This window comes from Numenius arquata, chromosome 20 (genome assembly GCF_964106895.1).
Source record: "Numenius arquata chromosome 20, bNumArq3.hap1.1, whole genome shotgun sequence".
Classification (NCBI taxonomy): Eukaryota; Metazoa; Chordata; class Aves; order Charadriiformes; family Scolopacidae; genus Numenius; species Numenius arquata.
The window spans coordinates 3,727,803-3,798,482 of record NC_133595.1 but is presented as its reverse complement, the minus strand read 5'-3'; the positions used below and the strand labels follow the sequence as shown (position 1 = coordinate 3,798,482).

Sequence of the window (70,680 nt, the reverse complement as noted above, 5' to 3'; positions counted from 1 at the left end):
TCTTACGTGGCCCCAAGTTAGTGTAACCTAGCACTTTGGAGAATCCATTAATTTTTCTTCATCTCTTTTCTCCTCTCTCCTCCATGGAGTTGAGGAGAGGTTGAACTGCAATGCTAACCACTCATTCAGAAGACATTATCTACACCTCTGCTTTATTAAATCATTCCATTCTACACAAGGATTAAAAAAATCTCCCTGCCAAAACATGCCTGTTCCACTCAGTGTGTTGACAGGCAAAAGCAAGCAGCCTTGGAAATGCATTGTTCATCATCAGACAGGCCAGGCAGTGAGATACCTCCTGTCCCCAGAAATTTCTGGAGCAGGACATCAGTGTTTTGCTGATGTTGTTGTATCTTTTTCCATGCAGAGAAGTAATAGCAAGGGGTCCCTGGTGATTGTTTAATTCTGTCGTAGCTAGGGAGGGAGCAGCGCCGTGCCTCGTTCTTGTTTTATTGTTATAAGCTCACTCAGTTAATTCTTCCTGTATGTTTCTTTGTTTTGTGTGTGAATTTAGCCCTCTAGAAGTATCAGCAAACTTTTCTGCACACCTTCAGAGTCAATGCAGTATAAGTAGCTTCTTAACTAGGTCTTGGCTCTGTCCTGGAAAGATGTTCTGTAGCAGGAAGGATTCAAAGTTTATACCTGACCTGCCATTCCGTATTCAGCCCCTGCCTTCTCTGCAAGCATCTCCAGGTGCTGTCTACAGCTGTGATTCCACAATCATTGTACAAGATCAATACAACCCTGGTTCTTCTGGCAGGACAAATTCGATTCTTGCACTGTTATACATGGCAGCATTTCTGTTGGATTAGCCCACGTGCGTAGCTCAGAGTTTATGCCAGATTACACTTTTACGTCAGTTTACACACTGCCTGTGGGAGGACACGCAATACCTGATCCAGCATAAAGCTAGAGCAGGGCAGACAGATAATGCACACAGCGTTTGGCAATGTGATGCTTTGTCCAGGGCTGTCCTTGCAGCTGGGGAGTACAGAGTTTGAACAGAAGGGACATTGTGGAAGATACCTGGAAGGGGAGAGGGAGACTGGCTAAATTGAAAAAAGAATGGCAGAAAGAACTAGAGACAGAAAAACAAACAGGACCTAATCCTGTATTGCGGTGAGTTCCCTTTAAGAAGCATAAACTGCCCTCAGCTCCCAGTGACTGCGGCTTCCAGTAACGGTGGCTTTACTGAGTATTTTTATCACTTTTTTATTGTTCTCACTCCACAGTTACAGACAGGATTAGGATGGAGGCAGGAAATGCTTAGTACCATGCTGGATCTGACCCCTGGTGAAAGAAAACAGTAAGGGCACAGCTCAGGGGTTGCAAAAGAGCCAGGGACAGGGGACTGGCAGGAAATCTGCTCTGTCATTTATCATTCCTGCTCCATGGTCCCTTACCAACCATCAGCAAAGATCCCTTGCACTCTCCAAAGAGCAGGAAGCCATTTTACAGGGGGGGGAGAGTGGAAAGCTTCCTTTTCCAAATGAGGCTGTCCATTTTGGATGACTCCATTTCCTCCTAAAACATGCACCAGGTTTGTGTGAGATCCTGCATCTCACCAAAAGAGAGCCAGAAACAGAACCAAGGAGACCAGATTGCCTGAACAGGGGGTGCAGTGTCACATCCCAAAGCAGCCGAAGGGGCAATCCCTCCATCAAAGGCAGCAAGGAATCTGCAGCTGGGGTGCTAGCTGAAATAGAAGAAAATGGAAGAAAATATTCACCTAACCCTTAATTATTTAGAACCAGAGTTAATTTTCAAGTTCCTCTGGCAGGTTTCTCTGGTCATTAGGGCACTGGCAATGACTCTTTCCCAGCAATCCAGCTATCGATCAATCTCTCTGAAGGCTGGTGTGTCACTGAGAGGTTAGAGATAGCTGTGTCTCAGGGCAGAAGCTGAGCAAGGCAGAATTTATCCGTGCTCTTAAAATTTACTTTCTTCTTCCCTCCCCCTCCTCTCAGAGAGATGATAAAAATAAAGACACATAAACTCAAAAAGAAAGAATAACGGCTTCATCCCGCTGAGGGACTGTATTTTGAGATTTTGCCTAGCTTTCATTGTAAATGCTGCTGACTTGAAGAAATTCTTTTGATCATCTAAACCTTGGCTGGATTAAATTGCCAAATCCCGTTAGATTCCTTGGGATTTACAACAGATGCTGAATGAAAGGTTTATCTGTGGCCCACCAGGCCTGTGTGGCCATTCAGACCTCTGCTGTCCCCAGAGGCACAGGGCAGCATTGGAAGAATCATCTTTAACCCCTCATTTATTGTGTCTGAGAAGGTGTAGGATCACCTGATCCTACCGAGGGCACGAGGATAATTTCTAATGGGAGGAGGCTTTCCTTGGAGAGAGGAGATCTTTCTGTGTGAGCCCCAGTCCTGGAGGGACAGGGTAGCAGTGTGTAGGAAAAAGGAATTAGTTCTGGGCAACACTCTGTAAGATTTGTTTGCATTAGCTCTCTACTTTCTTGCTTTCTCCTTCTGTCTCGCTTTTAACATCACACAGAGGTTTGGGAGTAGTGGGAATAGCTTGTATGTTATTAATGTAGTAACCAGTGGCCAGGCTAACAGAGCCATTACAAAATCAGCTCCATTTCATGCCCTCTTTCCACTTTCTCTGGCTCGGCTTTTCTGCTCTATTTGTCTGAAACGAACAGAGATGAAGTGAAATGACTTACAGCCTCTCCCTGTTTCGTGCTCAAGACCTAGAGGGAGAGTAGAATGTTACTGTGTCTGGCCCACAATTTGTGGCTCTGCTGCAACGCAGCCTTTCCCTAGCAAGCACCAGCAAGCACAGAATCCTGCTCTCCCGTTCAAAACCTAATTTGCTCACCCACCCTCCCTCTTTTCTGCTCTTATTGTCCCTGTGCTCTGTACTCTTTTCTTCCACAGGCTCAAATCTGCCAGATGTTGAATGTTCCCTGAAAATTCCAGCAGTGCACAAGACTACACAGGGAGTCCAGATGTGATAAGGGAACTAATAGTTATGAACTAGAACTAACCTCACTCAGACCCAGAGGGATCTTGAGTACTTGTTATGTTTTGAGGAACCCACGACAATTTATTGTTGTTTAGACAATTATTCTGTCACCCGATGACCCCTTCCCAAACAGGAAGGGGAATCAGGAAAAAACAAGGAAACCTGAGGGTTGAAATATAAACAGATCTAATAGAATAAGACTAAAAATTAACATTAATAATACTAAAGAACCAATATTGATATCCCTATACCAATGTAAAATACACAAGGACCATACCCAGCCCATTCCATCACAGGAAGCCATGCACTCCCAGCAGGGACAGCCAGTGTGGGACACTGCAAGCGCTGCGGCTTTAGGAGGAAGGGAAGGGCTCAGGGCTCCAGCACCAGGGCGAGGAGTTCTCAGGACCACAAAGAGAGAACTTCTCAGCAAACTTTCTAATTTATATTGAACATGACATTCATGGTATGAAATAATCCTGTTGGCAGCTTAGGTCAAGTGCCTGGGTCTCGCTCCTCCTCATCCCTGCACCTGGGGAGCTTGAAAACACTGAGACCTTGAAACCTGTACACCAGAGCTGGCTATAAAGTAAATATTTCCGCAAATTCAGACACTAGAGTCTTCTAAAAGTGCAGTTTTCCCAAGCATTAGAAGATAAATTCATCCTGTGTCACTCAAACCAGGACAGTACTCAACAGGATCCTTGCCGAGACTCCGGGGAATAAGCAAAGAGACTACAAGTAGAAAATGAGGCTTCTTCCTCTGGGACCCTGCTGTAGCTTGCATTGCAGTTGTAAGGTAGACACACAATATCCGTGACCCCCACTGCGATGAGACATTATAGCATTGATGCTGCTGAGGCTTCTGCCTCTCCATGCTGTGTGAAGGAGTTGGGAGTTCTGCCTGGAGTCAGCCAGCAGTGGGAAGCCACCACACACTGGGGCTGCATGAAGAACACCCACCAAGCGTGTCTCCTTGTGCTCTTTGCTGGTTGAGAAATTGTTCCGGCTCTAAGTTTTAATCCTTTCCATACAGAAGCTTCCAACTGGTACAGCTCATTCTTCCTGCTTAGCTAAATGTGTTTTCAAACACTAGCCTGAAACTTAGCGGATGGTAATTACACTTTGACATTAATATTTAAACCACAAACACAGTTAGCGCTCTAATACCGTCCCCAAAGGCTACTGCTCATTTAAGTTTCATCCTTAGGAGACTTAATTATTGTCAGGGATGAATCCTAAAAGGCAAAAAATATTACAGCTGGAAGACTAAACATTCCCTTGATTATTAGTGCTACAGGATTTGGGCACAGAGTATGGAGAGGACCTTGGCTATGGTGGTAACACTTACATTGCTACTGAAATCTGGTGAGTTTTTAAATCCTGAAGCCTGATTTTAAATGGCTGCTGAGATTTCTTTGTACTTACAATTATACTGAGATCTCAGCGTTCACTGAGTTTAGCCAAAGAATAATTTTGCGAAACTTAGATGTTGTACAGATAAAGAAACAGCGGTGTTTTGAGGGCCTGACCCAAGGCAGCATCAGGACTCTGTAGTCTTAGCCTTCCCCTCTCTGGAATACATAGCTGAGGTGGTGAGAGCAACGTCTGATGTTTCAAGCCCACTACTTAACTATTCTTCAAGCTATTTCTCCAGCGTAACCTCTTTATAGACCTTGTATAAGAACGAACCCTGGGATCACATGTTTCCAAATCAGTTTGTGCAGCTGCAGTGAAGTTCCCAGAAGGAAGAGCTAGCCAGCCATTTTAGATGTTTTTTAGCATTCTGAAACGCACGTCATTGTTTGCAATGCAATAGGGCAATCTGTTACAGAAGCACCAGTAAAAAAGTTAGATTTTCTGCTGGTGTAACTCCAGAAACATCAAAAGACTGGGCTGTGAAGGGATTTTGGCTAAAGACCACTTACTTTATCCTCAGTCAAAACCAAGACTGTTCAATTACTCTCTGGATGTCTCATGTCTCTGAGATACCAGCTGCCCACTGGGTGAGAGGAGGGAGGAAGAACTCCTTGTGTGTCCCTACGTCAGCAGCATCCCCGACAGATTCCTCCCAGCAATAGGATGCCAACTGTTGGTGAGGAGACAAACTACTATTGATAAAACCTCATGCTCCCATGGTCATCACAGGGAGTGTATGAACTCTAACAAGTTCTGCCCTGAAAACCAGATAGTGTCAGGAGATTTTCTCGATCAGCAGTCAAGATTTGTTGTCCTTAGCAGGCTTCAGATGAAGGCTTGAATCAGAGCCAGATCAGGTGCAGGTTAGAGGCTGTTTCATGTGCTACATAAAAGAAGGAGTCAGTGGGGTTAGACTGGTTCATGGCTGGAGTGTATCAGGATCAGGGCATGTGTACAGAGGTGGGTCGCCTTCAGTTCTCCTCCAGCTGCACTTCCCTGAGGATCTGATTTTTGTTTTGAGTACAAACAGAAATAACCACACAGATAATTAGCTGAAATGGCCAATTCCACCTGGCTTAGCAATAGCAGTTGTAAAATGGCTTGTTTCCAGTCTTCTGAAGGGAAATCATTAATTCCCAGAGGTCTGATCAGAACTGAAGCCAGTTTTAAATTTGCCACCTTCTGCTTGGAATTGGGCTTTGGACAATGTTGTGTTGGACCCAAGCTTACTCCAAAATTTTGCAAGTCTTGGCAAGCCTCTGGCTCAGCCTGGGATGAATTTCAAACCTGAGGCTGTACCCCAAAGTATGTGAGCTTTCCTATTTCAAGATGCCATTATTTACATTTTGCATGGTTCTAATACAAATCATAGCCAGGAAGCTGAATTTTGCTTTTCTCCTGCCTCCCCTCCTCTTTTTCTCACCTCCTATGCTGTGCTGGCTACTTAGTAGTGGTATTGTGTGTGTGGTGGGAAACCCAGACCTCATGGAAGGAGAGAAATCCTTTGACATAGAACTTTAGAGTAATTACTGGTTTCTTTAACAGTCTCAAAGCCTTTAATGAAGGGCAGTGCAGACTCTACCTCCTGTGTCCAAGGAAAGGCAAGTGTACTGCCATCTGCTCCCTCGGCCTAAAACTAATGAGTGCATTAACTTCCAGAGAGAGATTCATAAACTTCCACTGCCTGAGGATGCTATGAGCTGTTGATGTTTAAAGAGTAGCCTCCAAAGATTGCTTAGCCAACTGTGCTCCATTTTATTTAGAGAAACCCATCAGAAGGCTCCCATTATTCACAAAAAGGTGTGTGATTTTTCTGGGGGTGATAGCTGTATTATAGTAGATTAAATCCATCATTTACATTGCTCAGGACGCAGGGCTAGTAAACTCACTCCTACCACTCTGGCAGGTGATTTAAAACATAACAAATACAGACACAGTGGATGCGAAGTCTGTGTCCCCCTGCACCAACACGCAATGTGTGTAGGACGCTGGAGCACGGGGGTGGCTATTTGTATGTTGATGTAAATGATGACCCAAGGAGCAGTGACACCAGGAGGGTGTAGAGGACTCATACAAGGAAGCGAGTATCAGGAGCAGGAACAGAAGTCACAAGTCCTGTTCTGCTTCCACTTTAACCAGTGTGAAAGGCTTTTTTCCATACTGCTACAGCACTGCATTAATTTTTTCCATATCCTTCCAGTCAAATTAGATTTGTCCTCCCTTTGAGTGTCTAATTAGTCTCTATTTAACATGCAAGTGCAATGTTTTAAATGAGAAGCCTTGATTTGTGGAAAGAGGCATTGACGTTCAATCTATATTTAAATTCATGGGCAAACAGCCTGTGGACTGAGATACAAGCTGACAGTCATTGAAGTCCCCACGGAGGCTGACACTGAGAGCCTGAATCACTGGTGTGTTTACCCCCATAAATTGACGGTATAAATGCAGATTAATACAGGGGTGACTCAGATACTTTGACTTTAACCCATGTTGTTTGGCTGGCATAGAGGTGGGGTGCACACTAATGTGCCTGCTTTGAATGTCCTTGCTTGTTTTGCCTTGTATCTCTGTTGAATGCTGATCTGAACCATTTCGTGTACATTTTTCTCATTTTTAAACACCAAGCTTCAAAATTTTCCAAGTAGCTCTTTGGGGCTTTAGCCACGTGATTCCCATTAAAGACAACAACAGTCCCGTACTGCATTCTCATGTGCAGATTTATCCCAAAGCATCTTGCGATGCAGCTATCAGGAACCATTCTGCTTTTTGGCAGTTGCCAATCAGGGAAGGGTGGTGAATTTCCCCGGTGTGTTGTCTGGTGAAATGTTACGCTGTGTGAAGTTATTGAGCACCTGCCTCTTCACAAAGGGAGAAGGTTGAAACTGCTCCCCGATGCCCCGTAGATGCTGCTTAAAAGATAAGGAGGGAGTTGGGGTCAGATGGGTAAGTGCTCACACTTTTTAGCATTGGAGCTTTGTGCACAGTGAGTTTAATGAAATTAAAAAATGAGAGAAAGCAAGTTTTTGTTGTTGCCGTTGTTGGAGCTTGGGTGTGATGATAAACACTGATGCAAAGAACTGCACAGCAGAGGCCATTTGCTCTACCCAATCTTTATTATATGTAATACCCATCTTTCAGAGCATGGTCTAGTGGCCCCTTATTTGTTAGCCAGCTGCATGTAAACAGATGTCTGGGTAGCATTTCGGTAATATTTGAGATGTTAGTGACCCAGCGGTGGCTGGTACAGGAGCCTGGACAATGACACAGCCTATAAAAATGAAAATGATACAGCGCAGTTTTGGATCTCATTTTGTAAGAGACATGGCACCATTTCTGAGGTTCAGAGGTTAGTTTTTTGCCTTGGACAAATGTGCCTAGTGCTTTAAAGAAAATATTGAGCATTTTCCAAGACCCAATTCTTCTATACACGGGTGAGAGGTGCCCTGCGAATACTGATGATTAGACCAGCTCAATGAAGGGCCCAGCTCTGTCATAGCACCTGACTCTATTTAAGCAGTTGGATTTGTTGTGACATAAAATCCTATTGATGACTCTGAGAGAGACTTGCCAAGAGATAATAAAGAATAAAAGTGAAAGAGTGTTCATCTGCAATTACCTTAGCTGCTTTTAGTAACAAAAGAATGAATAATTTTGCATGCAAGTGAAGCTACGCAGAGATTAATTTGGCCTACAGCTTTATATTTTTGTGAATTCTCTGTACATTTTTCTTTTCAATGTCTATTTTTCTGCTCACTATTTGCAAAGAGAGATTGACCGTGACACAGAGTGAGCATATGGTAGTTTTAGGAGTAGCCTGACATGGCCTGTTTGTCCTTTGATTGCAAAAGCGCACCAGATAGAGCTATCTGTCTAGTCCTCCTTCTGTAATTCCCTTCTTTTCTTGCTTTTTTCCTCTTCTTGAAAATCATAATAGTAAAATTGCATGGGAGCTGAGAGCTTCTTGGCCAAATTGTAGCACAGGAATACGCTTTCTGCGCCAAGACATGAAAAAGAAAACCTCAGAGGAAAGAATATAGGGAGTTAAGATGGAAGTGCTGATACGACCTTAACTCTAGTGTCATCCACAGCAATGCTTTAATTTATTCAATCAATTTCAGGGCCCTTAGGCTGGGAAAGGATAACGCTAGGATATTAAATCTGTCCCTCTCTCCAATCTGTCACCAGTGTGTCAGAACACATTGATTCTTCTAGTCCTGCTTTTATTAACTGTCTCCTCGATGTGGCCTCTCAGTCTGTCACACACTAACCTGCAATTGCTTGCTGAGTGCAAGACCCTTGGAAAACCCCTGGATGCTCTGCTGACCCCATTTTTTAGCACTGTCAGTGCAGATGTGATGACCTGCTATTACCGTATGACATTCATCCCTACATATGTGGGAATAGCCATGGAAGACTAGACTGGAAGTCTGTTTCGTCTTCTACTTTCTCACAGACTGGTGAGAAATCAAAAAAGACGGACTGTACCTAATGAACTGGTTTGTAAATCCCATGGCATGAGGAAGGGTGGTCTGCGGGATGTTCCTCACAGATCCCAGTTGAGGATGGTGTGTGGCCTGCAGGGTGGGAGCTAATCACCCTTGTATTTTGTCTACAGCTTAGTTAGTTTAATTGCATATGCCATTCTTGCAGATGGCATTTCCAGCTTGCAGCTGTATTGGGCCCCGGGGCCATCTCTGTCAGGCAAGTGGCTGCCTAGGGCAGTAAAAGGTTTAATAGTTGCTCACTGTGCAAATAGCTCAGAGCTGAAGGGCAGGCATTTCCCAGTTTGGCTTAAGTGTCAAAGCACCTCAGGCTGGCCTGCCTATCCCTAAATTAATTCTGTGCTTAAGAGTATTATAATAAAGGGCTAAATTCATTCTTCCTATAACTTGCTTAGTATGGTTTCAAGTCCTACTTAAAGGCTAAGTCTTCTTTAAAGCATGCTGTGGGTAAGTTTCTGAACGTGCTAGTGGTTGGTGTCACTAGTTTTTTGGGTATCCACCTTAGTGGCCAAAGCTGGAGTACATCTATGCCTCTGCAAAGCTTTGCTTCAGCGATTAGTGACCCCCAATAGCACAATGAATTGAACATTAAAGCTGGAAGCAACACTTTGATCACCCGCTCCCGTGATCAAGCTAACACAAGCTAAAGACTCTAACCCGGGCTGCCTGTCTTCTCAGTTTGGACTGACTCTTATTAATTTTGGTTTTAGAAAGTGCCAGAGTTGGAAAATCTATGAGGTGTCTTTCATACAAGTTAAAATGAATCAGATTAATCAGGGAAGTAAATTGCCCGGGGAGCTCAGCAGTGTACGGGAGCTACATGTGTGGCACACCCCATGTCACATCACAACGGAGAGACTGAGGAAGTCCTATCTAACAACCAGTGTCACGACGGCTTCATCTAGCCCTGTTACTCCTGCAAAATTTGGAGGGAGGTTGTTTAAGGTTCCAATAATCACCTTCCCAGCTGCAGCATCCAAATCCACTTGCAGCTTTGAAAATGTCAGTCTTTTGGCTACTTCTTAATTACATTATCCTCTGCCCCAGAGTGCTTTAGAGATGGTCCCAGTATTTTAGACACTGCAAAGCTGGCACTGGCAGTGGGCTTCTTTGAAAAGCTATGAATTTTTACCATTACTGAAAACTCTCTGTTGTAAAGAGACGTACTTTTCCCTCTGTAGTCTGAATAATTGAGACACCTCTCTTTCTTGATTTATTTGCCCATAGAATTCCAGGTGTTTTTTGGCACTGTTTCTTTCCCCTGCAGTGTGAGCAAATATTTAGCAGCAAATTCTCACCTTAATTTCATTAATTATCAGCTAGGGCTAGAAGCCTCTGAAATAATATCTGATTTTAATAGAGATCTCACAAGCAAAATAAGCTTCCAGTGCCTCCATTTCTTTCAAATGTCTTTTTCTCATTTTACTTTGAATCTGGTTTTAATTCCCTCTCCTTCGCCTTCCAAAGACTTTCAGGTTTCTTTGTTCTCATCTGAGATGGAGAAGAATAGGTAATTGTGTTTCATTACCATGTGCAATACAGTCTGATCCAGGGGAAGTTTCTCACTCCCACAAATAAACAATGAAATAATGTCCCTAATTCATCCAAGTGATTTTTCTTTTTAGTGCCTGCATGCATAATTATTCACTGTGTCTGTCTGTGAAGATCAGGTTGGAAAGAAAGAAGCCACCTTGCTTTACTGTACACATGAATAATATACAGAGTGAGGAAAGGGAGAAGAAACAGCTGACTAAAGTCTTCCTGAAATGATCCTATTCGAGATGCAGACTCTTATTAGCTGAAGTTCTGGCCAGAGACCCCAAAGCAGCTGAGAAATCAAGATTTTCTTTTCTAGAGAAGTCCCCGCTGCCTGGGATTCTTATGAAGTTGAATCTCACTTTGATAATCTGTGATAGTTCTGATGTGTTCTGCTGCCCCTTACCTCCCTCCCGCTGCTGCAGCAGCACTGGGACCGAGAAGAAATTAGCAAAATAAAGAGACTCCCAATTGTTTAATTAAATATTAAATATTCATGGTGATAGAGGATGGTGCTGAGTGTCCGGATCCCCACTAGCTTACTGATAAAAACACCCGTGTAATCACTTTGAAAGCAGAGTTGCCTAGGAAGAAATACCAGAACAGCCAAATAGGTGAAGGCCAGCTTAGGGCAGTCTCCACTGGTTGACAGTGCCTTGAGGGAAACCATCACAGGCCATGGATTTCTCTCATTATTTTTTAATTGGTAGGGGAGAACTCCACGTGACTGAAAAGACTATTTCTCTTCTGATAGAATTTCACCACCACCTTCCCCTTCTTCTCAGCCCTTCCCTCTGCAATTGTTCAGCCAGGGCCTACAGTCATGGGCTTTGGGAATAGTCTTGGTCTGTGAAAACAATAATGTCCGTGTCCCGGGGTCTGTCCAGACCTAAAGTTGGCCAATTCGCTTTCCAGGCATTGTACCGTGTGCTTTGGGGGACCCAAAGACCTACAGATTTCTTGCAGAATAAGGTGCACTATCTGATCCATAGTTTTATACTGGCATCACTGGACTCTTAATTTAGAGATTGCATTTTCTGGGTATGCTGGTTGCAGACTCTTCCAGCCAAGGAGAAAAACTTTAATCCGATTGTCCTTTTGGTTGCAAGCAGGCTATTCTGAACAGTCATCACATCAGCCTCGAAAAGCTAAGCCGGGTAACTTGTCAGATGGAAGCTCTCCATGGTGTCTCAGGAAAATAATGTATTTATTTCAATAGATCAAAGGCTGATCCATAGCTCCAGGCATGGAGGCAACTCAGTAGCGCTCCTCCATCCAAGCCAGCTTGAAATTAAAGCCCAGCATGACATTTGGTTATGGAGAACGCACATGTGCAGGATAGACACCCTCTCTATCATGACCAGCTGTTGAAAAGTTGTAGTACTGTTTTTCATCAGTGGCAGAGATTTGTCCAACTGCAGTGTATGTAATTACGTCCTGCCTATCCATGCTTTCCCGTCCTTTCCATCCCATTCCTGGCTCTTACAGTGGGGGGTCTGGCACAGCTCCTCTCTTCTCAGTGGCAAAACCTTGTCTCGCTTCAGCAGAGCAGGGACAGACTCACACAGTCCAGACATCATTGCATGTCACATCATTATGCACAGTTTAAGTAGCAGTTGTGTTCCTCCCCAGACATGACTGTACTGTGGGGAGCAGAGCATTTCTCTTAGCAGGCACAGAGCAACGCTCGCTGCAGTCAGGGGAAACCTCTGCTCGCTGCAGGGGTGCCTTTTGGGCAGCCCAGCGCTGCCTCGCTCCAGCAGCATCACTGACTCTATCACACTCTGGGCAGATTCAAGACTTGTAGCATCTTAAAGTGGCAAAAATGTTCATTTTTCAAAACTTGACTTGCAGTTTTTTACAAAGCGGAAAGGGGTTACTTTTACTCAGTTTGTGCCTCTCCCCTTTTCTTTTCCATCCTTCTCCCTTTTGAGAAACATCCAGCCCCTCAGTCTTTAGCCCGGAGCCCTGTCCTGCTGTACCCAACTGACAGGCATAGAGGCGAGCTGGGTTTTCTGATTTTTTTATCCCTCAGGGTGAGGAATAGCGCTCCATGTTTACAGACATCTTTTCGGTAGGAATAGGAGGCTGTTCAGGGCACTGCTGGGTTTCCAGATAGGGAAGCTGGTGGCTATCACAGCAAATCAATCTCTTGCACATAAAATATCACTCTAAACAGGGAACACATTTCTCATCTAGTCACTGTTTCTTCTGGGACAAACAGGCAGATCAGAAGTTCCAAGAAAATGAAATACATCTTGCAGAGGATGGATCGATGTGCTTGTTTATGGGGAAGAGCAGCACGCGGACTGTGTGCAGGAGTAAAGGGGTGACAGCTCCTATCAAACGCTTTCCAAATCCTATTAAAAATGTTGCACTGAAGAGTTTGTGGGGAAGGCTCGGTGAGAAGAGGGATGAGGGAGCCAGAGGAAGGGGGGGGGGGTGTAGGTTTCATTGAGCAAGTTTTCTTATTATCACCCCTGAGAGCAGCGTGTGATATGTATGAAGATGTGGTAGATTGGTGTGTTAGTGAATTTTAAGTGGGAAAAATCACTTTTGTGGGAAATGCTTTAAGACAGGGTTTCAATCGCTGTGAGCGTGGAGAGCACAGTCATTTGCAGAGAGCTTGTAACTAGTTAAATACACAGAGGGAGGAAAGTTGATCAGTCAGGACAGTAATCCAAGGACTGGGAGAACTCACTTTAAGAGTCCCATGGGAAAAGCATTTAGAAGATCCACCGGAATAATTAGGTGCTGTATCTCATCTTCACTCCTAAATATATTTATTGGTTTGTCCTTTTATTAATCTGAATCTCATTTAACCATACATACAATAGGGGATATTAGCCTTTGGAGGCTAAGTTTATCAGCCATTAACACAGGACACAAATGTCCTGGCTGGAAGGACTGACAGCACTGGGTGGACAGATAGGTAAGTAGGTAGTGGTAGATAGGTAGGTAGGTAGAGAGGAGCAGACAGGCAAACAAATGACTATGTGCCGTATGGTTTGCTCCTATAGCTTTTCTACGACTCACTGTTGCGAGTCACTTTCTGAATTTCTGCTCTCATCAGAAAATGAGTGTGTGGTTTGGGGCCCAGTTGTTGGCACATTGACATTTAAAGGCGTGAGTGAAACCAGGTATTTACCTGTTTGTTCTTGGTTGGAAATTCTTTCCAAATTTGGTGACTCTATCATCAAATGGAGATTGCAGCAATTGTTGCAGCCAACTGATAGCAATATAGATTTCTGAAGAAGTATGTTGCATGGAGAATAGCACACCTCAGGTGGAAAAATAAGGGCTAACATCTCTTTCTAGGCCTTGAAGCAAGATCAGTGTACCTGGGATGGAACAGAAGGGTATAGTTCCTGTAAATAACTTTGCAGGCGCTGACTAGCTTGCATCCACAGTCTAGAACATGTTCCTAATTGTCCCTCATCTGAACAGTTGCAGCCCCAAATTGAATTGCCAAGTTAGGTCATCTCTGCGTCTCCTAATCGTGTGTGACATTAAACACTTATTCAATGAAACTCTTTTCTCCAGCACTAATTATTAAGCATGAAAAGTTGATATTGAGCGAGGCCATTGAGCCAAGACGATTCAATAACTAGCAGGGAGGAGAGATTATTTCAATAAAATAAGTTCACTTGAGCCAGATGGAGTTCCCAAGATGCACTGGGACAATATGACACATGAAATTGTCCTCTGGCTTGTGTTGACAACTGTAACTGTGCTATTAAAAAGCCATCAATGAGCTGGAGTGAGGAGTAGCAAGAAAGGACACAATGAGGGGGAAATTGAGGGCATTTTAGACAAAATGTAGGTAAGTGGTGAATATAAAATGCAGCAAGGAATGGCTGGGAGACTCCGAATTCCTCGGTGATCCGCAGTGACAGAGATCAAAGAAAACTGCTGTATTTCCACAGGATTAACAGGCAGCCGTTATAGGACCCGCCCCTGCACAGTGGGACAGGTCTGTCCAACCAGGGAATTTCTGGCTAAAAGACTTCTGCATCCCACCCCCCAATTTAAGAAAGAAATGCTTTGTGTTTGTGCTGGGGAAAACCTCCCAGTTAATCAGTCCTCCCTTTGGATGTGGAGGCTGTTCCCTAGAGCTGTAGCCAAGATCTCCCATGTGAGACCTACACACCAGCCCTGCTAGGTCTGTGGAGAGACACCTGGAGATGCTTGTGTACTAAAAGACATGTTCATGAAAACAGAAAGCACATTTTGAAACCAAGCTCCTTCTGCTACCTTCTCCTTCTCCTTTTCTCTCCTCTTTTAGATTTGCTCCCTTCCCTGTCATTTTCTTCATTTCTTTCTTATTCCATATACTTTGCCTTGTCCTGTTTTTCCCCCTCTCCGTTACCAACCCGACCCTGAGAGGTCCCTTTTGTAACCAGGACTGCTCAGAGCCAACACCTCTGTGTCCTTACTTTTTTTCTCCATACTTCATGGGACCTATGCCTTGTGTTCTCTGTCCTGGGATGCTGCTAACAGCCTCTTTAGGGAAGGAAATGCCATCCTATAACAAGTCGGGTGGTATATGACATCCAATTATCCAAACAGAATATAATGTAATTTCACCCATGGGCAGCGCTGAAAGGAATGAATTTTCTCTGAGTGTGATGTATGAAGCCGCCTCTGCTATCTCTGTTTGCTGAGCCTCTTGCTTCACTCCTAGCTCCTCGGCAAATCTCTAAAGCTCAGAAGACGCTGGAGCACAGCACGTTTCACAGCTGAGGAACCAAGATAAACCAGAGACATAGCAGCTTGTTGTTTAAATCCCAGAGCAAACAGAGGCAAATTAGAGGTCTATCTATATCCCTCCCTTTCACTCTTCTGTTTGTCTTTTCCTTTCTTGTTTTCTCTCCTCTTTCCCTTTTCCTTTGTTTTCTTCCTTCTTTGTTTCTTGTTATGATAAACATGATTCATGCCACAGTGGCATTCAGCCTTAGAGGCTTTGCTTTACATCCGGGGAATGACTAGGACAAGACAGGACAGTTCAGGGGATTTGGCAACTTGTATTTAACCTGCTTTGCCCAGGGATGAGGTGCTGGTTGGGAAGGTGCTGGTCAGGAGCTGTGCTGAGATGGGTTAGTTAAATCCTGAAGGGATGGGCCAGCAAAGGCACTAGGCTTTTTCCACTCTTACATCTCACAAATTTTACTATTAAATAACTTAATACTTACCTTCCAGTGAGGAAGTCTATGGCGTTCCTGACTGACTCTGGTTTGGGACAAAAGTTCAAAGGTATGGAGAAAAAAAAACACATCTAGCAAAATGTGGAAAGCACCTAAGCAGTTTGGGTGTCTGATTGAGAATATCTAGGGGTCGCTCGGCTCTTTGGGTGCTTATTGGGGTCTGCATGAGTGTCTGCATCACAAAGTGCCGACAGCCCACAGTAACCCTGGTCTGTGTGTTAGCTCTGGATGTGGGTGCAGGAGCCTGTTGTGCTGCCTCTGAGGACTTGCACCATGTGTCTGCCTGCACTAAGCACCACGTTGCTGCTCCCAAGTTAGAAATGGAGCTGTACAATGCCTCAGGCAGCTTTGGGAGGGGTAACCAGAGACCTGGATGTTATTAACATGCTACCCCGAGCGCTGAAAACTTCCCTCTTAGCAGAGAATTGTCCAGATGTGAGCAGCAGATTATGCCATGATTAATGAATCACAGGTGTGACAAAAGAGGAGGAAAGGAGAGAGGGGTTGCTGTTAAGGAACGTGTTGGGTGTTTGTCCGATGTCTGGGCCCAGCTCTGCTCCCCGACCAGCTGGGTGCTGCCCCAGGGGCCGCTCTGTGATTCCTTGAGCCAAAATTGGGCCCAGCTTCTGGGCCCAATGAAATCCCTTGTTGCAGAATGGAATTAATGAGACTAAGGGTTGATTTTAGTCTTTTTGATTCCCTGTGCTCTAGAATAAGCTTTAGGACTCCTTTGTAGGCTGTCACTATTTTTGTGAGCTGAAAGTGGTGTCATTCGTGTCACTATGAAGTTAGAGCCACTCAGATCCAAGCAGAGGAGTTGCTTCAAATGTGTACTAGTCTGGCTGAGGCTAGCTGTGAGATTACCAGAAGGTAACAGAGTGATGGTCTGTCTAATCCGGGACTGTGCCACTGGAAAAGGACAATTACACATACTTCAGAGGGAAACATAAAACGTGTACACTGCACGGCTTTCATCATATACAGGCATGCAAGTGGAACAGAGGGCTGTTTGCAGGACATTCTCAGTGTGAAATTGCTTTGGCTAACGCATCCTGCCTGTGTCTCCTCTCAGGCATTCCCTTGACTGGCACTGGCTCCGTTCGTGCCACTAACTGGCTGATAAATAGGCCAGGACACCTCTCTGCCCTGCAGCAGGTTCTTAGTAGATTCTTCCCTTCTGGAGGCTTGGAAGGGGCTGAGAGGAGAGTCTCCTCTTTGCAGCACTGGTGGGAGACTGAGGAAAGGCTGTGCAGGAGTGACAGGAGCACCCGGCACTGCCCTGCAGAGTCAGGAAACATGAAAGCAAAAGTTGTGTTAATCCCTCTGAGCTGGACTCTGATGCAGCCTTTAATTGTAGGATCACACACATCATGCAACACATCAAACGGCATGCTCTGCAAACTCCAGCTGTATTCTCCTAAGCCACTGCCTTCATGTTTATTTAAAAGAGCTGACTGTGAAGCTTGTTTAAAAGTACATCCAATGGAAAATGACAGCAAATGGTGCTGAGAGCAATTGTGCAGATCCCAAAAGCCTGAACGTAAGGGAAAGCTCTTTCCTGTGGGAACAGCACAGGGAGGATTCGGGAGAGTCCTGCCAGCCCTTTTTATGTTTCTCTTCTAGCCTCCTCTGCCTTTCTCCTTGCTGTTTAAGGTAAATACCAACTGGTTGCTCAAGGCATCTTTGGCCCTCTGAAGTGGTGGTGCCTATTTGATCTGCCATTTGAAAGGACGTTGTAGCGGTTTGGCATGTGTACATCTTTTCTGCTTCCTTGCTGTGTCTTTGTCAGGGGTATAATTTAGGACTAATTAGTTCTCAGCTCTCAGGCCTCACAAAGGAGCATCAGCACCTGGTGGACTCTATTTGCTAAAGCCTTTATGAAACGGGAACACGTTGCTCTTTCATCTTATTGTACAAATAATTAGAATAACTTAGCCAAAGTCCCCTGGGATGCAGTTCGTGCTTAGAACACTTCCCTTCAGTGACTGGCTACTTTGGCAGCCAGAGTACAGAAGAGCTGGAGGGGCCGAGACCTCTTGCCTGTAGACTCTGCCAGCCTTTCGTCTGCATCCCCATGGGCTCCAATCCTTTCTAAGAAGCTGTTATTTCAGAATTGTGCCTCTTCTAGAGAGCACCTGAAAAGCAGGGTGACATGTAGGCTTGGAAGAGGCAGGATGGATGCCAGTTGTGTATGTGAATGCAGTAGATCCTCTAATGACTCTTCTAGCTTTGTGGTCTGGTACACGGTGCATGCCCTGCTCTGGGGGGCATGGGGGCTTGTTGCCTTTCTGTGGGACGTTTCAATTCTGTGTGGTTCTGGGTCACCCCGTCAGCTCTGTACAATGGAGAAGCGCACAGATGTATGCTCAGTCGCACCATCTCTGGCTCTGGAGTGCCTTAGCATCTTCGAGGCCAGTGGAGTTCAACAATAAAGGTAACACCACCTCAGTTGAGTGGTTCTGCATGTTGCAAGTTTGAATCCCATTTATGTCCATAAAGATCAAGATCTCCAAGATCTCTTCTTTTTTTCTGGCGTGACATCTTGTCACAGATAGACCCAAAATGTTTCACATCTCTGGGATTTCAACCTTTTGCAGTCCTTCCACTGTCAGTAACGTAATCCCCTCACGCACATTCAATCGCTGCCTTGGGTGATAATTTCCCTGCTTTTAATGTATGTGCACATTGAGGTTGAGTTACAGTTGCTGTGGGAACCATAACTTTGAGTTTTATGATTCAAAAAGAAGAAAAAGTATATTTGTATAGTTTCTTTATTTTACTTATGAATCAACATGTTAATATTGATGCAATGGAAGAAGAAAGAGAAACAAACTTCTAAACAGAAAGCGTAACATCAAATACCGATCTGTTTATTTTCCCTTCTGCAAAGTTCCCCTAACAGGCAGAATCCCCGCAATAAGAAGGGAAAAATTATGAACTAGGAAGCAGACAAAGGGGAAGAAAGCAAGCAGCAAATAACTGAGAGGTTAAATTAATTTGTTGAGAGATAAAACGTTTGCGTTTACCAGTCATAGATCGCAACGTGCCAGGAACCTTTGTATAAAACCAGGCAATAACTTGAGACACAGATCAGCAGAGTCCAGAACTTGTGGGCAATTCGAATCACGCTGCTGTTGTCGTTCAGGGGAGTACGTAGGGAAAAAAAACACACGCTGAAAAGCACATGGGGGAGACCTAAAATCTGTTTATGGTGTCTCTCCCACTGCCCTGGGGGAGCTCACAGGTTTGTGAATTTAAAGCAGAAAGGTTTGTTCCTCACAGATTCAGAGGAACTGGAGGAGGAGGCTTGACCAGAAGACTGCTTTACACTCTCTTCTTCCATTTCTCAGAATGAGGAATCTGGTTTGGATCTCGTACCGGTGTTAAGTCAGAAGGAACTTTCTTCAAGTTAATAGTGTTAGATGGCATAAATCAGGAGTAATGGGGGAGAACCGGGCTGTGCAGTGTACTACACAGGTGTTTCACTTCCCAGCAGTGGCCAATACTGTGTCCTAGTCACAAGTTAATGTGATGTAGGATGCTAAAGTACATTCTGTGTAGACCAGTACCTTTCTAACATGGCTACTTCTGATGAAGCCACAAAGTTATCCTTTTTCAATTTCACTCTAATTTAAAAAAATATAACTCCTTTCCCTCTCGCAGCCCACAGCCACTCTTTCACTGGTCACACTGCCTACTGTGATTTAATTTGTTATTGATTTTTACTGAGGTGGTGTCCGTAGCGGAAGTGAAGCAGCCCAAATCACAAGTCTCGCTTGAAAATTGTGACCGGCCTCTTACCAGCCTGTGAAAACGATGATTAAAAATGACTGGAAAGGCAAAATCAATCAGGCCCCTTCAGAAAGTTGTTTGGGTGCACAAAATAAAAAGCAAACATTAGCAATATTAAAATCAGATTCTTTCAAAACCTTCAGCTAATCTCCTATGTGACAGAAGTAGCTTTGTTTCCTAAACACAGAGCAGGGATTTATTTCCACAGCAGACAGTGATGGCTGAGGAGGAGTCACTCTAGTGTGTCAGATAAATAACGTGTGTTTCTAACATTATTTTGCACTCCAAAGCTCACAAAAGTCCTAACGGCCATCAGGACAATAAATCTAGAGAGCGGGTTATGGATTTAACATTTTAGCTCCTGGATAGCTGCTGTGAGAGAGAGATTAAATGGGCACTCTGGTGGATCAATGGATTCTCAAGACACATTTCCCTGCTCGGTCAAGCTCTGACCCCGCTGTGTTGAGGGCACTCAGAAGACTCCTGTGGAGCTCACTTGCAGCCCCGTGTACTCATCCCAGGACCAGCTCCCATTCCTGGTGGGGTCAAGCATAGTTTCAGCGATGTACTTGCAGGGTCGCTCTTTTTCTTGGAGCACTGCATGTGGATATTTATAGATGTAACCTCAGAGAAGCCTTGGGAAGCAGTGGAGCGTTAGCACACCCATGGGAATCAGACACACGCAGGCATTAAGTGACTCACCTGATGCAGCCCAATGTCTCACTCAGAACTTACTGTCGAGGTCCTCAGTGGGTATAAACTGGTCTAAATCCATCAGATTCACTGGCAATACACTGACCACATTGATCTATGCCATGAGAGCTGGTGATGGCGGTCTCAGACGGAGTTGAGGTGATTGCTATGAGAAATATCTCTCATCAAGCTCGGTTGGACAATGTATTGTGGTATGTTGATAGAGCAGGTGACTGCAGGGAGAGGGGTCCAGTGAGATCTCTCCATCTCCTCTTGTAAGGCATGAGCAAGGTTTGGCCAGGCCATTTCTGTTCTTGCCTGTTAAATGTGCTAGTTCTGCATTTCCATTACATCAATTATGGTCACAGCAAATATTTGATTTCAGTGAAACGTGAAACGAAAGGAAACTACTACTCCTTCCTGGCTCAGGGTGGGCTGGGTGTGAGTCGGAGTAAAGGAGATTGGGAGAGAGCTGGGGAAGCAGCTCTCCCAGTTTGTGGATGAAGTGGCATGAATATGTATGAGACTGTAATTGGCTCCCACACGTAACCAAGGTGCCTGAAGGCCCAGGCGTCCTGGCTAATTGTTGTAGACAATTAATAACTTAGATTCTACTAATTCCATATCGTGCTGTGCAACTCATTACAGGAGCAGAGAGTGAGATTCTTTGCAAAAGCTGCTTGGAGATAGGGAGCATTTGGGGATTCAGGCTCAGGGGCAGAGAAGGTCACAACTGGGCTGGCACCATTCTTGACTCAAAGAGCAACAAAGAGTCGTTGTAAATCACAGCCACAGCAGGAGACAGTGATTGTCCATCTGTCCTTCAACCTTTGGCTGAGTTTTGGAGTCACAGGGAGGGAGAGCTCTCACCCTCTTGCTCCTCCATGGAAACATGAGCTGTGGGTTTAGCAAAGCACAGAGCAGATCAAAACACATCCTTGTCCTGTGACCCAACTTACACATAGATCTTTCTTGTGATGATCTAAATCCCATAAGTCAAAAACATGATTAGACTCCATTGTGTCCCAGCCACAGGGATCTCCTGCAAACTGGATGACTAGTGGTGGTATGTGATTTCCTGAAGCCCACTTGAGGCTTTCATGATAACTTGCCACTAAAACCAAGTCTCCTTGAGAAGAAACACTAGTAATTGTGTTGGGGATGTGGCAGCTACCCGGTTCACTCTCTGTGCAGGGCCTGGAATAGATGGTGGATAGTGTGTGTGGGAGGACTCATGCTGGCATAAGCAATGCCTCCTGCGTGCCCTGGGGAAAGCTGGTATCACTCTCAGGCCAGAGTGTTTTATAAGTAGTCTGAGCAATGATGGACCCTCATTTTCAGAGTCCAATAAAGCTCACTTTTGCTGGGTTTAATGGATGGTGCTCCAAGCCGAGATTTTGCAGGCAGCATGGAGCACATTACATCTGGAAGCAACTGGTTTTTTATGGTGTTCCAAAAAATTCCTCCATTAGCTACCTCTCCCTTCCCCTTTCTCCAGCATTCGTGTGCTTGGGCTTGCTGGGGTTTTAACTGCACAACTTCAGTGACTTTCTGTCTCCTATTCCTATTTTAACTTTCTCCTTTTTCTTTCTGTTAAAATTTTCCCTGAAGCTTCATGCTAGAGATAAGAAAGTTCCTCCTCTGCAACTTTTCTATCAATCTGTCCTGGTTTCAGGACCATAGATCATGCTCAGTATAGAAACGGGGTTTGGCTGTGGGGGGAGAATCTGCAATCACTTCTCAGGACAGTGCCAATTCACTGGCTGGTGAGGGTGACTTGTGTCATTATTATTGTTATTGTTGTTATTTTCCGTTTCTGTTATTGTTTCTATTAAATTGCCTGTATCAACCCACGAGTTTTTTTCCTTTCCCCTCCTTTTCTCCCTCTTCTCCCTCCCCTTCTGGGGGAAGGGGGAGAATTGCGTGAGCGGCTGCGTGGTCCTGGCTGCCATCGGGGTTAAACCACGACACCATCTTGCACAAATTCTGTAGCAGCGATCGTAGGTACCAGTCCTATGGTAGTTTTCCTCTTCTGTTGTACCATTTTTAATCCCTTCATCTGTCTCCTTCATTCTTTTTCTCTTTTGTCTATTCTCCTTCCCATACCCACCTATTCCCCTCCTTCCTGCTCTTTTGGACAGCCTGACCAGAGCAGCAGAGGTTCTGCAAGACCACAGTCCTGTCTCCCTGGGCTGAAAGGGGCTCGGTGTCCCACAGATTGATGCCTGGGCTTGAATCACAAGGGGGATCCTGGGAGGGATCCTGGATGCCTTGCTTTGGGGCAGGGTCATGTGAGCTACATTGCATGGTTATAGGGATACAAATAACTACAGTTCTAAAATGTAACTGCAGGGAAAAATGGGACATAATTATAAATGAATGAATGTAACAGACTGCTGATGGGCACTGGTGGAACTTTAATCTCTGGGCCTTATTAAAGTAAACACATCCACGCCACCCACCAGCTCTGGCCATTTTCACTGCTTTGCCATCTGTTGCAGGATGGCTGGATGGACAAAATTTCCATAATTTGCAGAATGTCCTCATGCGAAGCACAGTAGGAAGGCTGCTGATGGTTTCTGGTCTTCTGGCTCTGAGGAGACAAAGCTGGGCTTTCACTTTAGGGAGGAGATCCAGACTACTTCACGTGTAACTCTTTCTCCTTTGAGTTTTAGAACTTGCAGAACTTTTCCAGAATTTTATGAAACTCTCCTCATTTTTCCACAGGGACAATGAATTTCCAAAGCATCCCATGAACCGCAACTTCAACAAAACAATTCTCTGCCAGCACCTGAGGCAGTCTGGAAAGCAAAATAAACAAGTAAAACCCAAGCCGCACACACTGCTTGAGCTTAATGCAAATAAATCACAGAAGTATTAAGTTCAGTTCTAAATCTCTCTCTCCATCTTCCCATCTTTCATGCTGTCTGTTTCTTGCCTAAGAATATTTTATCAATCCTCCAACCTGGGCTTAGGTACAGTTTAGCTTTTTCCTATGGCTATGATTTGTCTGCTTCCCTGTTTATACTTCTCACTTCACCTTTATACTAATAACAGGGTGTTGATAAATAGAACCAAAAGCAACTACCAAAGATATTTCGCCAGCCCCACCTCAGTGGGGCTGAGATACTTCACTGAGAATAGGTGGAGGGTTTCAACTGCGCTCCCTGTTTGCTCAGGGTATGAAAACAGCACAAGCTTCTATTCTGTTTCATCATCTAAGGCAGGATGCTTTCCTTGGCTTGGTGGAAGGACCCAGAGATGAAAGGAACGCTTAGCTGCTTAGCTTCCCTGTATATAAATAGCTGTTGCTGAGATAACTCTGTGTGTGCTATTTTAGAGGGGGGAACAAAAGATTTATTTGCCAAGCAGATACCATATAGAACTCTGTACTGCTGGGTGTTTGAATAGACAGGTAATGAGTCATATGCTCCATTGCTAGGAACTGGCCTACCTTTCCGAGATCAAAATGGACTGGGATTGATTTATAGCAGCTATGAATATGGTCCATGTTTTCCCCTCACAGTTAATTTTTTTCCACAGCGGTAACATTAACATTAACAAGAAAAATACCTGATATAAATGTATGGAATTTGAATGACATCTTCTCTTGCATTAATCATTAGACTAGAACGTGCCCTGTGTTTGTTACGTGCACACTGGAACGCTTCCTGTGTTCACGACAATTTACACCAGGAGAGGAAGATTTGATTTTGAGAAATCTGTTTGCTTTCTAAGAATTTCTGACCTTCCTAGAAATTTTCTGTTTCGTAGGATTTTTCTGCTTTCTGGTAATTTTCTGACCCATAATCACTTCTGCAAGCTCTCCTTGTTCTCCAGTAGTTGAAGAGATTGGAAACATTTCCTGGGGTTTCCAGAGAGGCAGTGGGTATGCACCCTTGTTTTCACCCTTGTTAGTTGGATTTCTTATCCTTCTTCCTTTTTTTTCTGATTTTTATTCTGTTCTGGCTTCCCAGAGCAGGCATTTCTGCTACCTGATTCTCAGAAGCACTTTTCTACTGCCACTGCCAATATGCAAAACTTTCTGATTGTCCCCACTGCATAGCTGGTGGGGAATGAGTCAGAAAGGATGCTTTACTTAAGAGCATATTTTATTTTTATTACTTCAAAAAAAAATCTGAAATCCCAAATATTTCCGCTTAAACAAATATATTTTGGTTCCAGACAGTGCCTCTTAAAGATTTGTGTTTCCAGTGAAGAGCTGAAGTTTTCTCCTGGTACAGTAGAGCATTTTTTGAGAAGCTCTTTATTCCTATTGACGTATTTGGAAACGGCCAGATTCAGAAAGCTTTGGGCTCTCACAAATTCTGTTACAAGTAATGGGAGCTTCAGGTCTGATGCTTAAGGGTTTAAATATAGATTTGAAAACCCACCTTTTGGCATCTGGATTTGAACATCTTGGTTTTGTTTTATTGGAATGCCCAGACTTTTCCCCGGTATGACTGCTTCTCCTTGTGGTGTATTCCTTCTTTGAGGTCTTGCCTTCATCAGAGAGATGATTTCTGAAAAGCATCAGGACATGGAAGGCTCTGAGTGATTTCTGTCTGTAACACAGAGCAGCTGAGAGGACCTGAGACTTCTGCTACATGAAGGTCAGGCAGCTGCTAGGGCATTTCTGTCAGTGAAAATGCAGTTGAAGAGCTCAGTTAACAGCTCTCCCTCCATGGTGTCAGGGGGGGCTCCAGGGACTGGTAATGGAATATGGCACTGTTTCCCTCTGTTTTACCAGTTAATATTCTCTCTGGTGAATAATAAGTGAAGGCTAGTGCCAGCTGACTGTGATTTTTGCCCTCTTTGATGTGACCTTGTGGAGTCAACTTAGTTTTTAAATGCCGGATTCAGCAGCCTTGTTCAGTGCTGTATGTGGGAGAGAGCGTTGCTGGATGCGGTGGGAGGAGGTATGTGCAGGCTGGGGGTGGCTTTGAAGGGGCAAGTTTACAAATCACCATTTTACCCTTCCGAGTTCACTAACACTGGGGTCTGAGTGTGGTGAAGGCAGCTGGTAAGAAGAGGCAGCAGTGGATAAATAAATGGCACCCAAACCCCCTCCCACCACCAGCAGTACAGAAGGGAGCAGAAGGCAAAGGCAAAGATAATCGGAGTGACTTATTCAACATCCCAGAGTGGATCCTGGGAGTCCAGGAACAGAGGGGTCCTCTGGACTGTGATGTGCCTCAGACCATTTCAGACCACTCTTTATAGATTGTTATTATTTCTGTTTATACCATTAATAATTTGAAGAAAATCTATCTATAGTAAAAGTTCATTTATTATGTCTCCCCTTCTATGTTCAATTCCTACTATGATCTGTGTGGTGGAGTCTGTTTAGGGACAGCACTTTGACTAGAGGGCAGGTAAAATGGTACTAGATGCTTTACAGGTGAATGTGAAAAAGAAGAGTTGAACAATTGCAGAGGGGTTTCTACAGGCTGAGGCTCAAGGAGGGGATCAGCTCTATAGAAAAAGACAAGAGAGACACAAGGCCAAAGATGAACTATGGAAAAGGGAAAAGAGGAAAGGTTGAGCAGCATCTGCCAGAGGAAGACCATTAAGAACAGGGCAACACTATCTCAGTTCATTCATCCCTGCAGGGAGAGAGCTGCTACACGTGTTGTGCTGACTTCCACCTTAGAGTGGCCTATAATGTATAACCTCACCAGGAGGTACACAAATGGCCTCATCTCTCCCTGCTCCCCTATGTCATCTGATGAGAACACTGAAATAGAGGAAAGGATGTCTCGTTCAAGGTCGCATAGTGAGTCAGTGGCAGAACTAGCTGGGGACAAGCCTCGGGGCTTCTTGAGTCCCTGGCCTGCATCCACTGTGCATTCACTGGCACGAAGCAGCTCTGCAAATCCCGCATTCATTACAATACAATAAAGCTTTGCTGCATGGGTCTTTTTTTTTTTTTTCCAATGTCTCTCAAAAACCCAAGACTGATTTGCATTTTAAAACCACCAGTTACCACTCAGGAAAATGCTATTCAGTAGTTCCTGGCGCTCAGGAGTAAAGATTCTCTCACAGTTGTTGTCTCCCGGTTCTTTTGCCTAAAGTATATTTCTGCCCAAATCGCACAATACTTATTGCTAATGTTTATCTCATGAATATTCATGACATCCTGGGGCTTCAAGACTCCAGTGGAAAGGCAAGCACAGGAGGCATGGCAGCCCTGGTACTCCCACACTCCATCCTTACAGGGCAGAGATGTCAGGGTGAGAAGGCTTGTTTGGTTAGGATGTGAGCTGTGGGGTACTAATGCAGTCTGGAAGCCTTTGGGGAATGCTGGTGAAACTCCATTAAACAGTGCAGTGGAGGCCTTTTGAACAAATAACTTCCATAAAACCATTAGCCTCACTTAATTGCAAGGAAAAGGCCCCACGCGCAGCGGGGGTTTAGAATACACTCTATCTCTCTTTACATCTGTTTCCTTTTCTCAGGCAATCTGCAGATGGGCTTCCCTTTCCCAGAGAGCTCCAGGACTGGGGAAACTCTTCCTGCCCTCAAAAGTGCAGGATTGTACCTGTCAGTGGTGGCGATTTAGTTTTCCACATGCAAATTTATGCTGTTGCTTGGACGCCGAAAAGCCTACCCCTGCCGTGCTGTCCTGTGCCCCAGCAGAGGCAGCTGCACTCTGAGCCGAAGCCTGAGCCGAAGGCGCTGTGCGCAGGGCTGGGTCACGCTTCCCTTCCGCTGCTGTGGCCGAAGGCTTCCAGGCTCACTGCTGTTCAGATGGTGCCATCTGGCTCTCGTGAAATATATGAGAAATGTTATCCAATAAAGGAGGGGGCTGGCTGGCTGTGTGCCTTCACCTCTGTGCTCTTTGGGGAAGGGATTGTTTCTGCATCTGGGAAATGTTTAACATAATTTTTGAGTACTAGTGTTGCCTGAGTAAGAAATAATCAGCTGGCAGTTTGAATTCAGGCCTGAGTCTGTGGTAACTAGAAGCTATTTTGCTTGATTGGGTCAGGGCTGAGGTTTATAAATACATGGCACATAGAAATAGCTTGTGATGTGGCTCTGTTAGTTTTGTGGACAGATAGGAACTATCCCTTTCCTTCATGTTCTGTCAAGCAGGATGTTTGGGTTAGGAACGATGGGGAGAAAAGGTCTGAGTTCTCTGACAGGAAGACACTAGGAAACAAAGAGCACAACTTCAAAGAGGCTGAGGGATGTTTTTAAACAGAGCATGTTGTCCCCACTGCCCGTTCTTTTCCTCTGAAAACATGCTTTATCTACAGCTCAGCATCCTTTAGGGATTGCCCCCAGGAGCTGAGGGGTGTTGGATGTACCGGCAGATTCTCCTGGGACACTTAGCTGGCAGCTGATGAAAGAGACCCTCTCTGGCTTTGGGGGCTATCGCCCTTTCTTTCTAGGTTTCTCCATTATTTTCTCTCTATTTTATTAAGCTGACTGGTGTATTCAAACTGCCTTGCTCTGAGCCCTGGCTAACAGCAAGCACTCGGAGAAAGCTGCTCCAACAGGAAAGGTCTGAACTCCCAGGGCCTGATTCTGTTCTTAGTTCTGTCACCATAAACCCCACTGACTCCGAAGCACTTACTCTGCAGTGACATTCATGTCCCCGAGATCAGGCCCACAGATGTAATCCCACTCCTTTTTCACGCACCCGCAATCGCGCACTCACCCACGCACGGTGTCACCCTTCGATCCGGACGCTTCTCTCTCACAGCCCAGCACACACATTCATTTACGCAAACACCGGTAGCCTCGTGTTTGCGAGGGACTCTGGGGGCACGCCGGCAGACTGCGGGCAGCCATGCATACGCACTCACACGTATGTATTTCACCTTCCCAGCCTGGCTCCCAAGCCAGCAATGGTGTTTAATAGAACTTCAGTGCTCAGTTGTTACCCGGCCCTCTCTGCTCTATGGTTTGCTGTCTGGTACAAACTTGAAAGCCTTTCAGGCAATCAGGCAGTAATAGACCTTGTGGAAGCTGAAAGTCCCCCAGATAAAATTTACAAGGCCTAAGAGAGCCTGTCTGGCATTATTTAACGCTTTAGTAATGAGCACCTGAACAGGAAAGATTGCTTGGGTAGTTTTATTCTGCATAGATGAGCAGTCAGAATTTCAAAGAGGGGCCGTAAATATAAGCAAGCGGAATGGCCGATGGTGCCTGATTTTGGTGTGGAAGGCAGTTGTGCTGAGGCTGTCGGAAGGTTAGAGAGCATGAAAAAAGGGGGGAAGATGTTTTCCTTCAGCTTCCCAACTCCAAAAGGCACCCGTTTAGCCAGGAATGGCTTTAGGTGCAGTAGCAATCCTTCTCCTGCCTGCTGTGGCTGTGCCTCTGTGCATGTGGCCAGGCATTTGTGAATACGCCGGTTGCTAACGAAGACTGCAGTACAGTGCTAATGGCTCTTGGTGTCACGCGTGTGTTTGTGTACCTGCGTGGTTAATGAGGACAACAGCAGCGTGCAGCCCCTCGGTCTGTGTTCTGTTTCCCTGTGCACGTGTGGGGTTAATAAAAGCCACAAATAATACTAATATTTTGTAGATGTGTTTGCGTTGTTACTGGAGTCTGCAATAAAGCACTGACACCTTCGTGTACGGTTGTGTGTGAGTAATGTAGGTACAGCCTGATACAGTTTGTGTTTACGTGCCTGGATAGCGCTGCTTATGTAGACAGTTCTAACCTGTGTCTGAGTAAAACACGTTCAGCATTGCTGATTTAAACTAGTAATGAACTATTTACTCATTTTGGCAACACACGCTGGTTTGTTGAACACTTTTGTGAGGCCTGAGGGAGGGATGTGATAGCAGAGGCTGATGCTCTCTGAGCACAGAGGGGCATGGAAGGAAATATTAAGCCAGGTATGAAGATTTCCACTATGCACCATCCTGCCCCTCCCATCCCCAAATATTTGAAATGCTTTATTTCCTTCCTATGCAGAAAGAAAAAGGACTGAAATCACAGAAAATGCCATAGAGCAGGACTGTCAACCCCAGGCACCCCTTCCCTTCCAGGCGAGTATTCCATTACGGGGCTTTTCGAGTGCTGCAGAGACCCCTGTGTGTTCATGGAGTGACATTTAACAGATGTTAAACAGATGTGGCAGTGTGAAAGTCTCTGTATTGACAGGGAAAGGCATATTCTTCATGTATATGTTACAGGTGTTAACATAGCAAGAGAAAATTCTAGTTCAACTAAGGGCTAGCATAGCTCTGTGGCGTGTGTGTGGCAAAGGAAGGTGTTGTGTGTTTAGGCTGTCGGAAAACCAAGTTTTAAAAGCTAAAGCTGTCAAACTGATGTACTTCTGCCTGCGCAGAGGAGATGGGTACGGTTTGTCCGTAAGCAGGTGTGTCAGCATCACTTTGTGTCTGTTTGCCTGTGTGTGCATCGCAGGACTTGCTGCTCTGCGCGCTTGTGCAAAGAGGGGTGCGGGGGGGCCGAGGATGGGCTCACACGTGTGTGCCTGTCTGAGCCTGGAGGGCTGTCGGAAACCTGCCGAGGAGAATCCTGTTATTGTCTTGAGTGCTGGTACGCAGCGCTGACTGATAACTCCCCGCAGTTTGCTGGGCTCTGCTGCGTGATTGATTGAGCGTTGTCCCTCACATCAGCGTGGGCTCCGCTCGCTCCACCGGCAAAGTTAGAAAAAGGGATTTTTCCCTTTACTGTACACTAACAGTTTTCAACAAAATTGCTAACCCCTCACCATCACCTTCTCTGCAGAAACCTCCATCACTGGCAGAAACGCGCAAAGCTGGTGGAATGTAATTTTACTCCAGGAGCCTCATTAAATTTGCGTTCCTTGGAGCGCCCACAAGGAAGATGATGGTCTGGCTTTGTCTGCCTGGCTTCCTGTTCACTTTGGGTGATGCATCAGAAAGAGCTTTGCCTCTGACGCAGCCGCCAGCCTGGAGACAGACTCAGGTGATGGGCCTGTTTTGCTGTGCTGATCTCTATTTGTTATTGACTTGACAAATCTATCTAAAAACTGGGCTGAGGGATGTTTTTTCTAGGCACCATCAACACTCAAATAAGCGACAATATCGGGCAAAACATGCTTAGGTCACCTCTGTAATGTAGCCTGATTAAAAGCCAGTCCCATCAGGTAGTTGTTCAGTAATTTACTGACATAATCCTGCTCTTGCAGGATTGTAGTAACAGGTCAAGGATGGGGGAAACGTTCTCTGCCTGCCTCCAAAACTGGAGTGAGTCACAGAAGAGTGCACAATAAGTAAATCCAAGACTGCTGTATCCAGCAGAGTCATTAGAGACCTTCTGTCAACACAAAGCAAAGCCCTTGTACTCGGGGATGTCTTTATCATAACCGGGACTCTTTCAACTCCTGGAAGCCAAGGCAAGGGTCCATGGTCAAGTCAGATGACCAGCTGTTAAGAATGCCTTGCTGCATAAGGGGCAAGCATGAATATAGAAAAGATCTTCTCTGCCATCCTAGTTAATAGCCTTGCCACCTCTCATTTAATGACTCCTGCTTAATTCAGCGATTGTTGCTGCATATCTCTGCCGCTGAATGCGTATAGATGTCTCCTATATGGAGCATTTATCTAGTGGTGAGAGGACCAGCAAAGAAACCAGATGAGTCCTTCCCAGAGCCCCGGCTCTTAACACGGGGTGGCCCTGCAGCACTGGCCCGTTGCTGCAAAACTTTCTAGCATTTCTGTTCCAAGATGCTCCCGGTACCGAGGGGGTGGGTAGTGCCTGCGCTGGCAGAGCCGGATTCCCACGGCCCCAGTCCGGAGCTTGTCACACGGGGCATTTCCTTCCCTCTTCAGACGGTAAACCAAGGGCTCCCCGTGAGGGCGGGCAAGGCAGCCCAGGGGTGCTCCCGCATCCCCGGGGGGTTCCAACTCCTCCTCGGGGGGCTCCCCCGTTACCTGCCCTCTCCGAGGAGGAGTTGCCCGGTGCGGGCGGGCACCGGCGACCGTTCCCAATCGCCCTGTGCCGCTCTCCTCACGCCCAGCGGAGGCGGCCGCTTGTCCTGCCGCTCGGGGCCGGGCCCCGCCGCGGGGCTGCCTCCCCGCCGCCGCCGCCGCCGCCGCACCGGGGGCCGGCGCGGGCGGGGGCCGCGCACGGGGCAGGGTTTATAGCGCGGCCGCAGCGCCGCCCGCAGCCCGGCGGGGCAGCGGCGGCAGCGGGCAGCGGCCGCGCCCGGGCGCGGAGCTCCGCACCGGCGCAGCGGCGGGGCTGGCGACCGCCCGCCCCTCCGCCCCCGGGGGCCGGCGGGCCGGGCTAGTAGTCGGTCGCGGCGAACGGCGGAGCGGCATTAAAAAGCGGCAGCGGCGGCTCGTCGCGCTGGCACCCGGCGGCGGGGCCGGGTGAGGGCTCCGGGGACCGGGACCCGCCGCTGCGGGGCAGGGGAACGCGGAGCTGCAGGGCGGGCATCCGATACCGCGGTACCCGGCTCTGCCCCGGCATCGCTGCGAGCTCACGGCTGCAGCCGCCCGGTCGGGCGGAGGTGAGTGCTGCGCTGCGCTCCGGGAAGCGGCCCCGAGAGGGGGTGTTGGGGTGGGGGGTACACACACACACACACTGTGGGGCACAGCCATCGCCCGGTGTACCGTCTCCTCGCTGCCCGCCGCCAGCCTCCGGCTGCTCGGATCTGCCGGTGAAGGTCGCCCGGGGGGGCAGGTCGGGGTCCCGCTGTGGCAGGCGGTGGTTAGAGGAGAGCACAGCTTGCAATCACTCCCCTTCCCCCCGCGCACCGGCTTATTTTAATTTTTAAACCCTCTATCCCCTGTTTCTCCCCCCCACCCCTTCTTAATTTTTTTTTCTTTTTTTTTTTTTTTCTGCGAATAAAACGGATAAATCCCTCAGTTGTGTGTTTAGCCAACTCTCCCTGGAAGCTCTGGAGGGTTCATGAATATGCAGAGAGGAGAGCGTTTCCCGGGGAGGCTGCCTCTATAATAAGCTGATTGAGCTGTGCCTGCAGCAGGGCTGTTCTCCTGAGGGAAAAGTTGGGCGCCAGAACTGAGCAGCTTTGTGTCCCCGACTTCACGGAGGGCTGGCCTGCCTCCCTGAGGAGGAGGAGAGCCAGCAGAGGCATTCTCCATGCTCAGGGATGTTAGCAGGTCCAGCCAGGCAGGATCCTCATCTTTGCCAGCAGCTGGTGTCAGATGTTTGTCTAGAAGATGTAGAGAATCATGTACCTGGCACATGTAAGGTAACCTTCCTGTTTTAGACTGGCTTGTGTAGAAATTGACTGCTTCCTGAAAACCCATGTCACTTAGTAGGGGCATTACCTCGCTTAGCAACAGTCCCAACTGCAGCCGGTCGCAGGCCCTTGCCTTTTTCTGGACACCAGACACCAGCAAAACAGCCTGTGTCCTGGAGAAAACAAACTATTTCATGTTCTTTCCTGTTTGGTGATGTGACGACCAAACCAAGAGTGGGGCTGGTTGCACTGCCCATTTATCTGAAAACGCTTGAGGAGGGTGGGAGCCGCGGGAGCTGAGTATAACTGAAAACCTGCGGGACAGAGGGAGCAAGATGAAAGTGGTGGGTCCCTCGGGCACCTTGCTGCTGCCTTGCTGCTGCATCCTGTGTCACTTGCACTTTTGCTTTGTGCACAGGCACAGCAGTGTGCTGGTTAGCAACCTTAGCTTATGCAATTATTAGGATAGTATTTTGACAGCTGTGCTGAGTCTGTTAGGGTTTAATGTAATATGCAAGCAAATAAGTTCCTTTAAAACAAGGCTGAGGCGTGCCTTCTTACGCAGCTGCGAGACATGACTCAAGTTAAGTGGGATGAGGACTTGTGTATTGGAAGAGAAGTACTTTTATAATTCAAATGACAGAATAAACACACAGACTTCTTGCTCACAGAGCCACATGTGCATACACACAATCTGCAACCTTAAAAGCTGGTTTTTTAAAATAGAATTTTCCCATGAAAATTTGTGTGAGCCTTTGAAACTAGCTTTCTATTCTCACCAGTAAAACTTTGCTTGGGGACAACATTTTTCCCTCTTCCTCTCCAACAACCTTCTGAAGTGTCGATAAAGATATTATCCACAGCATCAGCTTCTTTTGATTGCTCTTTTAGGCTGTGTGTCTAGATGGAAACCTAGCAACACAATAACTGTATTGAAGGGTGATGTTTCAATAGCTACACTTCTTTTGTCACACTGGATGCATCTTCAGAGGTTAGGCTCATCAAGCCAGTCTCTTTACCCCTTTGGAGCCTTATAGTTTGATTCTCTAAGCCTGGAAGGAAACAGACCTGAGCTAGTGAAAAAGACAAAGGTGGAATGGAGATGCTTAATATGATAAAAGATCCATTCCTCCTTTTTTCCTGCTGCCCTGTGAATATCTGCTGCATTCTCATGAGGAGAGTACTCCACTAGGGAGGGAGAATGCCCATCTAATAGAAAAAATGATTCAAAGGGAAACTAGCCATCAGCATTTGTGACCGTTTCACCTAGACTGACACAGGGGAAAGCTAAGGGACAAATGACCCAGAGCAATACGTGGCAGTATAATATGTGAGAACCAGACTGGCCTTTGGGAAGCGCCATTAGCATCGTTCCGATCGCCCACCGTGGCAAAGATTGTGATTCAGTTTCTGCAATGTGTAGGGCCAAATTAATCCTCAGGAGTAAAAAAAAAAAAACCCACAAAAAAAACCCTCAAAAACCCAACAAACTGAAGTCACAGACACTTTATTTAGATTTACCTCGCTGGCTATATTCTACTGTTCTTAGCTATATTGACAAATGCCCATGTTATGCATACTGCCTCTTTACAGCAGTGGAGTAAGGCGCCGTTATAGGGCATCAAGGCGATGATATCTGATTTGCTGTGTGTAATTTGGGGGCGCAGGAATGATGGATTTCACAGTGGTGAAAATCTCTGTTAGTTTTCAGGTGCTTGGGGAGAATTCCTTTGCTAGGTGCTAAAAATTCTCTCAATACCTAGTATGTCCTTGGCCACACCTCCCAAGATCTTGTACTTTTTCAGTGTTAATGAATTAAACATCACAAATACCTTTGTCAAGCCAATAGAAAAAGTGGGTAAGTTACAGGAGAACTTTGACCACTTTTGTACCTGTCAGTTCTGAGCTGTCAATGAGAAGTGGTTTTTAACCAGCTGTATTGTGCAGGAGTTCACGGGGGTAGCTGCGATGTGTGTGTATGTATATGTGACTGTATAGCACGAGAGTGATAGAATGTGTGCATTTCGGTATGGCACTGGGGGAGGGTGTCAATACGGTGTTAACATTTTGCATCCAGAAAAACCACAGCACATCTGAAATCCTCTTGTGATGCCAGTGCTCTGAGATAAGTGCTGCTTATACAAAGACTTGCCTGTTGGGTACAAGTACTTAATAAGTAAGCTTGACTGAAACTGGAGAGGGATAGGAGTTCATACCCCGACGGCATATGGAAAATCTGGATAAGCTGTGATTTTTATTTCTGAAGTTTGAGCAGGTCCTACTGCAAGTCCCAGGGTCTCCGGGTGATGCTGCCGTGGTCTCTGTGCATGCCAACATGCAGTAAATCCTGGCAAGGCTCTCTTTAGCACGAAGCATTTAGCATACAGTTGGTTTAATCCTCTAATCTTATCAAGCACTGACATAAATGAGAACTCAACAGATTAATTCATTCTAAAAAATCAAACCCCGTTATATTTCTCAATGTAGTGCCCAAGATTCCTCCTTTCACTTACCCGATTGACACTTTTTTTTTTTCTTTTTATCCATTGTTTAGAAGTATCTGACTATGGATTTAGGCTCAGCGGTGAAAGGTAATTGGCTCTCCTGTGATGTGAGTTTATCTGCTGTTTAAGGAGCCCCAGGGGATTTCAGGATCAGAGCCAGTAACATGGTCTGGGAGCCTCGGTTACTGGAAGTTGCAGGGTTGGCAGGGGAAGGAGTTGCTGGGAAGTGTGGGTACTTGTTACCTCCTTGGTGACAAGCAGTCCCATTTACTTTTTGTTCCTTTTGTGCCAGTTGAGAGGAGTGGAACACGTCCTTTGCATTCCCCCTTTCCACACACCTCCCTGTTTCTCTCTGCATAGAGAGATAAAACAGTCCTCACGAGGTGTGCGCGTGAGCTGCCATTCGGCTCTGTGAATGTGTGGCCAGGGGCAGGGGAATGTGTTTCCAGACCTCGTGATGAAGTTGAACAATGAAATATTAGTTTCTAGCACTCCGTTATGTCTCCCTTGTGATACCACAGAACAGGCTATCTCTTTAAATGATTGATTTCACACAGATTTACTTGAGTTCATTCATCTTGATGCAGCTTTACCAGGCTGAATTTTCTCTGAGGTCTAGCCTTACTGATGTCTTTTCTAAGGGCTGGATCCTGCCTCCTTTCCTCTTCCAGAGAAGCACCTTATTTCATGAATAGCTCTGCTGCATTCAGTGAGACTGTTTAAAGAGTAAGGTGCTATAGTGCCTGTGACTCAGACTAATGCAAGTCAATTTAAAGGACAGATTAAACGCAGTGTGAGTATGGATTGCAGTGCCTGGCCTTTAATGAATAATTCAGGAACATGGAGGAGACAGTGTAAGAGTTAAGTGCTTAATCCAGCTCTAGATGCAGTCAGCGAGAGACTTTCCATTGACCCCGGTCCAGAATATGTTTCAGCATGGGCTTAACTGTGAGTTTGTAAATTGTCCCATTGATGGCAGCGTGCTTCAGGCACGAGCTACAACAACTCTCTGAATTACCACCCAGTAGAATATTATTTACGACCCTCTTGCCTGTCATACTGTCATTAACTGTCCTCTGCAGCACCGTGAGAGAAGCTTTCTGAGGTCTCAGCACTGCTATTGAGTCATGCTTTTCTAGAGTTGAAAAACAGAAAAGATTAATGACTGGAGTGCCACACCATTAACGGGAGAAAATACAGACAGAAAAAATTCGGCAAAACAAGCAATAGAGGTTTAAATTTGGTTGCTTAGAGCTGGAGATGATGCCATCCTTTTGCAAGAACAAGGCACTTGCACATCACATGGATTTCACCAGAACTGGACACTCAGCACTACACAGCTCGGGGGTCCACATGTGTCTATTCCTGCCAGTGGCTGAGCGCAATTTGACTTTGTTGGGGGTGGATTGAACCCCCAGACACTGGAATTGCTCCCGGGAGACCCACTGTGGTGGGGATGGTGGAACAGCTGTCTTCTGCTGATGGGTAGCTGAGGATGCTCTGTACTCGCAGCTCTTCTTTTGTGCTGTGGGTCTGTAGTAACTGTGGGAATCCTGCCCTTCCAGCTGCCCCAGAGGGATTTGCTTTCCCATAAAGGTACAGTTCAGCTAGTCATAAGCAGTGCTGATTTTTTGCTGATAGCAGCATCGTTGACTTGGAGGGGCAAAGCATCTCTTCTTTCTTGTTGTAACTCTGGAAGTATAAAACTTGCAGTGAAACCTGTGCCCTTGCTGTCAGCCTACAGGCTTTGCCCGTCGCGGGGGGGTCAGCAATGCCCATTGCAGAGCAGGGCACCCCAGACACAGGCTGTCTCCTGCACTGAAATTAGCCCTTCACACATACCTGACCCTTTTTTCCTGTTTTGATTTATCTCTGCTTGCTGGGAGAAGAGGTTTGGGGAACCAGGCTGGGATACTTTTCCCTGCCATCTGCCTTAAGGCAGCAGGCTTGAAAGTTGGCACAGATAATTCCTGATCTTTGCCAAGCTCTGTTAATAGAGAATGACTCCTCCTGAATAGAAGGCAGTTCGTGTTACATAAATAGTGGAGAAGGGGGAGAGGCCAATGTGTTTGCAGGGGGTGAAAGACATACTGGCAGTCGTCTGGTTCTTAAAACTGCTGCTGGTCTTGACTCTCTGCTTCTTTATGGGGGGGGAGTCAGAGGTGAGAATCATTTATTTTCTGCCTGGGCTTCAGGGTGCAGATGCTATTGCTTCTGGGGCCTGGTTCTGCAGCTGCGATCTCACTCGCTCTGTGTAAATGCAGTCACGTCACTGAAGTCACTTTGGGTTTGTTGCTGGGAATGTGAGCTGAGGGTCTACCTGCTAAAATGACTACATGGATGAGCTTGTATGAGCTTCAGGGCATCCTGTCTGGTGCTGCCATAGATTTTCTCCCCATCTTACTTTTGCATAGCAGGAATTTCTTTGACACTAACACGGAGTAGGATTCTAAGAGATCTCTAGTTTTACTCTGAGCTCACTCAGCTGTCTGGTGTTGGGCTAGGAAGTCACAGGGTCTCTGTTTCTTCATCTATGTGTGGTGATATATAGTTAATAAACAATAATAATGCCCTGCATTAAATTGACGCTTTCATTTCCAGGAACATTTGGCTCAATATGTTGTTTCTTTCTCAGTCTATCTACAAAAATGTATCGTAGGAGCCCTGTTTCCCCCTGCCTTCCCGTGTTCTAAAAGGAGCTGGGTATTTGCAGACCAGTAGCAGAGACATAAATTAATCCATTAGCATCACAGGCCTCTGATGGGTATTAATTTTTTTCCACTTTATGATACTGAGCATGGGAGGAGCTGGGGCATCTGGTAATCACAGCACAGGATTGGGAAGTGTTGGGTCATATTGTTGCTCTGCCACGAATCTTGTGATTTTGAGCAGATCCAGAAGGTCGCTGTAGCAAGGATAACTCTGGGTTTTGGATGCCTCAGTTTCTGGGCACCTAGTTTGTGTCGCTGTTAACTGGAGCTGTAGATCCCACTGCTGCTCCTTGAATGGCAAATGAGACCAGGGGTCCACTTAGCAGTATTAGTTGTAACTTGCCTGGTCTGTATTTAGCTTCTGTTAAAGTTGGCAAAAGTTGTAGCTGAATTCCAGCAGAGCTGGAGGTAGACTGTGGAGCCTTACTTAATTCATTTGTAAACTTGCCTATAATCTGACCTATTTCCCTAGAGGAATAAGGGAATTGGATCTGATAGGTGTTTGCAAAGGGTTTATGAAGTCTCTGATAGAAGCTGATATGATGCACAAATGCAAAGCGCTCTTTGTTCCTAGGGGGATGTACTATACGGCGACTTGGGTTTTGGCTCCGTTTTACACCCAGAAGCTGAGAATGAATTGCTTTTGAGTGCTGTATTAAGGTCTGTGGAGACAATTTGGAGAAAAGAAGCAAACCAACACCTAATCCTTTCTACTGCTTGGGGTACAGCTGAGCGTGCAGCACACTTGATTCCCTGAATCAAGTAATTTGTCTTTTTGTTCCTCCTTTTAACAAGGCAAATGAATCCCTGAAGAAGATGGGGCTGCAAACTCAGATTTGAACTCAATGGGGCATTTTAAATGTGTCTGAGGGAAGCCCAAAGCAACCCTGGCTCCTGCTTGTAAATCGAACCTGGCCAAATCCTCTGTCTTCATATTTCCTCTGCCACCTCTTTCCCTCCTCCTCCCCCCTCACACACGCTCCCACTTGCTCTCCAGCTAACAACTCATGCGCCAAGTTTAATCTCCAAGCCAATTTTTCTGGCTGAGTTGAAATGGAAAGGTGGACAGGCCCACAAGAGCATGAAAGTGACTCAATAAAACAGTGGGCTTCATTTAGACTGAGGTCTGTGAGTCTGGACAATATAGACGGCATCTTGTTTTGAAAGCTAAATCTATTTTGCTGGAAAGCTTGGGCTAGTTCATGAACCATGCAGAAAACTGCTCCTTCTGGTGCTTCCTGCCAACCATTGCCATTTCCAAACTCCAGGCCCAGGCGTTGCAAGCTGTGGTTCTTCAGCATCTATTGAGCCCTGGACTCACCCGAGTGTCAAATCTATGGACGTGCTTTTAAATGGAGTGGCTCAGAATTTGATGTATATGATCTGAGCCATTTTTTTTTCCACACCCAAACCAAATTTTACTTCCAAGGCCACCCCTTCTCTTTCTCCCAATCCTAGCCCTTACATCTCAGCTATGTCACTTCACATGGGGCTCTTTGAAACAGGCAGCAAGTGGGCAACGGAACTGTGTTCTTTGGTCCGTTTCACTTTTGTCACTGATGACAATATACTAGTGCACAGAGCATGGTAGAAACACTCCAGCGTTGTAGGGAGCTATAAAACACCAGCCTATGACAACGGGAAACAAGATGTATCAGCAGGTAAATGTTTCATCCCCTGTGGCACTGCTTAAGCTGAAGAAAAGAAGCTTCATTCCTGTAAATCTGCTACATGGAACCAATTCCTTGGTGAAAGTTGCCTCGCACTAACTGCCGAGTTCATAGCATGGGTTTCTGTGTAAGTGGTACAGTAAAGCATTTGACCTTATTTAGATTCCAGTAACAGAGAGCTATAATGTAAGTGGCAGAGACAGATGAAGTTAAGACTATGATGATACTTCCTTTGCAGACTTCTTGCTGTTTCTTGTATTTCTCCTGTATTTCTGATGTGTTGTGGGGGAGATTGTTCCTTCTGGATCCAATTCTTGGCACACATGCGGCTAAATTCACTCCTGCGTGCACACCACCTGCCTATATCCCTGTCTATTCGGTTATGTTGGAGATCCTGGTATTATTTGCATTTCCATTCCTCTGGCTGATTTGGGGGGTTTGTTCCCTTCCTCAGCCAACTGGGCCTGGTTTCCAGAGGGCGAGGTGCAGTTCCGCTTCAGCATAGGGCAGTGGAGTGAGTCCTTTTGAAAATCAATTTACAAATGTCTGTGCAAGAATAGCCTGTGTTTGCTTGTGGAGGGGGATCCCAGGAGGCCTCGGGACAAGGCATGTTGTGAAAGGGTGGAAGGTGGGATCTCAGACTCCAGGATATGAGAACAATTCAGAATTAGATGATGTGATTTGCCCCAGGAAAGCTAGAAAAACTAATAGCAGAGCGTTGAATGTTTCCTTCGTTTTTTTGTGTTTTAACTGCGGGACTTGACTCGGTGAGCACGAGTAGCATCTCAGCCTGTGAATGCCTGGCTGAGGAGTGTGGGATGCAGTAAGGAACTGGGAACAATTGCCTGAAATGCTTTGATCCTTTGCCAGACGGCAGCCCCTTGGTATCTTTTGGGCTGGATGGTTGCCTGTCACGAGCTCCTGAGCTCGTGCAGCTCGCATGGCTGGGAATCTCTACATCTTTGGTGGTAGAAGAGGAATAGGGACAAGGGTGGTGTCTGCCTCTTCCTGAACTGCTTCTATGCCAGGCTTAGATCACGATCCTCTAGGTCTGTCCTAGGAGGGAGAAGAAGAGAGGAGAGAAGGGACACCACTGCCATCTCAGCTCAGTCCTGGTGGCCTATATCTGTATCCTATGGACATGACTTCACTGGCAGCTTCTGGGAACTGCCATCAGCAACATTTCCCTCCCTTGCACGGGGACTAACAGGAACCAGCTCTTAGTGTCTCTTGTCTGTATTGGGAAGCATCCTGGACTTTCCCTGAGATTAATGTGTCGTTAAAGCCTGTCTGCTTATTCTGAGACCCTGCCCCCTCATCTGCTGATGGACTGCAGGACTGTGCTCATTGAGCTGTGGTAACATTTAATGTGAGTTTCTGCATGGTTGGTGCAGCTGGCAGTGAGCTTTAAGTCCTTGTACTGGCAGGGGATCTGCTGACGTGCTGCTCAGGCACTGAGGCATCTTGTCTCTTCTCCACATCCTCCCCTTCCCCTCAGGAAGTTTTCCTTCTGTTCTGAAAAACCTTGTGTTCACCCAGGTCCTGCTCTGGAGCAGTCAGCTGTGGCACTAGGGGCTCTCCAGCTTCTGGGTTTTACACCTCTGCTTCCAGATCTCTTGCTGATGCTGGGAAGATGAAAAAGCAGTGATTTTTCATCTAATTCCAGAAGCACCAGATTTTCATGGGAGGAGAGCAGCAAGCTGCATATGTTTCAGGGAGAGAGAAGTGTGGGAGGTAAGAAAGGAAAGACGTACCTGCTCGCATCCCACTTCATGGCTGCTGAGAGCCAGCTGGCTACCAGCTACTTTGTGAGTCCCTCCTGATCCAGCAGTAAGTTTTCCATGGGTGACAATGGAACATGGTTGCTACAGTTATTCCCACTCAGATGTACTGAGTGTCAGACTGGATGAATTCTGCCCAAAATTCAGGCCCTCACATTCTCAGAAGTAAGAAGCTGTGTCTGTGTCACAGATGAGCTCAGCTCAGTGCATGGAGCTGGAATGGGGCGTGAATGACCTTGGGTATGTCTTCTGCCCCCTCATTTCTGAGAGGACTACAGCATCACCCATTCCTCTTCCATGCTGGTATGTGGAAAGCCCTGCTGAAGAACTGAGTATGACTGAAATGCCATGGGAGCTGTGTCCCCACGACAGATTGCAGTCCTTACAGCCTTCCTGTTGTGAATCTGGCATTTTCTGATGCCAGTAAATTATAGCAGCAAAAAGGCAAGACCTATAGATCCAGCAGAGTGAGGCCAGGTAGCATCTGGAGTGAGACACTGACCCACATGACTCAGACACATGGGCAGATGGGACTTTCTGCCTGTACCTCCTTTTCCTGGAAGGTCAGAGCACGATGAGCATAGCTGGATGGATACAGACACTTCAGGTGAAGGGGAGTACTTGCTATATTTTCCTTTAGTCTTAATTATGTATCTTATGTTGGAGTGGCAAGAAGTAGAGATAAAATAGCTGCCTGTGGTGTGGGTGGCAAGAGGGGCTGGCAGCACAGGTTGGCATTGCTGCGATACCCTTCATATTGCTGCCCACGGAACCACAACCAGCAAAGTCCCCCTCAGCACGAACTGCTGCTTGGGCTGTTGGCGAGAAAGCAGCTCACATGCATGGGGAGGAAGAAATTGCCCTCCTCCTCCTCAATATTGAACTAACAGCTTATGGGGAGCCTCTGGAGAGGAGCCTTTAGGAGAGAGTGTTTGGGTTAGTCCCAGCAGCACGGTCTGCACACAAGCTGGTTATTGCTGGGGAGCTGCAGGTGGAGGGAAGCGCACACCCAGCCCTTGTCCTCACACTTCCTCCTGCTGCAAGGAGCAGGTGTGGGAGAGCTGGGAACCACGCAGCTGAGCGTGGAGTGGTACTGGTGCCCACCATGATGTAAATCGGGGAGCCTGAGCATGGAGTGGAATAATAAATGACTGGCAGGGGCTGATAGCAGGACTTGGCTTTCCTTTTCAGGGTGACAGTGGTGTGGGAAGTTTATCTACACTACCTTTGGGGATGGCTGTTTGTTCCAGACGCTTGGGAACTTGCTATGGTGAATCCTTGTTATGGTCTGAGATTCCCTCCTGGAGTGAGCGACACTTCTTGGGATAATAATACAAGTCCCTGGTTTGTGGCAGCCATCTGTATTTAATGATCTGTAAAGGCTTTGCTGTGAACACAAGTGCTCAGGGATAGACACTGGAGCGTGGAAATCCACACGTTTTTAACAAGCTTGTTATCTTGGGTCCCTGGTAGGTGGGAGCCAGGGTGCTTTTGAAGTTTGTGTCAAGGCACCCAAAGGCACACAGCTGATCCAGAAGCCAACCCTTTACTTAGCAACAGCAAGTGGCTCAGACAAAATCTAAGTAATTTTTATGGTGGTTAGGTAAGTAATTTCTGAAGCGTATCAGAGTCTGAGCTTGCTTGGCGCCCGTGTGCAGAAACCTGTGCGTGCCACATGCCTGAGTGACAGCGGGGCCTTATCATTAACACGAGCAAGTAACTCAAGTGGTAAACATGGCACAAGGCTGCAAGGCATGTTTCCTGAGATTATAACCAAGAAGCTGTCTTCTAACACCCACAATCATTATTTACAATAACCAGGAGCAAATTGTTTTATCAGGAAATGAATTTTCTTTGGCAATGACATGCATGTTAGCGAAGTTCTTGTGTAGGTTTACTTCTGCAGAGATGCTGGGATGGCAGGGCACTAAACATGCATGGTTTGATGCCAGCATATCCTGGTGACCTTTGAGAAATGCCAATATCAGTACTTTGAAGCAAGTATTTTGGGGCAATTTATTGTGTTCTTTTGGATTATTATCATTTTTTAAATCTGTCAGGATACAGATTCTTCCTGGAGTCACTTAGGAAGTAGCACCCTAGGACACAGCTGGTACCTGCTGGAGCCATGGTGGGGCTGCCTCAATTTCCCATACTAGTGCCATACGAAGGTTTCCCCTGATCCAAGGCTGTGGGATCACTCGTTTTCCTAATTAAGGAAAAAGATTCAGGAAAAGTGTGGTGTTAGAACAGGAAATATGGGTGGCTGAGCTAGTTCTTATTTGCAGGCATCTTACTCCTAGCAAAGCACAGTAGAGCTGCTGATTTCTGAAAGCAACAAAGAAAAGCAAAAGCTTTTGCTGTACATCCTTGTGTGGATCCCAGCTGTAAGGTTACCTAGTTCTTCTGTCCACTTTCTTCTTGGTCTGCACTGTGTGCAGGTAGTGGCTTCTCACACAGCAAAGCAAACACCTTTAAAACCAGTCTCTCTCCCTTTCCCCCATACACTGATCTTACAGTCCCTCTTTCCAGCCTGTTTCTTGTTCACTTGGCCAGGTTAGAGGTAAAGAGCGATGAGGGAACTGATGGTCCTTGTGCTCTCTGGCATTGTGAAGCTTTCTGAGGTGTCCCAGTACTGGTGTGCACGTCACTCGTTAGCATAGATGGTGTGAAATTGGCTCTCGTAGAGGCTGGGTGTCCCTTGCCAGCACATAGGTTTTGTTGCACAGTGATGGTTACGCTTGATGTCACAGCTCAAATTATGCTCGCAGAACAAAGCCGAGTTTGCAGTTTGTTGCACACAGCCCCCATCTGTGCTGTTCTGTGCACTCTAAGAAATTAGGTATCTTGGGTGTCTTAAACGGCGTGCCCAAAATAAGTGTCTATTTTTTTTTTTTCCTTCTGATCTCCTGAGCTCCCACATCTGTCAGATGTGGACTACACCACCCCTTCCTTCTCAGAGGTGCCGGGAGAAGATTCAGTTCAGTCCTGTTTGTTCAGCCCTCAGACTCTGTCGCGACAGGCAGTGTTGAAAAGCTCATGAGGAAATTAATAATTCTGCCTCTGAGCCAGGCTTGAGCAGCGTGCAGGAAATGAGGCATGAGACCACACGCTGAACAATGTGGAGAGAACAAGGTAGGGAATAGCTGCTGGGTTCGGGGGAGCATCATCCATCGCATGCGCTGGTGGAGAGGCCAGAGTCCTTGCCTTTGGACACTGGGCTTGGAGGAAAAACTGCACTGCAAAGCATTTACAGAAGGGGGGCAAATTAAGGATGCTGTGTCAGCCCTGAATTTGGCATTTCCTGACTGGTGAGTGCTTGACTTTGCAGCTAATCTTTCCATGCTGTTTTTGGCATGCAATTATGAGTATATCTAATCAGTGCTTGTCAGACACCTGGAATAGGAGGCAGGTGCAGGCAGGAGACCCTCAGTGTTGTAGGCTGAGAGTGCTCCATCCAGCCTTCATTCCGTTCTGAAAGCAGGTCGATAGATCATAGAATCATTTAGGTTGAAAAGACCTTTAAGATCATTTGGTCTGACTGGTTCCTTCCGTTTCCATCTGCTTTTATCTTAGCCAGGGTGTAAAAGTGCCTTTAAGGGGAAAGAAGGGTAAGAGTCAGCAGTGAAAGGACACCTCAGTTAGGAGTGAGTGTGTGTATGTACTTCGTTTCATCTTACCAGAGAATTTAAAGCAAGTGGGAAGGGAAATGCAAAGGGCCCAGAAAGACAACAGATCAAAGCCTTGCTGCTGCATTGTGCTGTACAGCTGGAGAAGTAGACCTGCTTGATTAATAATGGTGGAGCCAGCCCAGCCAGGAGGTTAAACCAGTGCCTTTAAGCAGCTTATGCATCTCTGGACTTGTATCCCACTGAAACAGGTTCTAGGTGGTATCCTCAGGCACAGGTTCTGGTTAGTGGCTGAATTAAGCCAGTGTTTTCAGAAGTATTTCAGGAGATTAAGGGTCAGGTACCCAGTCTGAGGTGTCCTGGGGCTGCTTTGTTTTTCCAGGAGTGCAACACCTCTGAAAGTCAGACCTCCAATTAAGGGGCTGGAAATCATAACTGATTCTTCCTTACTGAAGCCCTTCTTGGTTTTTTAAAATGATGCTTCTAGACTAGTCTCAGTGATCCAAATGCAGAGCAAAGCTCTGGTCCTGAGTCTCAGTGTCGCTGTGGAGCCCTGCTTTAGAGTGGGTATACATTAATGATACCCTCCAATTATTTTTCACAGCCAGAGCTGTGTACAGCATTCTCCAGCATAACAGGGCCTGGGAGGCATTGTGTCCGTCCTTGCTATCAACTCTGCATCGTTACAGAGAGGTGGCTTTTTGCAGGAGCGGGATGCTCTTAGAATGATTTTTGCAAGCACAGAGCCCATTTCTCTCCATCTTAGAGGAACTTTATATAGCTAACAAAGGAGCCTACAGCTGCCTTTGGTAGAAACTCCTAGAGTTTTAAGGAATACAAATAAGACCACAAAACTGCTAGCTCTGCTCTGAAAGCTTTGCCCATGGGAGAAATGAATGTGAAGTTTAATTATTTTGTCGATAGGAATCTCCCATATTACAGAAATTGTCTTTCCCTCCCCTTCCAGCCTTGTGCTTTCTTTCCTTTTTTCTTTCTAGCTTGCTGATGCACAAGGCTTCCTTTTTCCTGTAAGAAGGAACAACTGAGTAATTGAAATGGAACACTAGTGAGGACTTCTTAATCTGAAAGTCAGCATTAATTAGTCAGGTCGGGTGTAATTAGCTTCCTCATCTGTCACTGCCTCTCCCCAACTTGTCAATGACTTTCTTCTATCCTAGATTTCACTGAAAAAGAACTCTGTCACGTGGGAGCTGCATAGGGGGTTTTCTTGGTTGGGGTGCATGTGAGTGACAATCCTTGCAGGGCTGTTGGGGTCTGAGCTGCATCCCACCTGCTGCAGTCAAGGACAAAACTCTTGCTGATCTTAAGATCTCCCAGGTTTGGCTTTATCTCTTTTCTGCTGTGTGTCAGGCTCACAGGACTCGAATATTCCTATCCTGTGCTCCACAGCCCTGCAGTGCTTTAAATGCTTAACTCATTACTCCAATCAGACTGGTAAGTTGCAGCAAGGAGGATGCCCAGGTTAAATTGCTAAAAAGGGGTGCAAATATCAAGGGGCTTGGAGTCCCAGTCTGCCAGTCACTGGTTCATCTGTGACAGTCGTCCAGGGAGGAAAGGGGTGAGCCTTGTCCATTGGGCTCTGGTAGCATTCATGGCTGTGGTGCTGAGGTTCAGCTGCAGGTTATGGAGCCAGGTGTGGCTCATCTGATATGAGAGAGCCTCTGTGCTCCTCTGACAGAAGTGCCCATTGGCACTGAAAAAATAGCCTTGGCAAGGAGACCTTCCTTGTCTTCCTGCTACCCATGTCTCCACACTGCTGCTGTGGCCTTGAAGAGGCAAACCAGATCATCAGCTGGATCCTGGCATCATTGGTACCTTCCATAAAACTGTGTGTCTTCGTACAAACTCGGGGTTGGAAGGTGTGAGTCTCTTCACGGCCACATGTCTCTTTGCTGTGATGGATTTTCTGAACTCACGTCTTCATATCAGGAAGGTTCTTCATCCTGGGAAGGTGCTGAAACTACCCAGTGGTTTGAAGGTTGAATGCTAAGGGAGGAGGGTTTTTTTTATATACAGTAAAAAAGGGGAGGAGGGGTACTACAGACTTCTCCTTCCCTTCCCCTCTTGAGTCACTCTCCCTTTCCAGCTCAGTTTTCTACAAGGTCCCTCTGAGCTCAGCTGTTCCTGTCTCTCCCCACTTCCCCTTTCCCCATCCCCAGGTGGTTCTTGGCTGGCGGAATGAGCGAGGCAACACAGATGAACATGTGCCAGTGCCAGGACAGGAGGTGGGCGACCTGAACACGAACTGTGCAGGCCCAGCTTTGCCAGAGGAACGCAGGGTCTGTGATTTCTATGCAGCCGTTAGGCAGAAGCCCCTTCGCAGCATGCTCTCTGTAGGTGGCTCTGCAGCTCTCCAACCCTGCTGTTGAACTTCATCCATACAGTAGCGTGGGGAAAGGAATTTTCCCCGTGTCAGGTACCCCGGGGAGACTTGCCCCTCGTTTTGCTCCGAGCTGGCTCTCCGGTGTGCCCGGTCTGCCCACGCAGTCTGTCTCTGCAGGGCTGCGCAGAAGGCAGGAGCTGCTGCAGGCTGCGTGGGTAGGCTTTTGGAGCTCTCTGTGCTCAAGCAGCTGGTTCAGGGGCTGTCCTCCACTGGGTGTGTGGTGGCAGCCTAGCCCCTTCTCACCACGCATGTATTCAATGCTTGTATGTTCCTGGTGGAAAACCCTGAAAGCATCAGAACAGTGGAAATGGGGTCCCTGGTATAGGCACCCCATGGTGACTTCAGCCATGGCTCTTAGTATTTATTTGCTAAGTACTCTGCCCAGTTTCCTTTACCTTTCTGTGACTTGATGGAAGCTATGCCTGTAGCAGCACCTTAAATCCAAGCCAGGAACCTTCTTACAGGAGGTTCTGTCACTCTACAGTGTCCTGACTGGTTTTGAACCAGGAGGAAGCCTATTCGCTTTGGAAGGGGCAGAGGGAAGCACAGGAAATCTGAATGCTTACCTCATCAGGCTGAATCAGCGCCTCTTCTCCAAACTAAACGGATCCAGGGCTCCTCGGAGTGCTCTTACCCTCTGCTCCTTCCAACCTGGAGCAGGCTAAGCTTGCACAGAAGCGAGGCAGAGCTTTGATAAGGGCTGCAGGATTAAGTCCACTGTGCATATCCTGGAATTGAAAAAGTAACTGGGCCATGCTTCAACGCTGGGAGTCCCTGGGTAGCACTGGAAGTGGTGGAAGGAAAACAGGCCAGCCCCCGAGTAGAATTCATGCAGAAAAAATGCATTAACTCCCCTTCTGGCTGATTTCAGGGTTTATCTCCCCCGCCGATACAGTTTGCCGTGTTTTGGGTTGGATAAGCTTTCATCCTGACCCAGGCAAGGTCTGACGAAGGCGGTAAAGCCAGATGAGTCCCAAGGGCAATGCTAAGTGAGCTGTGTCTGGCTTTGCAGCCGAATCATGTGGTAAACTCTCTTTTGAAGGGAGTTCAGAGCTGTGGTGGAACTAGGGCAGGATGCTCACACGTGCTTACCCCGCATGCAGAGGGAGGCTGTCACCCACAGGGACAGCACAGCCGAGGTGTCTCCCTCCCTGCCCTTGCCCTTCCACTTGGACCAAATCTTGACCCTTCTCTGACTCAGTTCTGATGTGAGTGCGTATAATCTTGGGGCTTTTCCAGCACTTGCTGTGCTGGGGTTTACACCAGCATCAGAATTTGTACCAGTCTTAGGCCAAGGGTAGCGTGCCTTGGCCTTCATACATTGTGGATGCCCATCTGTTATAAGGTGGGTTTTGTAGTGACCATGAGAGTGGATGGAAGAGCCAAAGGGAGATGTCTGAGGCTTGATACCTTCCTTGAGTTGAGGATTTAGCTCTTGGTTAAAAAAGAAGATGATATGATCCTTTTTCTGCTGGCTTATGACTATCTCATTCTCTCTCGTTTCCCTTTCTTGTCATGTGCAGGCTCTTCTGTTTCAGGATTAGAATCTTTTCCCTCCTTCTCCTCAGTAGCTCAATAAATGGGTGTTATGGTTTGAGAGAACCCATAACAATCTATTGTCATTAGACAATTATTCTGTCACCCGATGACCCCTCCCCACCCGGAAAGGGGAATTGGGGAACACAAAGAAACACAAGGGTTGAAATATAAATAGATTTAATAGACTAAGACTAAATAATTAGCAATAATACTAAAGAGCTACTAAAGAGCCAGTATTAATCCCGATACTGATATAAGATATACAGGAATTATACTCAGCCAACTATATCAGTGGGAAGCTGTGCACTCCCAGCAGTGGACAGCAAGTATCGGACACTGGGAGCGCAATGGCTTCAGGAGGAAGGGAAGGGCTCAGAGCTCCGGCACCGGGGCAAGGAGTTGTCTGGACCCGCTGCCATCAGGGAGAGAGCCCGCTACGCAGCAAACTTTTCTAATTTATATTGGATGTGACATTCATGGTATGAAATACTCCTGTTGGCCAGCCTGGGTCAAACGCCCAGGCATTGCTCCTCCTTGTCCCTGCACCTGGCAAGGCTCGAAAACACTAACCTTGAATCCCACAGAGCCTGGCTGGCTATAAAGTAAATATTTTCACAAATTCAGACACTAGAGTCTTCTAAAAGTGCCATTTTCCCCAGCATTAGAAGAAAAGTTAGTCCTGTGTCTCTCAACCCAGGACAATGGGAAATTATTATGGCTCTTTACCTCTCTTTCTAAAGAGAGAATACATGTGCTTGATCAGGTCTTGCAGAAACTCCGTGCTGGAGTGGAGGTAACTGCAGGTACACACCAGCTTGCCCAGATGGGGTGAGTGAGCTTTGCAGCACCAATCTGCACTGCTAACGTGAGCTGAACTTGTAGCTTGGCTCTCTCTTAGAGGCGGAAGGGTGACAGTACTTGACAGCCCAGCAATGGATGGGCCTTACACCCTGGGCAAGGACTTGCATGTGCTGATGGTGTCTGCAAAGGTGAGCAGCCTGGGGCGACCTCTGAGCTGGAGCTGACACTGTGCTGTGTTCAGGGGGTCTCTGTGGGGAGAGTTTGGGAGTGTAGAGTGTGGGAGAGAAGGCAAAACTGCAGTAAGGAGCAGCCGGGAGAGGATTTATATTCAGATTCAGGGACTCGGGAAGGTCTCCTGCTTGCCATGATGCAAGTAAGGCTCTCTGTAAGCACCAGCAGAAGAGCACATGGGTATGCGTGGCCATGAAGTTGAGGTGGAACAGCAGCTGGGGGCCAGTAGCTGTCTTGGGCAACGTTGTTCATCTGCTCTTGGCCTTGGACCAGAGCCCAAGGCTCACGGAGTGATGCATGGCTGTTCAGGGAAACTTTCAGACGCTCCCTGGTTGTTCAGGATTATGCATCCTGAATATTAAAGAAATCTTAATGGAGACTAAAACCAGCTAGATTTCTCCTAACCTTTCCAGAGACTTGAAAAAACCCTCTTTGCTTTGTTCTTGCTGTCCAACAGCCCTGTAAGTGAAGGGGAAAACAAGACAGCAGAGTTTTGTGAGCTGCCCTCTCCTCACCCTATTTGTTAGTCTCCTGAGGATGTAGAGGTCTGGCAGAAGAGGGACTATGGCCATCTGCGCTCAGTGGTGCCCATCTGGTTTTGCACTATGAGATTGCAGGGCAGGAGGAGGATTCAGCCCCGGCTTACGCCTGCCCTCCTGCCCAGCTCTCTGCAGCCTGGCCGAGGTGGATGAGCTGCCTGCGTGATCCTGACCACAGCGAGGGTGTGGGAGAGTCCCTGCTCTCACACTGACAGGAAGGGTGGGATGTTTAGAGGCAGTATCAGTTGCAGATTAAAGCCGCTGATCAACATTCGTGCATTGGGTGGTGTAGGCAGGAACAGGGAGGCTGGAGCTGAGAGGTTCCCAGTTCTGCACAGGCTCTGCATTGCTGGGAGCCCATCTGCCACCACAGATGCTGTCCAGACCAGAGTGAATCCCATGGGAGCCACTGTGGCCAGCAAAACAAAGCCACAGACATCGCCCAGGCTGACCAGAGCCAGGGAGATTGCTGTGACTCTTGCCCCTTTGCACATCCCTGTTTTGCCAGGGAGCATTTCTGCCCCGTTGCTTTCCCTCTCAGACCAAGTTCAGCAGCTCCCAGGTCTGCTGAGGACCTAGAGTTAAGGGGTGCTGGCAATTCATCTTCCTGCTGAGAGAAGTCCTGTTAAAATAGAAACACTGGTTAGGAGTAAAGCTCATAAATTGTTTCTGGCCTGTGTGTGAATTGCTGGCAACTATCAGGGTCAAGCAAGGAAATGAATCTGCTCATTCATTCAGTGAGGGGAGGCTGCAGGCTGTGCTGGGAGCTGGGAAAGGGTCTGGGCTTTGCTCTCAGGGACCACCACCTGCGGCTTCCTGGCTTGGGAGGCCACCGTGCGACACCCAGGAGCGGCACATGGGAAGGTCTGAGACCCTGTGTGTGCTCGCAGCCCCCTGCAGAGGAGCACCTCCCAGGGAGCCTCCCTTTCTTTCCTGCCCAAGCATGGGCTCATCAGGGAGAGTTTCCTCCTCATTCCAGGGGGGCAGTAACGACTTCTGCTTCCCGGTTGTTCCATAGGAACTGGGAAAACACATTCCATAAACAATATCCCACAGGGGTGGAAGGAAAGCGGGGTTGTTCAACCCTTTCCCTTCCCATACCAGCAGTGGATGGCCCTTCAGGGACTAGAGCAGGGTCACCGTGAGCTCTCTGGGGGATGTTGGTATGTGCAAGTGTGTGCATACGTGCGTGTCTGCAGGTATGGGTGCATGTGCTTCTGGTTCTGTGTACACACACATGCACGCTTTGTGGGAAAGATGGATACAGCTATAAATAGCTGGGGGAAAATCTGTTGTCAGTTTTAAGGAGAGGAAGATAGGTTCCCTTGCATTTTTCATTTGGTAGCATGAGCTGTTCCTGGGCATGAGAACCAGGTTAGCTAATGAAATGTTCCTGGTGCTACAGTCTGAGCAGCGTACTGTGAATCCTCCTGCGATCTCTGTGCCTGCTGTTCCTGGAGCCATGGAGAGCCCTCCTCTGCCACAGCACTGAGCCCTGGTACTGTAGTTTGAACTTCCCCCCTTTCTGGTTCCTCTGCCAGGCAGGGTGCAGGATACCCCATGGTGAGCCTGTTCTTTCAGTGACACTAGCAAATCTGTGGGGTTTGAGTCATGCTTTGCTGCTGAGGGTGCAGGGCTGGGAGCTGGAGTGTGCCTTTCCCTGGCTCTGCTCATGAGACCTTCCAGCAACTGCTACGGATTCGTGACTGTGCCTGGTGACACCTATTGCTGGGCTTTGCTGACTGCTTTTCCCTACCTCTTTGTGCAGGTACTGGACATGGACACAGAGGATGACCCCTTGTTACAGGATGCCTGGCTAGATGAGGAAGATGAAGAGGTAGCCTTCAGCTCCCGAAAGAGGCGGGAGGGTGCTCTGTTGTGTGGGAAAAGTCCATGCAGAGTGAGGCCCCTGCGTGTCATGCTGCCAGTGTCTGGCTTCTGGAATATTGTTGGCTGGGTATTCACCAACCCATACTGTGCCGGCTTCATCCTTTTCCTGGGCTGTGCCATCCCTGCTGTGCTTGCTGTTGTCATGTTCCTCCACTACCCAGCCCTGGATATTGACATTTCCTACAATGCTTTTGAGATCCGCAACCACGAGTCCTCTCAACGCTTTGATGCGCTTGCCTTGGCCCTCAAGTCCCAGTTTGGGTCATGGGGGAGGAACCGCCGGGACCTGGCTGACTTCACCTCTGAAACCCTGCAGAGGCTCATCTTTGAGCAGCTCCAGCAACTTCACCTCAATGCTTCCCACCTGGGGGTCAGTGCGCGGGTCAAGCGCAGCACCCCAGAGGGCAGGATGAGCTCCCCCAGGCCCCATGCCCACCTGAACCCAGGAAACCGGACTTCCCGAACTGGGAGGGGTACCCCACGCTGGGACTACTCCAGCACTTACATCAGCGCCAACACACAGACACATGCCCACTGGCGCATCGAGCTAATTTTTCTGGCTCGGGGGGACTCTGAGAACAACATCTTCACCACTGAGCGCCTCGTTACCATCCATGAGGTTGAGCGCAAGATCATGGACCACCCTCGCTTCCGGGAGTTCTGCTGGAAGCCCCACGAGGTCTTGAAGGACCTCCCCCTGGGCTCCTATTCCTACTGCTCCCCTCCCAGCTCCCTCATGACCTACTTCTTCCCCACTGAGAGAGGAGGGAAAATTTACTACGATGGCATGGGACAAGATCTTGCTGACATCCAAGGTGAGCTGAGAGCTGGCATGTTTAGGGTATACATCTCCTGCAAGTTCAGTCACTTACTGATGTGCAGCTGAGAGGAGTGACTGCCTTGTGCAAAGAGGAAGATGCTGCCATGTTGTGTCTTGAGGAATCGTCTTTTCTGGGCTATGGCCACTTTTCTACCCTTTCAGCAAAGCCCCTGCAACCCCAGTCATGGGTCACAGGCTCCAACAGGCGAGTGAGAGGGACAACTGAGGGGGAGTCTTACATTGTTCAGATGCCTTCTACTGACCCTTTTCCCCTGTGAACCAATGTGGTTAACTAGAGGAATGCCAGGTCTTGGACAGACTATAGGGATGAGCTTCCCTGCTCCATCAAGCGGATGAAAGAGGTCTGTGGGCTGCTGTGGAGCTTGAAAGGCAGCTTGTGAGTCACCAGTTGGAAAGGCTTCTATAAGGAGAGGAGGAGGAAGGCCCTGCCTCCTCCTCACAGCTTCATACCCTGTACTGTGCCCCTCTAGTAGAGCAGAGGCTTTGGATGGTGAAAAAGAGGTGAATCATGAGGAATCTGTGGGTGTGATGTGGCTGTGGGATGAAGCCTCCATCTGTCTCCTAAGCAAAGGCTGGAGATGATAGCTGTCCAGGAGCCATACAGGGAGCAGGCAAAGAATTAACTCCATCTGCTCCAGTATGAGTAACAACTCTGCTACCAAAACAGGAAAGAGCCTCATTTCTGGGTCTTTCTGGTGTAAACTCAAGGGAACTTGGATTTTGGGGGTGGACAGGCAGTGTTCTTACTCAGAACTGGCCAAGTGCCACCATCTCTGCATCCTTGACACCATCAGATGGCAGAGGTACCAGGTCACAGCAGAGCCAGGACTCCTCAGGTGTTGTTTGGCTCCTGTGCTTCCCAGTGTGATAGAGCAAATATTGGCCCGGTGTAGGAGAGCTAAGTGCATCCAGCAGTGGGGGTATTGATGGGAAGATTGTGTGCTTTTCTGCTTGAGGGAGCTGTGGTTCAGATCACAGTCGGGTGGAAGATGTGTCCCTAATGGGGAACTCCACGTAGGCAACATCACAAGGAGAGTCACAGAGCAGAAGTGGAAAGTGAGTCTTTGCAATCAAGCATTCCCCAGCCTTCCTTGCTCTCTGCGAGGCAGCAGCAGTCACCATCACTCTTGAAAGACAAGATCACTCCCAGTTTCCCTTCATCAGACTAGACCCTCTGCTTCGCCAAGTCAACTAAGCAGACCTAACAAAAGTGGCACTGTTTTCTCCCACAGGGTCCCTGGAGCTGGCCATGACCCACCCCGAATTCTATTGGTATGTGGATGAGGGCTTGTCTGCTGAGAACATGAAGAGCTCCCTGCTGCGGAGCGAAATCCTCTTTGGGGCACCACTGCCAAACTATTACTCGGTGGAGGACCGCTGGGAGGAGCAGCGCCACAAGTTCCAGAACTTTGTCATCACCTACGTGGCCATGCTGGCCAAGCAGTCCACAAGGTGAGGGTGTGTGCAGACAGGGCAGGTGCCTTGCTGGGAGCGGGTGAGAGAAGGGAAAGACAGAGGTTGCAGAGCATGGTGCTGGCTGTTGCACTAAAGGAGTGGATGGAATAGGCCCTCCAGGGTGTGAAAGCTCTGCCTTAAGGTTTACTCAGGGCATATGTCCTGCTCTGCTCTGATAGGCCTGCAGCCTTCAGTCTCACCAGGAAGGCACTGGGCACAGAAGGCTTGGCATGCCAGCTCAGACTGCTGGTCAGTCTCCAGCAGTCCCCACAACATAGTGCTCCAGAGGAGGGAGAAAAAGCATCTCCTTTGAAGCTGGGCTGGGGCACAGTGTTGTGAATGAGGATGGGAAGCATATGGCAGAAAACCACTCATATGCTTCCCTTTAATGCCACTTCCTACTGCAGCAACACACTAGAGACATCAATAGAGACAATGAAAGGGAGCCAAAGATTGAATCCAGTGCCTGCCTTTCCTCTCAGCCCCTGCCTGGCATTGGATCTGTTTGCTTCCATTTCACAAGTCCAATTCCACTAGCTCAAACAGAGCTGCTTCTCTCCCTTCCTGGTCTGAATTTGGCTCCAATTGATCTGCAAGGAGTGAAATGGTCTTTACCCTAGGCATCAACCTGTGGATCTGATTCTGCTTTTGTCCATGCCAGTGTAATTCCTTCCAGAAGCGTTTGCTCTTTGTACAGAGAGAAGGGGAGGGGAGTGTCAGGGCAGAATAAGTTTCAGGAAATGCAGGTTTGTTTCACCATCAGCTCTGTATGACTTTGGTTGAATAGAGCTTTGCACAGTGCTTGTGAGAGGGAGATGATAAAACAGAGCCAAAAGGGCTAAAAGAGTAGCCCAGTATCCAGACAGCTGAGGGAAGGCAGTGAGTCCCAATGTCAGTGTCATGTCTCGGTCTCCAGCTCTCTACGGCTCTGAATCTCGGCAGCTCCCAGAATGAAGGGATTCCTTCTTCAAAAGCAGAGTGAAATGCAGCCGGCCGTTGTCAGCCCTGAAAGCCAGCAGCCACGGAGTGGTCTCAGCAATGGGCTGGCAGAGTGGGCTGCAGTTATGGGAAGCTGAAAGGGAACTGGGGCCAAGGCTCGGTTCTGTACCTTGGATTCCTGATAGCCTCCTATGGTGCAGTGTTATTGTACTCTTGGTTAAATTATCTTGGATTACTTCCGCTCAGAGCCTGCTTCCAGAAGCAGAAGCTGGTAAATCATATGGTTTCTGATAAGCTCTCGCTCTGCCTGCATCCACTGGTTATTACCTTTGTGCTTAATATAATAAGCAATGATTAGGATTCCAGATGGAATTGGCTTTGGAGGCTTCAGGAGCTGTTTGCTGACAGCAAGAAGTCTATTAGTGCCAAAGACCCACATGTACTGGAGGAATTTTTGAAATATTGGACCTGCTCTTTTATTTTTCCTCCCTTCTTGTGTGAACTTCACTTCCAGCAGCAACCTTGTTTGACCTGCTCTCACCACTCTGAGCTGTTTCTTCAGAGAACTGCCAAGTTTATTAGAGCAGTGAGCTCCTTTGGCTCTGAGAGAGACATTGTGCTTTTTTACATCCCCTGGCTCTGCTCCCTTTACACTTAACTCTCCCTACTCCTCTTCCTCCATCTTCCCACCCTAGCAAAGTCCAGGTGCTGTATGGAGGGACGGATTTGTTTGACTATGAAGTGAGGAGGACCTTCAACAATGATATGTGGCTGGCCTTCATCAGCAGTAGCTGCATAGCTGTCTTGGTCTACATCCTTACCTCCTGCTCAGGTAGGCTGCAGTCACAGCTGCCCTGCTCTCTCACAAAGCCAAATATGCGGTGACTCCTGTGTCTGTGCAAGCCCCAGGAGAGGCTCTGATGCCCTCACACCAGCCTGACTCTGTGGCACAGCAGCCTGCAGAAGGTCATGCAAGTCTGGTTCTCCAGAGCAGGGATTTGTGGGCAGGGTTGGGGGGAGACTCACAGGAGAACAGGAATAAGATGCAAATTCCCATCTTGCTAACGCTGGTGTAAAGCTGATGTAATTTCATGGATGGGCCCTATGGGAAGGAGTCTGCAAGTGGTGCTCTTGCAGCCCTGAGCTATTCTGTGTCACAACACACTCCTGGGCACCAGTATCCCAACGGGGCAGGTGTGAGGTGTGTGTTCTCACAGGGAGTGGCCAGAAGTACTATTTTTTTTTCCGTGTTCCTTTCCTCCTATAGTGTTCCTGTCATTCTTTGGCATTGCCAGTATTGGGCTAAGCTGCCTGGTTGCTCTGTTCCTGTACCATGTCGTGTTTGGGATCCAGTACCTGGGTATACTCAATGGTGTGGCTGCCTTTGTCATTGTGGGGATTGGTAAGCACCTCCTTACTCAAAACCTACCTGTGCTGCCTTGCCATAACTCCTGCCTGCAGGAGAGAGAAAAGTGATGGTGGCAAATGCAGATTGAATTTTCAAGCCCTTTCCCTCCATTACCTGTAAGTGAAATATTTGCAGATGTTGAGGGGAAATTGGATTTTTAGCATGTGTCCCTCCTGTGAGCAAAGTATCAAAATCTCCCCTCTCTTTTTCCAGGGGTTGATGATGTGTTTGTTTTCATCAACACCTATCGCCAAGCCACCCACCTCAAGGACCTGCGCCTGCGCATGATCCACACTATCCAGACAGCAGGGAAGGCCACCTTCTTCACTTCCCTGACCACGGCTGCAGCGTATGCTGCCAACATCTTCTCTCAGGTACGCTGCAGTTTTGGGATTTGGGGTTTTCTGTTTCTGCCAGAGGCTCTAATAGAGTGGGAAGCTGCGAGCACCATCTTTCTGCCCTCTCCTCCAGCACAGAGGTGTGCTGGAATTGCTTGCCCTACAGGGCTGTTCCTTACCTGCTCTAAGGCAGGGAACACTCTCCCTGTATCAGCATCTAAGATAATGTTTCCCGTGCCACTTATCAGCTCATCTCTGTACATACCAGGTTTGCTGACTACGATGACTGAGGTCAGCATGTGCTGTTCTCAGGTTCCTCCAGATGTATTTTCTGGCCTGATGTCCCTCCAGGTCTCCTGCCCCAGTTGATCCCAACTCCATGTTCTCTGTCTTCATGTAGATCCCAGCTGTGCATGACTTTGGACTCTTTATGTCGCTGATTGTGTCCTGCTGCTGGGTAGCTGTGCTTTTCACTATGCCAGCTGCTCTTGGAATATGGACCCTTTATATGTCCCCGCTAGAGAACTCCTGCCAAACCAGGTGAGCCCTGGAGCCTCCTTGTGTGGGTGGGGAGTTGTTGTGGAACTCAGGGCCAAGGCAGTGTGCTTATCCCTGCCCTATCCTCAGTTATCCTCACCCCCCTCAGGCAGCTTGGCTTCACCATTCCCTGTTAGTGTCTAACAGAAGGGAAATTTAACTTCTGCCATTCCAAATTGGAGCAAAATGCCCAGGTCCCAGTCTTATTCCTGGTATATATGCAGGTGCCTCTCAGGAGCCAGACTCTGTGATGTCAATCATACCTCTTCATTGAATCCCATGGAATATTGGAGCTATTTGTGTCCTCACAGCAGTTACTGCACAGCTAAATCCTCAAGCTGTGGAGACAGGCCCTGCAAGGCAGGCAGATCAACGTTGCTCCTGCCTGTGAGCACAAACAGTGCATGCAGATTTGTATTTGAAAGTCAGCACATTTGCCCTTCCCCTGCTCTTTAGCAGTGCAGATGACCTGGCCTGATTTAATTCATTAGCAGGGAGATGAACTGCTGAAACTCCCGTCACTCAGTGTTTGTGGCTCAGCCCTGCTCTGTGTGTCCACCCCAGCCTGTTACTGCTTTGCCGTAGCAGCTCAGCCCCTGACCTCTCAGCACTTAGCAATGGAAATTGCTCATGGCGCTGCCTGTTGTCTTTCTGAGTAATTGGAGCAGGCTGTTGCTGCTCTCCTTGTCACTGAAGGAGCCCACTGGTAACACTTTGCAAGGTATGTGGCTTAAAATTCGTGCCTTTGTTTCCTTCCCTGCTCCAATCCAGCTGTAGTCAGAAGTGCGCCAAAAAGAGTGCTTTGCACCTGGCTGAAGATCTCTTCATTGCCTCGGAGGCCACCTCCAGAGCAGGCAGAGAGACACTTCCCTATCTGGATGATGACATCCCACTGCTCAGTGTCGAGGAAGAGCCTGGTACGTGCCTGCTGTATAGTGCCTTCAGGGGGACCACGCTTCCCTGTTCATCCCGCAGTTCTTCCTGCCCATTGCTCAGTTTCCCTACTTTTAAGCTGGAGATAGTGCTGTCACAGGAGGCTGTAGGGGTCTGAACTCACTAATGGTTATAAGTTGCTTTGGGATCTTCAGTGGGTGTCAGTACATGCTTTCTAACTACTTTGTTAATCCTCTTGGGTCTAGTATGGGTTGTATTTTCTGGCTGGAATCACTAATTGTGACATGGATGTAGCCATGAAACATCTAATCCATAGCACCAGGACAGCTCACCGTTGAGTAAAGAAAGTTTTGCCCTCTTCCCTGCCATTCAGAGCCCTACATTTGGGAAACAGGTGAGAGAACGCTTTGTTATTCTTCAGCATCACCTCCTCAGAGCATCTCCTCTGTCATGGCAAGAAGAGGGCAATGACTTGCCTGAGACCACATAAGCAATCTAGAAAGAGAGCCCAGAAATTCCCTCTCTCTTGTTAGCAGGAGATAATCCTAGCCCTGATCGAAGATAAGGGTGCTTATGGGGTCATGCTCTGTTGTACTTGGCTTTTAAAACTTGCTGGGTTCTCTTCGTTTTAAAACCCACAACGGGAGCGTTCTGGGCAGTGAGTAGCCTTCAGGACCAGCAGTAAACTGGAACTGGAGGCAACTGGATCAATGGCTGAGAGCGCATCAATCCCACAGCAGTGTACAGACCCCCTCCCTGCAGAGAAGGCTCTGGGCTGCCTTTGAGCAGACAACTAGGCTTTGGCTCTGTGCTGTGAGAGCTGTCTCCTTTGTATGCCAGAGCCACACGCAATGGTGATGTATGGAAATAACTCCTTCCCTGGAGCAGAGTAAATAGCAGGATGCTTTTCTCCAGGGGCCCCTGGGCATCCGGTAACTTGTGAAGAAGCAAAGCGACTTTTTCCAGCTGGTGACCAAGCGTGGTTTGTGTGTCGCCTGTACAGCGTGCCAGGCACACTTTGACCCCACTACAGCAAGTGCCTGCTTCTCACTGGTAGAGAAGAGGGCAGTTCTCTAGGCATCCCTGAGATGAGATAGGAGCCAGACTGCCATCAGGAAGAGGTCAGATTTGTGTAATTAGCTGCAAGACATAGTGGAGGAGAGGGACAAATTTTGCAGTGTCCCTGTGACCATGTGGACAATGTTAGCGGGATCTGCCAGAAATATAGCCTGAAGTATAGGCTTTGGAGTGAGCTATGGATTTAGAAGTGTAGCTGTCACATAGTGACTTGACAAAGATGCTTCTTATGACATCCTGCGAAGCCACCGCCTCTGCCCGGGTCTTACTCCATCTCTTAAACTTGAGTGAGTTGTACAGCACCCTGTAGAAAATCATGGAATCACGTTGTAAAGGAAAGCAGAAAGCTGTGAGAGACATTCATGACACTGAGCGCTGAGTCTGCCTTTGATCTCTCTCTCTTCTAGTCTCCCTGGAAATGGGGGATGTCCCCTTAGTATCTGTGATGCCAGAAAATCTACAGCTCCCTGCAGAGAAGTGCAACCGGGGTCACTTGATAACTCATCTGCAGGAGCTGCTGGAACACTGGGTGCTGTGGTCTGCAGTGAAGAGCAGATGGGTGATTGTGGGTAAGGAAGGAGGGGGGTATTCCATTTGCATGGATTTTAGACAGCTTGACAGCATCTCAGTCAGATCCCCAGCCTTGATTATTAGTGACAAGAGGATGAGGAAAAGGACATAATAGGTGGTTTCTAACTTGGTGAAAGAGCGTCCCCAGAGCAGTCAGTTCCTAAGGGAACTGCATGAGGAACTCTGAGAATTTTCCATCCCTCTTCTTTCACTCAGATTTGAAATGGCAAGTCCTGGTGGGGTTATCCAGGTATGGGGCTCATTACAAGAAAGCCCAGCTGCCAGTGTGCTTTAGGGGCTGTTCCTTTTTCTGTTGAAAATACCATCTTTCTGCCAAACCCCTGCGGTCTGAGTATGTCCGAAGTGCAAGATACATGTAGGCTCCCACGCACTTACCCAGGCTTCTCCTTGCAGGGCTCTTTCTCCTTGTTTTGCTCCTGTCCGTATTCTTCGCTAGCCGCCTCCAGCCAGCCAGCCGTGCTCCAGTCTTGTTCCGGCCGGACACTAACATCCAGGTGCTGCTAGACCTGAAATACAACTTGAGTGCTGAAGGCATCTCCTGCATTACCTGCTCAGGTGAGAGTGCTGGTCCCCAGACCACGGTGGGTGCAGCCTGGCCTAAGCCCTGGGCTGGAGGAGCTGAAATGTGAGGTGGAGGCCTGCATTACTCAAACATCTCATTGGATATTGGATGGAACCTATTGAAGGGAGGTGCACGTTTGGAGTGGGATGATTGACTTGCCTGTGGGAGTGGAGTATTTTGAAAAGCATTTCCTGCTTTAGCCAGGAACTACCTGAGTGATTCTGCTGGAGCAATTCCTTTATAGTCCATGAAAACTGACTATTCCTAAATGCTGGGCACATTCTGGTGACCAGGTGTATTCCCTGCTTAAAAGTTTGGTGTTCAATAGCGGAGTCCATGGTCTGCTCAGGGCTGGTAGGTCTCTTGTCATGCCATTCACTTTTTCCTCCCTGACTAACCTTGTGGGACAGGTTTGTTTCAGGAAAAGCCCCACAGTTTGCAGAACAACATCCGAACCTCCTTGGAAAAAAAGAAGAGGGGCTCAGGGTCAACTTGGGGAAGCAAAGGGAGCATAAGTGATACAGGGCAGCAAGGTAAGTGGGGCATGATGACTCTGACCACATTTGGGTCCAGGGCCCAGGGGTCCACTCGGGTAAAAAAAATCTTAGCTGATGGGAAAAATTCTCTTCAGCCCCTGTCCCGCTGAGCCTAGCTTGGTGCTGGGTGTAAGGGACATCATTACAGTCCCCCTTCCCCTGAATGCCTGCTGTTCTCTAGGACATGGTACTATAACCCAGGTGGCAGTACAGTCTAGTGACAAATCCCTCAGGCCAAGCAGATCAGAGTACAGGGCTAGGAGCTCAGAGCTTTTGTATTCCACTCCTGTGTCGCAACCTTGTTGGCAGGCCGTGAGGAGAGTAAATTCAGGCTGCTTTGCAGGGGATTTTGAGGATAAAAGTGTTATTGGGCCAGGTCCCGAGATGACATGAATCAATAAGCCATCAGGAATTACTGCAGCTCAGGATATATTTGTTGAAAACCTTTGAAAGGTGTGCTGTGCTGCTAGAAGGCAGAGGCTGTGCCTGCTGCCCCAGAGGAGACAGCAGACCAGAAGAACCCTCCTTTGCTGCTGTCCATGTCTGTAGGATTTGTTGACTGAGAAGTACCACTAGCCCTCATGCCCTCTTTTTTTTTCTTCAGATCTCCAGGGAACTGTGTATATCTCTAAGTCCAGAAGCAAGGGAAGGCCAGCCATCTACAGATTCTCACTCAATGCCAGTGTCCCTGCCCCCTGGCAGATGGTGTCACCGGGAGACGGGGAGGTGCCTTCATTCCAGGTGAGTCAGTCCAGGGATGTTGGACCCCTCTATCAAGAGTGCAACACTCAACAGGTGAGCACAACAGCCTCCTCCTCCTTCTCCACGGGGTCCTAGGTAGCTCAGGGTGAAATTTGCAGGGCATTGCAGTAAGGTAGCTAACGCAGAGGGCATTGTGCCTGGCATCATTAGAGATTATGCCTCAACAGTGCTACAATACTTATCTGTTGCTGTGTTGCTGTTGCGGTGTGACCATCAGCGTGGGAGCAGAAGTGTGGGTGTCTGTGGAGATCAGATGAGGCCTGGCATCATCAGCTGAGCTCATTCTAGTAGAAACTGCTACTGAGGCATCTGGATCCCCACTGCCTCCTTCTGTCCATCCACAAACACAGGCAACACTGCTTGTGGATATTGGATATAAACGCCCTCAGGAGGACTTGTTTCCAGACGTCCCTCGCCCTGGACAGAGCAGCCTGTGCCACAGAGAACGGGGGTGGTGAGGGGCCCCATCACACACTGGAGCCAACCCTGGGAGGGGGGCAGGCTGGGGGCTGGCTGGGCTTGTGCCTGCAGTGCTCATTCTGTGTGGCTGTGCCAGTGCTCAGGGAGGAGGGGAGTGTGTGATGCTGATGTGCAACAGGCTGCAACCCTGTGGAGTTAAGTGTCTGTTTTCATTAATCCATTGCTTAGGTGTATAGAGTGCCTTTCGGTAACTTCACCAGGAAGCTGACAGCTTGTGTGTCCACAGTAGGGCTGCTTAAGCAGACGAGCCCCAGGAAGTGGATGATGACCACCTTGTCCTGTGACACCAAGAGAGGCTGGAAGTTCGACTTCAGTTTCTACGTGGCCGCCAAGGAGCAGCAGCGAACACGGTAACCTTCCAAAACCCATTCAGAGCCAGGCAGCAAAACCAGCACAGCTGAGGGGCTGATATGGGATGCCTAATGTCCAGTGCCAGTCCTGCCCTCAATCAGTGACACCTGTGGCCCTGGGACTTGCTCTGCTGCAAATGTGCCCCATCTTTGCAAAGTTATTTTGCAGGCCCATAGCATCATTAATGTGCCAAGGGCCTGACAGGTGCAAGACCGTGATTGGGGGCTTCTTTGGGTGGCAAAAAGATGTTGCTGATCTTGGTCTTGCCCACCTGAACTCTTGGGTTAAACAGGCAACACAGAATATGCAATGGCTAGGGATTCAGGTCTGGAATTGCTTGCCTTTTCCTTTCCTTCTGTCCCTGAGAAAGTCTGTTTCCATGGAATGCTTTGGACAAATAACCTTTACTACCTCTGGTCCCTCATAACAAACTTTCTCTGCTGCACAGGAAATTGTATTTTGCCCAGTCACACAAGCCCCCTTACCATGGCCGAGTGTGTGTGGCACCTCCTGGCTGTCTTCTCAGCTCTAGCCCAGATGGACCCACCAAAGGCATCCTTTATGTTCCCAGTGAGAAAGGTAAGTTGATAAGGACCTGTTCAGCCATGCCTGGCTATCTGGGCCAGAGAGTTAAGCCTTTTTTTGCCGCCTTCTGATGTAATCAACCTTTCTTCTGTATTTGACAGCAGCACCCAAAGCAAAGCTGTCGGCCACCTCTGGATTTAACCCTTGCATGAACACGGGCTGTGGGAAACCAGCGGTGCGGCCACTGGTAGACACAGGAGCCATGGTCTTTGTAGTGTTTGGTATCAGAGGTGTCAATCGCACGAGACATCCGGACAATCACGTCATTGGAGACATGGTACATATATTCTGGCACGCTGGATAGGTGTGCTCGGGGCTGCCAAGGGAAGGGTGGTCTCCCCGGATGGTGTTTAGTTAATCCCCACAGCCCAGGGAGCATGGTCCAGCGGTCTAGACAGATGGAACAGCAGAGATGGTAGCATTGTGATGAGCCAAAAGTACATTTCTGTTCTAGCAAACTCACAAATAATGGAGATCAGGAAGCCCTTACTGAAATCACTTCAGACTTTTCAGAAAATCCCTTTCTGAGTGCAATATCTAACCTTCTAATTTTGAGTGTAAATCTGGCTTTCCTGAGGATTTTAGAAGCAAACCCATCTTGAGCTAAGCATGAAAATCTCACTACAAATTCAAGATCCAGGGAACTCGTATTTTTCTATAATTGTTTATCTTGTTATGAGAGATAAACATGAAAAAATGCAACTGAATTACTCCAGGGAAAGGTTACTAAATGTGAGTTTTCCAGAAACAGCTTATCTCCCACATCTGATACCTTGACACATTCACAGCTTTTCCCCAGCAAAATTATGCTCAGCTCTGGTCACTGGCAAATGAGCTTCAGCTTTCTTTTCTTCTTCCTGCCTTCTGATTTGGGAGCTCTGTGCAGAATCAGCCTTTGCCTGTTTCCTTCAGAGGGGGCAGCATGAAATGCAGGCAGTGGAGTGGGTGGAAAGCAGGGGTTGCATGCTGGGCACTGCTGGGGATTCAGAGCTGCTCCTTGGGCAGACCCTAATGGCTTTGGGCATGGTATGGTGACTATTCATCTATCAGTGCTTCTGTTGTACTGCCTGACTCTCTTTGGGGTTTTCTGGGGGGGATGAGGTGGTGTAGCTTCTTCCTGAGCTGTCTGGTGAGACAAAGATGCCCAGTGGGTTTTCCCGCCATGTAAGCTGTGGTCTGTGTGAGCTAGTCCCAGGCTGTGTAGCCAGGAGAGGACTCAGCTTCTGCCTCCTTGTGCCAGTTGCTGTGTGCGTGCCTCACGTGTGGTGCTCTTCTTGTTGTGTCTCCTTGTGAAAGGGCAGCGTTATCTATGATGACAGCTTCGACCTCTTCAAAGAGATTGGCAACCTGTGCCGCCTCTGCAAAGCCATTGCCAGCAACACGGAGCTGGTGAAGCCAGGAGGGGCTCAGTGCCTGCCCTCTGGTAGGTAGGACTGACACCAGCCACAGAGTCCCTGGGGAGATCTTGGGTGGAGACCAGTTTTCACCCCCCACTCTGAGGAGTGTGGCTGCTAAGGGCTTTTGAACTTTCAGATCCCAGCTTGATGAAGCAGGGAAAGGAAGGGAAGGTACCAGTCAATGATAAATGCAGGCAGTGCAGGGAGAAGAGGAGTTTCCCAGCAGTCAGCTCTCCTGACCTGGCTGCAGCACAGCTCTGCTTGTTTCCACTGGCTTAAGTCACAGCTCCCATCTCCATGGGCCATTCACCTCATGCTTCCCTGTGTTGTGCCAACCATTTGGGGGTTGAGAAATACACAGTGAGTGGGACAAGAACATCAGGCTCCTGTTCTGCAGCTCTGCTTGCAGCAGTGTTTGTTTGAGCTGGAGTTCTCAATAGCAAGCCAGAAAGGGTGGCTGCTTCTTGCTGCCTCTTTTTCTTCCCAGGCAGCTTTAGTCTTCTAGAACATGGCCCTGGTTATACTTCTGGGAGATGAGAAAGAGAAGTGATGTCTTTAACTCCGAAGACACTGGGCATGTTCTTCAGGATTTACTCCAGTGAAGAACACAATAGCATCTTTCCAGTCATGGGTATTGCTTGTGATACACTTACAATCTTTTGGACAAATAGATATATTCTTAGTAGCTCCTAAATAACCAGCAAATCACACCTAGTCTTGTTGTGGTGAGGCTACTCACTGCCTCTGTGGCTTCACATACCGAAGCAGTGACTGTCTCTTCCAACTTCAGAGGTCAGAAGGTTGTGGAGCTGAGTCTATGAAGTGTATATTGACTTCAAACCAAAAGCCGATCTCATGCCTGGAGAAAAATCCCTGCCAGGCCAGGCAGAGTTCCTCAGCACTTGCTGTCTGTACTGCTTCCTGACAGCTGGGGACAAACAATGGTGGTAGTGTCCTGTCCAGTGCTGGTGGCACAGCGTCCTCTCAAGCTAGCAGCACCTGAGGGCTCTGGTGCCGAGACCTCAAGGTCTTTGGCAAGTGCAAGGGGAAGCAACTGCTGACAAATAGGGCCTGCAACTTTATCTTGTGGTTTTTTTTTTTTCCCCATTGCTCCAATGTGCTTCCTTTCCCTGTCCTGTCCTCCATCCTTTGCTCTTTCTTTCTCTCCAGGTTACAGCATCTCTGCCTTTCTTCAGATGTTGCACCCTGAGTGCAAGAACATCCCTGAGCCAAACCTGCTGCCCGGACAGCTCTCTCATGGGGCAGTGGGGGTGAAGGATGGGAAGGTGCAGTGGATCTCCATGGCATTTGAATCGGTGAGCACATGCCATTGCCATCTATCCTTGTGACACTTTCTTCTTGTGACTTCTGGGGGTTTAGCTCTGCTCTTTGTGCACTGGCCACTTGCATTTGCAGCCATAACTTAGTGCTTGGTAGTGTTTGTGCCTGTTGCAGACAGATGCCTGCACTCGCAAGTTGATAGAAGTGGCTGTTCATGCCACAATTAGCTCTTACTGTGAGAGTTCAGGCAAAAACCTGGTGGCAGATTTGCCCGACTGCCTGGTGCTGCAACTCCAGCTGCCTTGTTCTACCTCTTCCCTTGCCATGCATGCCCTGCCCCGAAGAGCAGGAGACGAGAATAACATCTTCATCTTTTTACAGACAACCTACAAAGGGACATCTTCCTTCCAGACATATGCTGACTACCTGAAATGGGAGACATTCCTGCAGCAGCAACTCCAGCTCTTCCCAGAGGGCTCTGCTCTCCGGAACGGTTTCCAGACCTGTGAGCACTGGAAGCAGATCTTCATGGAGATTATAGGCAAGTGACTGTCATGTTTCTCTCCCTGAGGAGCCCACACTCTCTGAAACATCTTCACGGCACACTCTGACCCATCTGATGGGCATTTGTTGTATTTCAGTCCCTTACCATTGCTGTGCAAACCCCTAAAGCCTGTTTCTGCCCCAGGCAGCATATGCTGTTAAAATCCTAGGCAGAGGCCAGGGAAACAGAGAAGGGAAGGGCCTCTGCCCTGCTGATGTGAGAGGCAAGAAGTTGATCACCCGCTTTCCGCTTTCATCTTCCCCTTCCCATCTCTCCCAGTGTGAGTCCCTGCCTGCCGCCTTGCCAGCAGGGACACGGTGCCTTTCTCATCCCAGCTGTCACCTTCCAGGAGTCAAAATTAGCTGGCTTTTTTCCTTCTAGGAGTGCAGAGTGCCCTGTACGGTCTCGTCCTCTCGCTGGTTATTTGTGTGGCTGCAGTGGCGGTGTTTACCACTCACATCCTCCTCCTGCTGCCAGTGCTGCTCAGCATTTTAGGTAAAAACACCAATTCCAACGTGTCAGGCTTTCTCTTTGTCTGAAATTGGTGGGTTGTGGCTCTGCTGTGTCTCTAGTGATTTGAACTGAATTGCCCTTACTCTGTGTAAGCCCTTTTGGCTTTCCAGGAGCCAGTCCTGACGTACCTAGGTGAACAGGCGAAACTCTTAACAAATGCACAGGAACCTCATTGGAAAAATAGATTTGTGTGTCTAATTCCCAGTGTGTTTTATCTACACAATCCCTTCTATTTGTTTAAATAAGGGTTTTAGCTACACAAATGCCATCCCTGCCTGTTATGTATAATAATGTGATTAAGTCCCACATGCTCTGAATAACAATTGCACTACTTCCCAAGGATCTATACCATGGCTGCTGTTTCCAAGCAGTGGGAGACTTTAAAAGCTGAATATTTTAGCGGTTTTGTTAGTATTTGAAGCAAATTTGTAAATAGTTCCCTCTCCCTGGCTGGTGATTTGACGATATTGTGGACTAAGTGTGTTGCTAAACTTCTCAGTTTAAAAATCAAATCTATCATTTTAAAACCATTTAGTCTCCCACACATGACTCACAAACACATCATTCTTGCCTTTAAGAAAAACCTGTGCGTGCTCTCAGCCTGTGGGTAACTCCAGCAAAACAGAGGGTCCCTTTTCCTGTAGCACATGTGTGTACACACTCACACTTTCCTGGGCTTGGATTCATTTAGCAAGCATTAGTCTAGATTGGCAAACCGACAGACTGATGCCAAATATTTAATTAGGTGCTTCGCTGTCCCCAGCGGGTCTGATTACCTTATTGGCTGGTCCCTGTGGTCAGTGGAAGGGAAGTGTTTGCCTCTGTGGGGAGGAGGGAGTGTGTATGTGACTCAGACTGGCTAGCGTGCAGACCTGCAGGGCTATGATCCCAGGCTCCCCAGTGAGGGACTTGTATCAGGAGGCCTGGGCAGAGTCCCAGGGTTCTTTAAATTTGCCTAACGTGACCTTCTTCATGCAGGGGTGGTCTGCTTGGTGGTGACCATCATGTACTGGTCTGGCTGGGAAATGGGAGCTGTGGAAGCCATTTCTCTCTCCATCCTCGTTGGCTCCTCTGTCGATTACTGTGTGCACTTGGTGGAGGGCTACCTGCTGGCAGGGGAAAACCTGCCGCTACACCATGCAGAGGTGAGCTCTTGTCTTCCTATGGCCTTGCATCCATTCCCCGCGTGCCCTCCCATGCCACTGAGCTGGGATGCGGGACCTAAGGCGTGATGGGCAAGGAGCGGGATGCATCTTGCCACCCTCCCAGCATGGCTGGGGTGTTTGCTGCTTGTCCATCTGGCTGGTCAGAGGCTGATGTGAGCTTGTGGATCTCAGTACAGTAAACCCAGCTGAGAATCCGACCCACGTGGTTGTCCCTTTCTTACTGGCCACAGCTGTGTCCAAAGCAACCCCTTTTCATGTCCCAGTGAAGAGAGTCTTGTGCTGGAATGGCCCTACACTCATTCTGTAACCTCTGCAAATGGCTTTGCTGTTCTGTGCTGGACCTCCAGGTCTTCTGTAGGCTTGTTAACATCTTTTCTCTCTTTGGGAAGACAGAGACCAGAAAAGCTTGAGGATCTCTCCCAGGTATAGTGTCTGCATGCAGACTCTCTGTTGTGTAGGCGCAAGTCAGTCTGATGTGGCTGAAAAGGTGCATAAAATCCAGCAGACTTTGCCTCTACTGGGTTTTAACCTCATGGCTGTCCAGCGTGCTCAGAGACTGCATGAACTGTCTGATCTGCACTCAGGCGAGCTAAGTCACGCTCTCAAAGGCTAAAATATTAGTGCAGCCCATGTGCTTGTCCTCACTCCCCCTTAACACCGCTGTCCCTTCTGCCAGGACCCCACCGCGTGCCGCCAGTGGAGGACGATTGAAGCAGTCCGTCACGTGGGTGTAGCAATCGTCTCAAGCGCCGTCACCACAGTGATTGCCACCGTCCCGCTGTTCTTCTGCATCATTGCCCCTTTCGCTAAGTTTGGGAAGATTGTGGCCCTCAACACAGGGGTCTCCATCCTGTACACCTTAACTGTGAGCACAGCCCTGCTGAGCATCATGGGGCCTGGCACCTTCATCCGCAGCAGGACTTCCTGCCTCAAGGCTGTGGTGGGGGTGCTTCTTGCTGGCCTGCTGGGGCTGTGCATCTGCTTCGCCCTGCTGAAGAGCGGATTTAAGATCCCTCTCCCTGATGGGACAACCCTGTAGACCCTATGCCAAGAGCCACATGCTCTGTCCTCTTGCTCCCTTTCTTTTTTTCTTTTTTTTCAAGGATATTTTTTGTAAGAAAACTAAAGAGGAAAAAAAATCCCCTTTTTCCAGAGGTTTTTCAACTCCAGATGCACTTTATTTTCTAATGGGTTTTGCGCTAAACTTGTATTTATTTTGGGTAGTGATGGATGGATGACGGACAGTGGGGGCTGCCCAGGGAATAGCTCAGCCCATGAGTAGGAGAGGAGGAGGTCTCCTTCTCTCAATTTTCTTTCTGCTTTTCTTTTTTTCCCTTTCTTTTTTCTCTCTCTTTTTTTTTTTAATAAGCAGAACTTTCTGGAACCGCAAAGCTAAAAGGGGAGAAGTTGGGAAGGCCATCTGATCCCTTTCAAAACCCTTCCCTCTGTCCCTCCCATCCCTTTGGCCAGGGTCAGCATTGCAACAAGCACTCAAGGTGATGTCCTACCCCCTGTGTCTCATAACCCAAGCCTTCAAAAACAGCAGTGAGCTGTTGGACAGGCCTGGGAAATAGTGTTGTCTGGACCCCTTTGCCGTGCCCTGTACCCAAGCTAGACCAGCAGTGAGCTCACTGCACAGAAGCTCTTATGGGTGTCACTGTGGGATCCAAACTAGAGAGATGTTGGGTGGCACCACCTGCAGACCTGCTTTCATCATTTGTGGAGGGCATCAGGACGCATGGCTTTCCTCTTCTTTCTGAAGGGACAGCACACCTTTTGCTGGGATCTCTTAGGTCTGTGAACAGCCATCAGGAATGCAATCGGTGCCCTCAGCAGCCTGCCCTCCTTTCCCTTATCTCAGTAGTGAGGCCAAGGCAGTACCGATGCCCAGTCCCACCTCCTGCTCAGTGTGTGTCCCACCTTCTGCTCTTCATGGTGGAGAGAAAACAGACAGCCTTGAGGTGCCTGCAGAGCCTTTTGCTCATGGCAATCAGCTCTTAGACTGAGGATGAGCTAGTCACTCGGGTGAGATACAGCCCATACCTGGTGGCATGCACGAATAAACAGTGGTGCATCCTCTGTGGTAGCTTGGAGACACCCTCCATTGTGGAGACATGAGAGCAGCGGAGCTTCAGCCTGCGGCTGCTGCCTGCTCAGAGCAGATGGTTTATATTAAAGTAAAATGAAATCGCAAACTGGTGCCATTAACAAGTACATTTTAAGCATCACTGATTCTATCATATTTTTAAAATTGAAATAGCTAAGTGTGTGCATTGATATGCAACACATCTGGTCCTCAGCAGAAGAGGAGGGGTCTGGCCCACTGGAGATGCATTAAATGTTATTTACAGGGATGTCAATAGAGAGGGGTGGCCAGAAAGAAGCCTGACTCCATTTGTTTGCAATGTGGCTTTGTGTTCCCTGTCTGGATTGACC

At 47.8% G+C, this 70,680-nt stretch overlaps 1 protein-coding gene across 2 annotated transcripts; it reads left to right on the top strand.

The window, feature by feature from the left end:
• Positions 1-36,994: 36,994 nt before the first annotated feature.
• On the top strand, positions 36,995-69,375 carry DISP3 (dispatched RND transporter family member 3). Of its 2 annotated transcripts, XM_074161647.1 has the most exons (22): positions 36,995-37,060; positions 46,764-46,829; positions 51,866-52,802; positions 54,061-54,280; positions 55,918-56,054; positions 56,490-56,624; positions 56,844-57,004; positions 57,369-57,508; positions 58,277-58,422; positions 59,884-60,045; positions 60,461-60,622; positions 61,040-61,162; positions 61,770-61,906; positions 62,576-62,757; positions 63,207-63,337; positions 63,445-63,620; positions 64,640-64,766; positions 65,911-66,056; positions 66,403-66,562; positions 66,947-67,060; positions 68,057-68,223; positions 68,921-69,375. In XM_074161647.1, the coding sequence occupies exons 1-22, from the start codon at positions 36,995-36,997 to the stop codon at positions 69,281-69,283; spliced, it is 4,158 nt and encodes a 1,385-aa protein (XP_074017748.1). In that variant the 3' UTR covers positions 69,284-69,375. The 2 variants fall into 2 exon arrangements, with proteins under 2 accessions (XP_074017748.1, XP_074017749.1); XM_074161648.1 differs by lacking the exons at positions 36,995-37,060; positions 46,764-46,829 and having other exon boundaries at positions 51,875-52,802; positions 63,448-63,620.
• Positions 69,376-70,680: the final 1,305 nt, after the last annotated feature.

Excerpts from the sequence above, each read along its gene's own strand:
- DISP3 (XM_074161647.1), top strand. The coding sequence starts at position 36,995 with ATGCTATTGCTTCTGGGGCCTGGTTCTGCAGCTGCGATCTCACTCGCT. Across the intron at positions 52,803-54,060 it reads AGATCTTGCTGACATCCAAG|GGTCCCTGGAGCTGGCCATG; the intron begins GTGAGCTGAGAG and ends TTTCTCCCACAG. Across the intron at positions 63,338-63,444 it reads TTATGTTCCCAGTGAGAAAG|CAGCACCCAAAGCAAAGCTG; the intron begins GTAAGTTGATAA and ends TGTATTTGACAG.